The sequence below is a fragment of the Lygodium microphyllum genome, chromosome 19, assembly GCF_053477565.2.
Source record: "Lygodium microphyllum isolate KBCC chromosome 19, Lygodium_microphyllum_v1.1.10, whole genome shotgun sequence".
Taxonomy (NCBI): Eukaryota; Viridiplantae; Streptophyta; class Polypodiopsida; order Schizaeales; family Lygodiaceae; genus Lygodium; species Lygodium microphyllum.
In genome coordinates, this window is record NC_141153.1 from 74,242,074 (window position 1) to 74,314,162 (window position 72,089).

Here is a 72,089-nt window from a genome sequence, read left to right on the forward strand (position 1 = left end):
AAAATGGAATTGCAGAAAGGAAAAACAGACATATTGGAGAGGTATCTCGTGCCATGCTCAATGAAAAAGACCTACTAGATTTTTATTGGGCTGAAGCAGTTGCTACAGCAGTCTATATAATGAACAGGACTCCCACTGCAGCAATACATGGGATGACTCCAGAGGAGAGGTATACTGGCAGGAAACCAGATATTTCTCATTTGAAAATTTTTTGTTGCATTGCCTATGTACATGTGCCAGATGAGTTGAGATCCAAGTTGGATCCAAAAGCTGAGAAGTGCATCTTTATTGGTTACTCTCTGCAGCAAAAAGGGTATAGATGTTATAACCCTTCTACTCGTAAATTTACAGTGAGCAGAGATGTTGTTTTTGATGAGATGAGTAGCTGGTATAAACCAGTAAATGTGATTGATGATGTAGATGCACAAAATGGTAATGCTGCACAGAATTCACAGCAGCAGTCACAAAACATTAGTGGACCTGGAGCGTCCTCTAGTAGTGGTTCACATTCTTGGAGCCTGCATAAACTGACTTACCAATCCAATTATAAAGTAGTATAGATTATACATTTGTTTTGGAGGTTGTGAGATTATGTGGCTTGTTTTGTCCTCTTGGTATCGATAAAGGCAAGATATATGCAAGAAATACCCCCTTATTAAGCCAATGTCAATAAGGCAAATATTCATGTTAGCCTTTAAATGTTTACATGGTGGATTTGGTTGCTTTTGAGGTATATATGGACAACTTTAAGATTATTGGGTTCTCCTTCATGTGGGTCTTGGCCTAAAATTATTGGTTATTTTTGTAAGTTTCAATGAAATTGTAGCAACCATTACTCATATATGTGAAAGTGTTATAGTTTAATCCCCTTAAATAATGGATGCAATAGTACTCTTGCACATAAACCTCTTAACATTACATTTATCCATCTTATTTTTTTTCTTCTTCACCACAAATTTGATTAATTTTTTTGGCTTCATGATTTATTTGAAGTTTAACATGAAATTTGAACATGTGTGGCTATCATCAAAGGCATAGGACATGATTTATTTGAAGTTTAACATGAAGTTCTCTTTGTAGGAGGCTTTGAATGTAGAGACTCCTTTGAACAAAAGGGTTTCAAACATTTCAACTTGTTGAGCAGCATGTGAAGCTTGCAAGCTTCAAGATTTATTAGACATTCTCTTTACAGTTTGATTGTCATATTACTTACACTTTATTGATAATTTGCATTCCAAAATGTGGCTTTTGTTCGCATGAAGTTTTTATACTTTCAACCATGAAGTTTTTATAGCTTTATTGTTCTTGTTTCTGAGATTCTCCACATAGTGCATGTAGAGATCAGTCTTTTTTAAAAAATGTTGTTTCCAACTTCACTCTAGTTGACATGATGTTGTTGACTGCAAAGAAATAATAAGTTTTTGGTTTCCCACCAACATTGCATTATGTCATGCCAACAATCGAAAACCTAAGCGAAATATGTTAGGGGATTTAGGGCAAAATTCACATGAGCATAGAGCTTCATGATGTGGCTACAAGAGGAGGTGCCACAATTAGTAGTGATTCATAGTTCACATGTTCAAAGGTTGGTCTACATTAGAGCTTTTACTCTTCATAGCTTGCCCAACAATGTAGAGTTTTTGCATTCGGAAAGCCTATAAAAATAGACTAGGCGTTCCGTGCCTAAAGCACGATTTTTGCGGGAGGGGCGGGTGCTGGACGCGTGGCACCCGTCCCCGTGTTCTCTTTTTTTTTGGGGGGGAGGTGGGAGGCTGCCACGTGGCACCCACCCCCATGTTCTCTTTTTTTTGGGGGGAGGTGGGAGGCTGCCACGTGGCACCCGCCCCCACCTCTCTTTAACTAATAGTAGAGATGAGTAGTGCCATAATTTTGGCCCGTTAAACGGAAGACATAATTTTATGCATTTGATCTTTTTGTATACACACACACACACACACACTCTCTCTCTCTCGCTCTCTCTCTCTCTCTCACACACACACACACACACACTCTCTCTCTCTCTCTCTCTCTCTCTCTCTCTCTCTTTATTTTGTTAAACACACACACACACACTCTCTCTCTCCCCCAGGCTCTTGTAAACTTCGAGGTTCGCTGCAAAACGAAGACGACCACGACGACGACGGGCCAGCGCTGTGCAGCCCGGAATGGAGCTCAGTATCCCTGCGCAGCGTCACCATGACCTTGTTGGTTTAATAATGAAGGTGCGTGCCTTAACCTAGTCGCCATGGTACAGGGCCCTGCTGTCAAGATGCTCCTTTTCGTGCCCTTGACACATTATGCTTCCATTTTCACAGTTATCAGACGATTCCTCTGGACGGATGGAAAGTCTTATGAAGGCTATGATTCCTCGTGTAGGCGGAAGTCCATTGATCATCAGCAATCGGCACTTGTGATGACGATTTGAATAGGCAATCACATGACTCCAGCCCTATATTCCTCAAGATCTGTCCCGCTTTGAAATGTTTTTTCAATATTGGAACTAGGTAGACACCGACCGCTGATTTCTAGCTTAATTTTCCCCTTTCGTGTTCAATTCCTTTTTGCCAAAAGCAAGTCTCAATGATGGCAGATTCAAACGCAGCTGCATTTCTCGACTAGTGTTAGAAAAGCGCCATTTCAACTTAGGCGATCGTGCGATCTGTAAAACAATTTTTTTGAGAAGAAAACTTGAGTGAACAGTGCAAAACTGAGGAGACCAGCTTAGTCACAAAGCCAAGTCTCTGCATCACTCTTGAGTGGATGCTGCCAAACTAAACTTAATTTTCTCTTTTCGTGCTCAATTCCTTTTTGCCGAAAGGAAGTCTCAAACATGGCATATTAAAACGCAGCTGCATTTCTGCACTAATGTTAGAAAAGCGCATTTTCAACTTAGTCAAATTTTTGACCTGTAAAATAAATGCTGTGAGAATAAAACTTGAGTGGACACTGCAAAACTGAGTAGACAAGCTTAGTTACAAAGCCAAGGGTGTGCCTCATTCTTGAGTGGATACTGCAAAAGTAAGCGGACCAGCTTATCCAAGTGTATGCATCATTCTTGATCATGGTCTTTTCTTGAAAAAAACCCGGACCTGCATAACCAAAAAATATCTAAGCAAGGTCTACATTGTAAATACATCATACAATTAGGCAGTGCAAGGGTTCTCATATGAGTGCATATGCATAGATTCTTACATATGAATGCACACAATGCAAAAGGGATTTGAAGGAAAATAGGGAATGAGATCTTGCATTGGCTAGCTTGAATGGAATTGGATAGGTATAAGGTGTAGTTGCTTAAAATAGAAGTCACAATGACCTCGCCCTTATTTGTTGCTTTTGAAGCCATATGAAATTGGAAAAATGTTGAAAGTTGAATCTTGCTTCGGCTAGCTTGAATAAAATTGAAGATGTACAAGTTGTATTGCTGAAAAAGGAAGAGCTACAATGACCTTGCAAACCAAGAAGACTCATAATGTAATGATCAAATTATCCCCATATGAGACGAGGTCATCAAACTTGCTGAATTTGTTGTAGAGCATGGGCCAATATATGAAGACATTGAAGTTGTGCTGAAGATGAGGGCCTTCTGCAAGTGATAGATACCATCCTTTGATTGGAATATTGAATCTTGGTGGTTGCTCCATATAGATCTTCTCCTAAAGAGTAGCAAGCATGGTGCACTCCTTGTTCTATGTCAGAGTCCATATCTTGGGATATTGAATCCTAATTGTTGCTTCACCGCAGTAGTAACAATTGAGCAAAGTGTCTTGTTGCTTAGGGTTTGCTCACAGATAGCAATGCTTAATGATCGACAAAGAAGGTAAAGGGTGTTGCTAGAAGATAGTGTCTAAACTTCTTTATGGCAAACACCATGGCTAACCCTTCCCTCTCTGTTGTGGAATAGTTCATTTTGGTATGAAACCAGCCTTCCTTCTCGGATAGGGTGGTTTAACTTGATTAAGCACTTAATTACAGCAATCAACAAATGAACATAAATTGAAATGCCCACTTTACCTTCATAAACTTGGACAGTGGACACCCTGTTGGCCCTAAAATTGGCGCCTCTTTCGGTATTTCTTTAATTTCAATTGCTGATGGATAAATTACAAGCCGAGATTTCACGATTTCCTTGGCTGATTCAAAAGCCCTTGCTGTTCCAATAATCAGCAAAGCATTCAGGCAAATTGCCCCTTGATTTTCATCCAGGACTTGCTCTAATGGAACCCCAACTAGTCAAATGCTGCCCCAAATTCACAATAGATGGGCTGGCATCTGAAATCCTCACAATTCCACGAATTTCCGGTGCTAATTTCAGTGTACAATGCCTTTGACTGATGGCACGGGTCCCAAGGTGGTTGCTAAACCCTAATTACTGCTGTAATTTAGGGTTTACAGCAGTAAACTCTCTGTTGTCTACCAAATTTGTCTGTACTCTGCTACAAATGGCTAAGAATTGGTGAGAATGCTTGAGCATAGACTGGAGGAGATGAGAGAATGCTGTAGAAAGAGAGAAAACCAGCATAAATATATCTTTTGATTCGTAGCTCTGATGACAAATCTGACGGCACCAACAGCTTCAAAAGGGGGGTAAAACACTAGCTCGGCTGGCGAGCCCCCCTCTTCTACCGCCGCCTCTCTTGAGGCGGAAGAGAAAACCTGTTGCCCCCTATCTTGTCGCGGCGCACGATCAATTGTTGTCGCCTCTAAGAGCCAAATCTGATCACCTCCTCTCCCTCCACCAAGCTCAGAATGGCTGCAATTTAGCTTCCACCACTCTCCAACAGCCTTCTCCCTAGTTGCATGGGAAAGTTTTGCCAAGTGGCAGCCTTCCTAATGCATTTTCAGCCATTAAATTAATTTTTCAGAATTAATTAATTTTGAAAATTAATTTCAGTCCTTTTGACCTTGCCCAAAATTAAACATGTCCATCTGTAATGAAATTGGCAAGGCCATTTGCAACTTGGAGTGGTTCCCAACCTCTGTTGACCCTTAGACTAGCATTAATTAATTAATTAATGCTAGTCCCTAGTGTCACCACTGACACTTAATGACCAAACAATTGTCCTAGGGTCCATCCTGGCACCAACTGACCACTAAAACCCAGTTGGCATAACTTAACACAACTTTTGTCTTTAACACCCACTGCATCCTCGGGGTCCTTGGCCCGTTCCCATGCAATAACTGCCATGTGCATCACATGTGCTAAACAACCTTGCACATTTGATTAATAACTTAATCAAATGTTACTAGCAAGATTAAAGCATCTCAAAATTTCACGTCCCCATGACACAGTATCAGTGAGCTATCTACTAGTAAAACTCACTGGATAATCAAGGTTATGCTCACTAGGTTGGCACAGTACTGTCCCCACGACAAACTTTGATGCATCAATGTGCACATGGAAGGTAATGGACCAATATGGGGCTCTTAAGATAGGAGTTGAAGTTAGAGCGTGTTTAAGCCTTTCATAGACTTGCTGACATTCTTCGGTCCACTCGAATACTATCAATAGCTTGTACAAAGGCTAGCAATTAATGCATAGTTCAACACAAACCACTGGTAGTGCCTTGTGTGGCCTAAGAAGTCTCTTGAAGTTGGTCGGAGGGGGAAGGTCTATAATTACCCCGATTTTCGAGAAGTCTATGGCTATTCCATTCCTCGACACAATGTGTCCTAAAATATAACCGTACTTCATCCAGAATTGACACTTTAAGGGATTCAGTGAGAGATTGCATTGCCTACACCGTTTAAAGACTATTCATAGCTTTTCTAAGTACTCTTACTAGTTGGTGTGGGTGCACAAGTCATCGATGAATACTTTCAACCGTTTTTGAGCATGTCCTTGAATATGGCACACATGAGGCATTGGAAGGTAGTAGGGGTGTTGGTCATCCCAAATGGCACGACTATGTAGGCAAACACTCTCCATTTGGTAGTGAATGTTATCTTGTGCCTGTTGTTCTCATGGACTTGCACTTGATTATAGCTTGAGAAGCCATCCAGGAAACTGTAGGCTTTCATTCCTGCCATTTTTTCTAGCATGTGCTCTGAGTATGGTAATAGGTAGTTGTCTCTCTTTGTAGTTGCATTGACATTTTTATAGTTTACGCACACTTGAATCTTTCCATTCTTTTCATGACTATTACTATGGGTAATACTCAGTTTGTGTGCTCTATCTCGTAAATGAATCTTGCATTTAGTAACTTATCAATCTCTTCCTTCATTGCATGAGCATGCTTAGGATTCATTGCATATAGTCATTGCTTAATTGGTATTGCATTGGGGGTCATGGGAATATTACGAGTCACGACACTCGGATCTATTTCCTTCACCTCATCTAAGGACCATGCAAACACATCGAAGAATTCCCTTAAGAGGTTTATGAGATTAGTTTATTTCTCCTTAGTTAGGTCGTCTGCTACATACATGAATCGAGGCTTGTCCCCTTTCCTTGCCAAGTTGACTTTCTTAACTCGGAGTGGTTCTTCGATGGGTTCACTTGCGTGCCCTTTCTACTTGGCTTCTACTAATACCACTATTCGATCACCCTTCTTAAACTTCGTGGAGTGCTTGGGTAGGTTCTGGGGTTTCTCGGTTAGCTTCTGAAGACTTCAATTGTTTCCTTCTCTCTTCCTTTGGCCTCTTGCATCTTAGGTGGACTCGAAGGTTTCCCTTGGTGCATTTGGTCCTAGGTGGATTAGGAGGTCCCCCTTGGTGCATTTGGTCCTAGGTGGTTGAGGCATTTGGGGTCACTATCAAAGCTCACCTTTGGCTCGGAGTTGTACTCACAAGCCTCATTGAAAGAGGTGGTCTCCCTTGACGGTTGTAGTTTTGAGGTCGACTCCACTCCAAATAATGATGTGGTGCCAATTTGGACTAATAAACGCGTTGATCTCTCGGGGTTTGGAGTCTGCTCTGATTTGCTCAATTACTCTTCCATTCGTGTCACATTCTATGGTCTCCACTTTCTCTTCGCTTTCCTCACTGATGGAACAACAGTCTTTGCACTCATCATCGAAATCCTCATATTCAGATTGTGCGTTATTTTTAGGGTTCTTGTCCTCAAGTTCTTTCACACTTGTAACGAGAGTCCAGTTGTATAATAGGTTTAAGTCATGTACCTTAGTCCATCGCCACTCTTTACTCTCCATGAGATTGTTGAGGGGCTTTAGGTTTGTAGCTGGGTTGCCAGCTAGCTCACTTGACAGGTACTCGAGGATTCTATGGAGTTCCAATTTGTTAGTTGGGACATGATAGGTAATTGGTGTCGGTCGGCTGATGGGACTCTTGGCCATCATACATAGGGGCATTATGGGTAGGTTAAAAGTTATGGCTTTGTTGGGTTTGCTAGCTGAGTCTACAGCTTGCCCACATTCATCTTCATAATCCAAGAATGGGAGATCAATGGTTGCTAACACATGCATCCAGTCTCGCTGATCCTTAGGACAAGGAATGTACTTAGTTAGGGGTCTATAATCACTTTTAGCCTTTGAGTCGCCCTTTAGTATGGCAGAGATGGCATCTAGGTCCATTGGTGAGGTTTTCCAAGTGTTCATCTCTACTTGGACTGATTCTGATCTATTTCCTAAGAATATCAGGCCATTACCCCAATTCTCTATCACTTGGGCATTCCTCATTCAGGATTTGCTTATTAGTAGGATATCATAATCCACTCCCTTCATGACCATGAAGTTCATGGAGAATTGAATTTTTGCTATGTTTAAAGGCTAATTCTTTAAGACTTTGAAGGGTCTAACCTTTAGCCCATTCGCTAAACCCAAGCTTGTAGGACTGCATGGCTAAGTACACTAACTCTTGCTCCTATGTCTACTATTTCCTTTCGCGTTATATCTCCAAGGGCAACAATAGGTAAGACTGCGTGCATCTCAATGCCTTCCCAAAAGGCGTTCACTTGTGGGGACTAGACATTGGATTCAGCGTTAGGCTTGGTATGTGCATCACAATGTCATGGTCAGGCAAGTCTTGTGACTCATGTCTATTGGTTCGTTCTCCCATTGCTTCAATACTCGCCATAGTGTAGGATTTTGTTTAAGCAATTCCTCTAGTGGTAATGTTATTGAAGTTGATATAAGTGCGGTGAGCAAATTGCTGTTAGCCAGTCATTTCTTGGATAGTTAGAGCAGTACGGCAGTCCATGCAGTCCACATCAGCAGTCGGCCAATTTTCCTGCAGTTGGCTGCATTGAATGCAACCGACCTGGTGCTGGGATTTCTTATTTTTTTGGCTATTTATAGCTTGTTTGGTGGCTCACTCTAGCATTCATTATTCAGATTTTGATCTTGAGACCTGTTGGTTGAGATAGACTGTGCTTGGGCTGATGGAGATCGAGGTCATCAAGTTGGAGACATACGCAGATATTTCCTCTGTCCCCTTGTGTATTTCTGCACTCTTACACAACATACTACATTGCAGATTTTCTGCGTTTACACTGTCTCCTTTTCTCTCTCTCTCCTCTCTGTGTTCTCTCTCTCAGTCTTTGTCCCACGCTTCCGCATCCTTGCACTTTGACATGGTATCAGAGTGGTAAAGATGAACTGACTGAGGGCTGAATCCGTCTGAAGAGGAGATTTCATCGCGACACAAGGCTGCGTTTCCAGTTTTCGAGGGCGAGCGGGAGAGCTACGCATCGGATCAAGGCTGAAGTGAGTGTGGGCGTATGGGAAAGGAGTCTAATCGGTGAGTTTGCTGCAGGTTATTGCTGTTCAAAGGGGAGGAAGGCTGCGTTTGAGGCCTTTCATTGCAGATCTTACCTTTTCATTGCCTCCGGTAGGTGAAGAAGGTTTGGGTAGTGGAGGAATCAGTCCTAGAAGGCTGCGTTTTCACAGTCAGAGGGGGTTGCTTTTGCGTTTGTGCAGATATTGCAGGTTAACATGTCTTCAGAGACTGATTTGGAGTTCCAGGCGATCATGGACAGGAAGGTGCCTGTCCTACCGGCTCTTCCAACGGATCAAAAGCTTGATGGTGACAATTACCGCATCTGGCGGGTGATGATGTTGGCCATATTAGAGTCTTATGATTTGATCATGACACAGAAACTCAAATATCCAATCTGACGCTGCACTTGGTGCCCAAGTCCTTGCATGTCCATGCTTTTTGGGAAGGCACCCAAATGCATGCAGTCTTACTGGTCCTAGCTCTAGGAGACATCACGAGAAAGAGAATTGTAAACACAGGAGCAGGAGTTAGTGTGTTGAGCCATGCAGTACTCCCCAGGATTGGGGTAACCCACATGTTGAGAATGCTAGGTTCAATGTCACCCTAGCCAATGGAATGAAAGTGCGGCCATTTGGAGTATTAAAGAACTGGCCATTGAAGATCGCAAGGATCCAACTCTTTTATAGTCATGAAGGGAGTAGACTATGGCATCCTGTTAGGCCGGCCCTAGAAGCGCAATGCACGGGTTATAGAAGACTAGGGTAATGATCTAATCTTTTTATGCAATCAAACAGAGGTAGTAAAAGCGGTATGGAGGAGATTAACAAGCCCTCGGTGAGGGAGGAGTCCAAACTCTCTTTCAATGCTCGTGCGGAGTTGACCAAGGCCCAGTCTCATTGGGACAAACTGAATGCCAAGATTCAATCTTTTCTGTTTCTGTCGTGCACCACAGCCGTGATCGCTCACATCGAGTACTTGACTGTGGCTCATGAGATATGGTTGGAGCTCGATCAGATGTACAACCGGATGACCCTGATGAAGAGGGTTTCTTTGGAGGTGCAGATGCGGACCTTGTCCGCGAATAAGTCTTCTTCGCTTCGGGAACACATCAACAAGCTTCGGCAGCTTCAGATGTAGGTTCAAAATGCGGGGAAGTCTATTTCTTTCGAAGACATGGCGATCACTTTACTATCCCAGTTGCCGCCACGATTCGGTACTTTTTATTCCGCTCTTATTGCTTCAAGGCGGGAGTCGACTCTTCGGTGGAAAGAGTTGGTTCCTATGGTCTTGGACCAGGAGAAACAATTGAAGGGACAGAACGCTTCCAAATCGGAGGCATTGGTTCGTTAAGCCTCTCAGAAGAAGGGGAAGGACCAAAAGAAGAAGAAGGAGGACAACAAATCCAAGAAGGACAAGGAGAAGGAATCAACTTGTCATATTCGTGGTAAGACCGATCACTGGAAGAAGGATTGCCCCGACAAAGACAAGAAGGATACCAAGAAGAAGGACACGAAGGACTCTGGAGCGGTGGCTGCACCCTCATCAAGTGCTTTTCTACACTTAATAGTCATTGAGGACTCCACCAACAACTTCTGATGCTGCGATGACAGCTCCTCAGGCTCGAGAGTGGATTGTGGACAGTGGTGCCTCATGGCACATGACTCCTTCCGTTGGTGTTGCCCATTTGTGACCTTCACATGGGCAGATTTTCATTGGAGACAGCTCTTCTGTGTCTATTGTTGCGCGGGGTGAGATGTAGCTTATTCCAAATGGACGTGGTGGTACCCACACCTCTGAGGTGTTGCATGTGCCAAGATTGGGGTATCATTTACGTTCGGTTCATAAGATTTGTGCTCTTGGTCTCTTGGTGGAGTTTGATAGTAATACTGTTCGAGTTCTTGATCATGGATCGATGAAGGTTCTCTCTGCAGGGTATGAGGAGAATGGAGTCTACAAATTGAAGCCTTCTTCAGCTCTTACTTCTCTTCTTCTTACTTCTCAAACATAGTCCGAGCTATGGCATGCTCAGTTTGGCCACCTGAACTACGAGTACCTTCGGAAGGCGTCGCAAGGGTCCTTTGTTCGAGGCTTACCGGACATAGTGGTGAGCCATCAGCCATGTGTCTCCTGCATTCGTGGGAAACTGCATCGAGATGTGATTCCTAATAAAGCTTCTAGGCGGTCTACTTCACCCATGGAGCTTGTATCTACGGATCTTTGTGGCCCGATGAGGACGGAGTCCCTAAAGGGGAGCTTGTACTTCATGTTGATTGTAGATGACTACAGCAGGATGACTTGGGTCTATTTCTTGACTTTGAAGTTGGAGGCTTTCTCTCATTTCAAGGATTGGTTTCTCTTTGAGGAGAACCGTTCAGGCCGGCGACTGAAGACCTTGCGTTCAGACAAGGGAGGTGAATTGATGTCTAATGAGTTTGCTCGTTTTTGTGCAGATAGAGGCATTCACTAGGAGTTTGCTAACACCAACACTCCCCAAGAGAATGGCATTTTGGAGTGGAAGGACCGAAGTGTGATCGAGATGGCACGCACCATGATGGAGCACTGCAAGACACCTCAGTTTTTGTGGGCCGAGGCAGTGGCTACCGTAGTTCACATCCTTAATCGATCTCCCACTTCGGCCGTTGACATATGACACCTTTTGAGGCTTACTTCAGAACTAAGCCTGATGTCTCTTATTTTAGGATCTTTAGGTGTGACTCTTATGTGCACATTCCAAAGATGCAGCGTGATAAGTTCGAGGCGGCTTCCCTACGACAGGTTTTTGTTGGCTATAGCTCGCAATCCCAAGGTTATCGTTTGTTTTATCCCGTTAAGCGGGATGTCTACATGAGCCGAGATGTGTGGTTCGTGGAAGTACCGGCTATAGAGGGGGGTGAGGAATACCCCGTCCTTGGAGATCTAGGGGAGAGTTGGGCTCCCGAGACAGTTTCTTTGGAGCCGGAGCCTCTCGATGGAGATTCTTCTTTGGATTCAGAGTCTTCTCTACCACCGGCACCCCCCGAAGAGCTTCTGCCGGTGGATGTTCGTGAGTCTTCAGCAGATGGAGAGCGACGGGGAGAGGTTCGTCCTCCTCCTCGTTGGACCCATGACTCCCTCCGAGATTTAGGGATCGAGGGGGTCCCTGAGGAGTGGGAACCGCAGGATGGACCACGGAGGTCACGGAGGAACCATGCACATTCTTCGGAGCTTGTCTGCTCCAACTATTGTTTACTGACCCCTGTTGTGTAGGATCAAGAGCCCACTTCAGTGAAGGAGGATTTGCAGTTTGATCATTGGCGGAAGGCCATGGAATCGGAGTTGGAGGCTATTGAGAGGAATGGCACTTGGTCTCTTGTGCCTCGTCCCTCTCACAAGAACGTGATTGGTGTCAAGTGGGTCTTCAAGACCAAGTATCTTAGCGATGGTTCTTTGGACAAGCACAAGGCTCGCCTTGTTGCTAAAGGTTTTGCTTAGTGCCCAAGCATTGATTTCCATGATACTTTTGCCCCCACTGCTCGTATGGTGACTATTCGAGCTGTTCTTGCCTTGGCTGGTCTGTTTATCAGTTGGATGTGAAGTCGGCCTTTCTGAATTGTGACTCGCAGGAGATCTATGTTGAGCAGCCGCCTGGCTTTGGATCCTCGGATGGCAAAGTTTACAGGTTGAATCGGCCTTTCTGAATGGTGACTCGCAGGAGATCTATGTTGAGCAGCCGCCTGGCTTTGGATCCTCGGATGGCAAAGTTTACAGGTTGAAGAAGGCCTTGTATGGCCTCAAGCAGGCTCTGCGCGCATGGAACGAGAAGATTGACGCGTTTCTTCAGTCGAAGTTGGGATATCGGTGCTCCAAGGCCGATCCGCAGCTTTATGTGCACACTTTTGAGGTTAGTCGTGTGTTGTTCGTGTTATATGTTGATGATTTGATTTTGACAAGGGATTATGCACAGAAGGTTCGAGAGACCAAGACAGCTTTACATCAGGCATTCGAGATGACGCATTTGGGGCTTTTTCATTTCTTCTTGGGTCACGAGATTTATTAGTCTCAGAGGGGGATTTTCATCTCTCAGCAGAGGTACATTCAGGAGCTCTTGGTGACTTTCGAGATGGAGACTTGTCGGCCCATTACTACTTCTATGGATCCGAATTGGAAGGCCACTTCACACTCAGATTCTCCTGTGATGGATGCTTCACGCTACCGTCAGTTGATTGGATCCTTGATTTGGCTTCTCAACACTCATGTTGATCTTTGTTTTGCTGTGGGTCTTTTGGCAGGGTTCATGACGGAACCCAAACAGGTGCATTGGGAGGCTGCCTTGAGGATTCTTCGGTATTTGAGGGGGACCTCTGACTTAGGGATTTCTTATTCCGCAGGTACAGATGCTACAGATCTAGTTCTTGCAGGTTGGAGTGATTCGGATTGGGCTGGAGATGTGGACCACCAACGGTCTACTACAGGCTACTGTTTTATCTTAGGTACAGGTGTTATCTCTTGGAGTAGCAAGAAGCAGCCCACAGTAGCCCTTTCTTCTACTGAGGTGGAGTATCGGGCTGCGTCTTCCACCACATGTGAGGTTGTGTGGCTTTGGAGATTGTTGGAGGAGCTTGGCTGCCCCTAGACTCGTCTTACTCTTCTGCGGTGCGACAATGAGAGTTGCATTGCCTTGGTACGGAATCCAGTATTCCATGCTCGGATGAAGGACATTGAGATCCAGTATCACTTCATTCGAGAGAAGCTTCTGGATGGGACCATTGATGTGGAGTATTGCAAAACGGAGGATAATCTTGCAGATTTGTTTATGAAGGCGCTTTCCCAAGCTCTTCTTTGCTAGCATTCCAGATCCCTCAGTCTTTTCACCCGTCCAGGATCTGAGAGGGGGTGTTAGCCAGTCATTTCGTGGACAGTCAGAGCAGTACGGCAGTCCATGTAGTCCATGTCAGCAGTCGGTTAGATTTGGTGTGCAGTCGGCGAGTTTTCCTGCAGTCGATTGCATTAAATGCAGCCGACCTGGTGTTGGGAGTTCCTATTTTTTGGGCTATTTATAGCGTGTTTGGTGGCTCACTTCAGCATTCATTATTCAGATTTTGATCTTGAGATCTGTTGGCTGAGACAGACTGTGCTCAGGTTGATGGGGATCGAGGTCATCAAGTCGGAGACATTCGCAGATATTTCCTCTGCCCCCTTGTGTATTTCTGCACTCTTATACAACATACTACACCACAGATTTTCTGCGTTTACACTCTCCTTTTCTCCCTCTTTGTCATGAGGACGTGAAAATTTGATGCTTTGCTTATGTTTAATTGACATTTGATTAAAGGATTAATCAGATGTGCAATTAAAAGATGCACATGTGTTGCACATGTGAGGTGCAAGTTACTTCTTTATAGTTGAAGGCCCAAGGACCTTATGAAAAAGATGGGTGTCAAAGGCAAAAGTTGTAACAAGTTACACTTGTTGTATTCTAAGTGAATTTTGGTGTCAGTTTGCCCCTAGGACCATTAATTGGCCATTAAGTGTCAGTGGTGACATTAGGGACTAGGCATTAATTAATGGATTTAATGCTTGTCCAAGGGTCAATTAATGCATGGGACCACTTTGGGTTGCAAATGGCCTAGCCAATTAATTTTTGGATGGGCAAGGTCAATTTTCTGGGCATGGATTAAGGGCTGAATTAATTTTCAAAATTAATTAATTCTGAAAATTAATTAAATGGCTGGAAATTGCTGGAAATGGATTAAGAAAGCTGCCACTTGGCAAAACTTTCCCATGCAAGTGGAGGAAAGGCTAAATAGGGCTGAAGGAAGAGGGAAATCTCGTTTTTTCATTTTGGAGCTGTTGGAAAGAGATGTTGGACTGTTGCTACCAGCTTTTGGGGCCAATTCCCAGCCATTGGAGATCATTTTGGTGATGGAGATTGCATATTCTTGACCTTGGGAAGCTGACAATTGCTGTTGATGCACTTTCTCTTGAAGATCACAGTCTCTGATGCTCCTATTGTTATTGGTGCATCCGTTTGGGGCTGGTATAGCAGGGCAATAGCTGATTTTGATCAGTTCTTCGCGACAAATCTCAAAATTTTATCTCTCTACAGCATTCTCTCATCTCCTTCTGCATATGCTCAGCAATTCTCAGCCATTCGGAGGAGATCTCAGCCATTTTTGGTGGGCTGATCTGTAATTTCTGCAGTAAACCCTAATTCATAGCAGAAATTAGGGTTTAGCAGCCACCTTGGGATCCGTGCCAGAGATTGAAGGCTCAAGGGACTGAAATCAGCAGTTGATAATTGAAGGTTATCAAGGGATTTCAGGAGCCAGCCCATCCCGAATTGATTTGGGGCAGCATTTGGCCAGCCAAGGGTCAAATTGGAGAAGAAATCTTGGGTGAAACAAGGGGCAAATGACCCAAAAGGCTTGCTGGACATTTATGACAGCAAAGCAATTGGTTAGCAGGAGGAGATTGAAGAATCTCAAGTTGTACTCCTTCCAATTGAATGAAAGCTAAAGAAATACCGCAAGGGGCACCAAAATTTTGGGGCCAACAGGGTGTCTACTGTCCAAGAATGTTATGGTAAAGTGTGTATTTCATTTTATGTGCATTTATTTATTGCTGTAATTAACTCTTAAATCAGGTTATCACCACCCATTCCAAGAAGGAAGGCTGGTTTCACTCTCTCTCTTCTCTCTATGTTTTCTCTCTCTCAGTCTTTGTCCTATGCTTCCGCATCGCTGCACTCTGACAATTGCCAACTGTCTTTCCCTTCTCTGCTTCATGGGCTTCTTGACAATGCTCTTGGGCAGTTCGTCTATTCATGGCATCCATGTTTTGTCTATGCTACTGAGCGTGTGGTGATATCTCTCCCGCTCTCAAGTACGTGGAAGAGATTGGTGGAGTCATGGTTGAGAGCGCGTTAATCTTGTTCTCAATGATTGGCTCAGCATCTTGCAAGTGAGCTTGTGCTTCTTTTATCCGTTCTTTGACCTTGTTTGCAGCCTGTAGCTGTTGGTTGGGGTCAGGATACTCTCCAACGTTAGCACTTTTCTTCTCCCTTGTCTTAGGAGCAGACGCTTTTGCTTCTGTATCAATAACTTGGTTTCCCTTCGTTAAATTGGTCACGCTCCCTGTCTTGAGTGTTATTTTTGCCTCAGTCCTCTTTCTTTTCCTTCGTTGGCTCTTCTTTTCTATAGAGGCTACATCTAGGTTACTGGGTCCAGGTAATGAAATACTGGCCTGCTTCGTCTGGGCTCGTGTCATAACATTTATGGGGATGGGTGTGGCATTGTTGTTTGGTGACTCCATACAAAAGAGTCCGAGCGGCACGGATGGTACGATTGCTGAACTAGTGGAGGGTTTCCGTCTAGGGCCATTGGCAAATAGGTGTGTGACTCCGCATTTGGGACACCTTAAGTCGGCCTTCTCTCTATTTGCTTGCTTCTTTTTAGGGCAACGGGATGAGATATGCCTTGGATGGCCACACGTCCAACATGCTATGGGCTCATGGTTTTGACCTACTCTTAGGCCTCTACCTCTCTCTTTTCCTAAAGCCATTACCGAGACAGGCCTAAAGTCCATCAGTATGGGATTACCCTTCTCGTCATAAGAGACATAAGGGTTTACATACGAGTCTTCCTCCAGTGGTTCCTCTACAAAGTGCCTTGGAGCATCGCTTGGTGGATGGGTCACTATAGGTTCTGGTGGTCTAAGGATTCCTGTTGGGTTGATGTTGATCCTTGGAGCGGTTGGCTTTGAATTGTTAGGTGCGGGTAGAGCCAAAAGGGCTCGTTCCCTTCCAAAATATGGTTGTCTAACTCTTGGATAGTATGGCTGAGCATAGGGTGGTTAGTATGGCAACCGTCATGGCAATTGACAGTACATAGTGTTATGCTAAAATCTTTCGTAGTTGGCACAAGGTTGGGATCTAGGATCAAGACACTGATGACAGGTGGTTCCCTCCACAATGCACACATTGCATGTGAGGTCGCATTGGCCTTTGTATTGACTCTTGTAGTGTGATTAGCTTTGACTTTAGATTAGCTATCGCTTGGTTCTAGTCGACATACTTTTTTTAATCTTGCTCACAAGGGGTTGATTGTTCGCTAAGTGCTGTGGTCCTCTCGGTATTTCTAAATGTGGTGTTCTCTTCCTGCGTAGCCTTGGAGCTTCTCTCTCTGAGCAAGTTATCCACTCGTATAGCCTTCTCAAAGACTCTTGCCAGTGTTGGGTTTCACTTATGCCTACGCTCACAGAGGAGTGTCAGTGATCAATGGGACACTGGGGCACTTTTTACTCTCGGTATGAGACGTTTTTTCCCCCAGAATTATTCTCTTCTTTCATGTGTGCTTATGTGACACAATTACTGGCACTTCTTGTGTTTGGGCGTGAACACCCCCTACAACCCTAATGTTTAAGAGTTGTACTTTGTACTTTCAGGTTACACTCTTTCAGTCTATTGCATTGGGTGTCGTGCTCCACTCTCCACAGTGTCTACTGCACTCTCAGTTGAGCTTCGATTCTCTCAGCCTCTCACATTTGGTATCAGAGTTGAGTTCAGCTTTGCTTAGCCTCTAGGAGTTCCCGCTCAATCCAGCTCTGCCTCTTGTGGAAGACTGCCAGTGCTGCTCGTCTCCTGCAGCAATTCGTCAACAATGCCCCCTGTTGCCACTGCCTAACAGGTCCGCCACTTGCACCGCCAGGTCCACTTGCACTGCTAGGCCCATGCTGCCTACTAGTTTGCCTGGGGATGCCGCCAGCTTGTACTTGCCCGCTTGGACTTTGCCGCCTGCGCCTGTGGCAGCGCTCGCCACTCTTGTCTCCAACGCCGCCTGCGTCTGTACCAACGATGCCACGTTCGCCTCCAGTGCTGCCCACACCTTGTGCTTGCGCCGCCTTGCAGCTTGATCTCTTGCACTCGGCCTCCGGAGCGCCACAAGCCTCAAGCTTATGCCATCGCCACTGGCACAAGCCATTGTCTCTAGAACAGGAAGTTGAGAAGCAGAGATACAAAATTTATTATTATTATTATTATTATTTTATTCTAGATTCATCTCTGGACAAGGGCAGACACAGAAATCAGAATACGTGTTTGGGATACGATTGATGCAAATTTCTTGGCAAAATAAGTTAAGAATTTTGGGGCTTTTGGGGTTTTTGAAGACATTGGCAAATGTACTTCAGTCTTAGTCAGAGATAGACAGTTTTTGGCAATTTTGGGGTTTTTGCTCATACAATGTTGTTGAGCATTGAATGCACCTTGGACCACGTACATTCCAGACAATTTAGACAGAGTTTACCTCAGTGTACAAGCTATTTGCTGTGATTTCTAGAAATTTTGGAGATTTCTAGGTTGGTCTAGCTTGGACATTGCTCTTTTGTCCTCTTTTGGTATTGATTATCATGGCAAGTCAGGGAGGAGATGTATTTACCTATGTATCCACCAAGGAGGACAGATTGGATGGCACTTTGGTCCTTCATGATGAAGAATGTGCTGGTTGCGAAAAATCTTTGGGACTATGTTAGCGGAGAAGAAGCTGGGCCCGGAGTTGTGGCTCCTGCTACTCCTCCAGGGAGACGTGGACAACGGGCACCTCAGCCTGTTCAACGTGCTCCACTTCAACCATTTCCCCAAAGATCAGCAGCTCAAAAAGCATGGGATACAGGGGATGCACAAGCTTTGTCGCTGATTGCATTGGCAGTTCAGCGGTCCATCATCCCTCACATTCGGTCTGCAGCTTCTTCACGAGAAACTTGGCGAACTTTGGAGCAGATGTTTGCTGGTAAGAGTGAGACCCGAAACTCTTTTTTAAAGAAAGAGCTTGAGACATTGAAGATGGATGAGGGCGATTCTATGCAAGATCACTTGAATAAAATTTAGGACTTGCGTAAGCAACTTGTGAATGTCGATGAGTACTATTCGGATGCACAGCTGATATCTACTACATTGAACTCATTACCTCCTTTGTACTTGGCTTTTTATACAGCCCTAAACCTCACCATGAGGATTGCCTCATAGTGTATTACTTTTCTTCAGTTAGTCAGTTGGTTTCTAGAGGAGGACCAAACAAGAAGAATTAGTGGTATGGATGTCATAGATAGGCTTTGGGACTTCAGACACTTCACAGGGTAATAAAAAACAAGGAGGCACGCAAGCCAAGAAAGGAAAATGCTATTATTGCAAGAAGCCAGGCCACTACATCACTGAGTGTAGAAAGCGCATCGCCAAGGAGAAGAAAAATGAGTCAGGGATGTCTGTTTCTGATGCTCCTTCCACTGCTATTGAGTCAGCGTCCTTTGTTGGCAGGTAGGGACTATTGCTTTTACACATGCAGTTATGACTCTTCTTGGGCTGATAGAGCATTTAGCTCTACTGAGGATGCAAACACTTGGTTTTTTGATAGTGGTGTTTCTAGGCACATCACATATTGCAGAGATTTATTTGCTTCTGTTGGTGCAGCTCCAGCTGGCAAGTCTGTATAGTGTGCCAACAATGCATCATACCGTGTTCGAGGTATCGGGGAGATTGTGCTCACAGCCATTGATAGCTCTATTCTCCACCTATAGGATGCTTTGTTTGTGCTAGGTATAAAGAAGAAATCGCTCCCTATTTCTTCTTTGGCACGTTGTGGATTGTAAGTCACCTTTGATGATGATAGATGCATGGTGAGAGATATGGAACACATGACTTTGGTCTTGATTGGCACTTTATGTCATGGGTTATATGAGTTGGATGCTCTTTCAGTTGATCAATCAACGTACTTGGCATCCACTTTTACTCTTGCTATGTTATAGACAGAGCTATGGCATGCTCGCATGGGGCATGTGAACTATGGTAGCTTGATGCTCTTATAATGTACACAGATGCTGGATGAATTACCTCTTTTGGAAAGACCTCCTGAGCACTTGTGCGAAGGATGTATTTTGGGGAAAATGCATCGATTTTTGTTCCCCTGTGATGTTGCTTTTAGAGCCACAGCTATGTTACAATTAGTGCATTTAGATGTATGTGGCCCTATGCAGACAAAGTCATTGGGTGGATGCTACTACTTTGTGACTTTTATTGATGACTTTACACGATTCTGCTGGGTCTATTCTTTAGTGAAAAAGTCAGAAGTGTATGATGCATTCTTGGCTTTTGTAGCACTTGCTGAAAACCAATTTGGCTGTAAAATAAAGACTCTCCGCTCGGACCGAGGGGGGAATATATGTCCTCTATGTTGAATCCCTTTTTGAAGCAAAAGGGCATTGTTCATTAGTTTACTACTGCTTATACTCCACAGCAGAATGGGGTTGCAGAGAGGAAGAATCTGTCACTCATGGAGATGGCCAGATGTATGCTGAAAGATTTTGCCACACAGTTTTTGGATGGAAGCCGCAATGTGTGCTTGCCATGTTTTAAACAGATGCCCCACCAAAGCATTAAAGAATGTTATGCCTTTTGAGGCTTGGAACAGTCGGAAACCTTCTGTTGGTTACTTTCGTACCTTTGGGTGTCTTGCATATGCACACATTCCCCAGGTACTTAGAAAAAAGTTGGATAACAAGGCTGTCAAATGCATTTTTGTGGGATATAGTAGTGAGAGCAAAGGCCACAGACTCTTTGATCCTGTCTCTAAAAGGTGTTTGTTAGTAGGGATGTACTCTTTGATGAAAAATCAGAATTATCCCCTGCTGGTTTTGACACATATCAGGCTGCCCGTGATGTATTTGAAGGGTTGCTGCCCATTTCATTTGGTGATTCAGTTGGAGCTTCTGCAGGCGAACTTAATGTTCGGCCAGCTGCTCCATTGGAAAATGCAGAAAATCAGCCATTGGCTGATCTGAATATTCAGCAAAGTGCTGAATCTGAAATTCAGCAAGAGCTTGTGCACTGTTAGGAGGCAAGACAAATGCCTAGATGGTATTTACAGACTATGAAAGAAAGTAATCTGGATGCACCCATGGCTGATTGTACTAGAAGGCAAGCTCGTATGCATGATACTGCACATACCATGGAGTTTGTTATGGCAGCAAGTATAGTTGATGTTGAGGAGCCTGAATGTTTTCAGGATGCACAACATAATGTGCATTAGATAGCAGCAATGCAAGCTGAATTTGATTCCATCATTAAGAATCAAACATCGGATTTAGTGTCTTTGCTCTTTGGGAAGAAAGCCATTGGAACAAAATGGGTCTATAAGCTGAAACAAAATGCAGAAGGATATATTGACAAATATAAGGCAAGGCTTGTAGCTAAAGGCTATGCACAGAAGAAAGGCATTGACTATGAGGAGACATTTGCTCCTACCTCCCGAATGACTACCGTTAGGTCTATGGTTGCTTTGGCTGCCCATTATGGACGGATTGTGCATCAATTAGATATTAGAATTGCATTTTTACATGGGGAACTTCATGAGGAAGTATATGTATAACAACCCATAGGTTTTGCAGTTGAGGGATCCGAACACTTGATTTGCAAGCTAAAAAAGGCTTTATATGACTTGAAACAAGCTCCTAGAGCTTGGTATGCAAATATGATAACTTTTTACTCAGCCAAGGATTTATAAACAGCTCATTTGAGTCTATCCTTTATGTATGTAAAGAGGGGGATCCATGTTGATCATTTGTCTATATGTTGATGACCTTTTGGTTACAGGGACACATGCTGATGAGATTTCAGCATTTAAACAAAATTTGCAGCAAACTTTTGAGATGTCAGACTTGGGGTCTTTGCATTATTACTTGGGCATTCAGTTCATACATGATGCTAGAGGTATTGGTTTATCGCAGTCAAGATACATTGGTAAACTTCTTGAGAAGTTTTGCTTATAGGATCGCAAGCTAGTCTGTATACCAATGGAACCTGGACTAAAGCTGTCATTACATGATGACAATTATTTGTTTGATATATACACATATGCTCCAACAGTTGGATGTCTTATTTACCTATGCAACACTAGGCCAGACATACAGTTTGCAGTTTCAACCCTGAGCAGATATATGCATCAGCCACGTATGTCACATTGGCAGGCTGTTAAGCGTGTCTTTCATTACTTGCAGGGTACTAGATCTCTTGGATTGCTCTATGCCAAGGAGGGACCACTGCGGTTATATGCTTACAGTGATTCTGATTAGGCTGGTGACTATGATTCACGTCACTCCACTAGTGGCGATTGTTTCTTTCTTGGCTTATCTTGCATATCTTGGCTCAGCAAGAAACAATCCACTGTTGCCACATCGTCATGTGAAGTTGAATACAAGATAGCTTTCACTACCACAGTTGAATGTGTATAGATTAGATGCTTGCTAGCTGATTTGGATGTATGTGCTATGGAGCCTACTCCTTTGTTCACTGACAGTCAGAGCGCCATTGTAGTGGCACGGAACCCAGTGTTTTATGCACGCATGAAACACATTGAGATGCATTATCACTTTGTCAGAGAGAGGCTACATGCAGGTGATATCAACCTTGTCTATTGTCCTACCACCAATAATGTGGCAGACATCTTCACTAAAGCTCTTCCTTGTGACAAATTTGAAGCGTTTCACAATGCTTTAAATTTGATCTCCTTTGGTGGCGGATGATCCTTGTACTCTTGATCACTCTTCACTCCAGGGGGGTTTGTTGGGTATTTGACTCATTTGTTGGGTATTTGACTCACGCCTCACTTACGCCTATGCTCATATGGGAGTGTCGGTGATCAGTAGGACACTGGGGCACTTTTTACTCTTGGTAGGAGAGGTTTTTTCCCCCAGACTTATAGTCTTATTTTCGTATGCGCTTATGTGCTTATGTTACACACTTATGGGCACTTACCGTGTGTCGGGTGTGAACATCCCCTACAACCCTAAGGTTTAAGGGTTGTACTTTGTACTTTCATTCTACACTCTTTCAGTCTATTGGATTGGGTGTCGTGCTTCACTCTGTCTCTCTCACTCTCACATTGTCTACTGCACTCTCACTCTTCACTCTAGGGGGGTTTGTTGGGTTTTACTCACGCCTACTCTCACAGAGGAGTGTTAGTGATCAGTAGGACACTGGGGCACTTTTTACTCTCGGTACGAGAGGTTTTTTCCCCCAGACTTATTCTCTTCTTTTGTATGTGCTTATGTTACACACTTACAAGCACTTATCATGTTCAGGTGTGAACACTCCCTACAATCCTAAGGTTTAAGGGGTTGTACTTTGTACCTTCAGGTTACACTCTTTCAGTCTATTGCATTGGGTGTCGTGCTTCACTCTCCACACTGTCTATTGCACTCTTAGCTGAGCTTTGATCCTCTCAGCCTCTCATAGCTAGCACATACCTTAGCAGGTTCGAGTTGCTCGCTAAGGCCTTATAGAGTTATTCGTTGCGGATCCTGTTGATGAATACGGTGGTGACCCGTGTAAAATATTCCATAGTTTTTGGGAGTCAAGGACATGTCTCATTAGATTGGACCAGGTAGTAAAGTTGGACTCGTCAAAAGGAGTCTTTTATGTAAGGTATGTTTGGTTGATGAGCAAGAGGAACCATGAGGTGTTTGATAAGTGGGATAAGATGGATAAGGTGAAGAAAAAGGAGGTGGTGGAGGGGGAGGAAGAGGACGAGGTGGGTAGGCAAAAATAGGTTAAAGTGCCCAATGGGTGCCGATTGTGTTAGATCTATTTATCCAAATGTCGGTTGGGGCATAGCAAAGTGACTAGAAGGCCCATAGGCAATGCCATGATGGCAAATTGTGGAACCAATTGATCTACTCTTGGTAATGGTTGGGTAGCATTTCTAGGCCATGAAAATCTTGGAAGTGTGGGGAAGGGAGAATGAGTCTCCATCATAGGTACACCACCCGGTTGATGAAAAGACTAGGTCCTAAAAGCACTGCCTAAAGGCGAAGAACCCCCTAATGTGATGTGTGATGATATATGAGGTGTACGTAATGGAGATAGAAAGGAAGGTGCAGTGGAAGCAGAGGGGGTTGTTGAGCGTGACACATGAGAATGAGGCCATATTGGGCTCTTGAAATCTCGTACGGTTTATGGACTCCATGATAGTCCAAAGTCTCTCTAGCCATGTCGGAAGATGGTGGAGCAAGCTGTGTGGCCCACTCTTGCTGGATTTGGCTCACGAGAATGGAACAATGATGTGGCGTATGAAGTCATCTTGCCCTCTTGTTGTTTTTGCTTCTTGCGAAGGGGTTTCAGATCAAAGGCCTAGGTTTCTTTGAAGAGATCCTAGCTTTGATACCATGTAAAGAAATACCCTGTCCGAGAAACACAAATACAATCTTACGACAAAGCACATATTGAACATAACATAGTTAGGCTTAGGGTAACTCAGAGACAATGAACATAGTAATGAGTTTGAAATGAATGAATCTGTACAATTCAATGCTCATGTAACAAACACACTATGCAATGAATAAATATTGTATCCCAAACTTTTAGGTCTTGAGGATCAAGGCAGATGTAATGAGCTAGAGAGTGTGTCATACTTTTACGGATCCTGAAACGTAGCAAGGTAGCGGTAGCCTTCAAAGATGTGTGGCTGCGGTAAATGTAGCAATGTGGATGTTGGAATAGTGTTAGATAGATAGAGAAGAGAAAAAATCATCAAATGCAAGGTTTTGATGATGGCGGGAGCCTGGGCAGCAGTAATAGGAGCAAAACGTAGCACTACGAGTGATTTGGAGTACAGACAGGTGTCATGAGGACATGTATTTTTGAAACCTCACTTAACATTTGGATTAATTTTTAATCACATGGTTTAGTAAATGTTGCACATATGAGGTGTAACTGGGATTAGAGTAAATTTACGAGCTCGGGAATCTAAGAAATCACGGGATGTCAAAAGCAAAAGTTGCTATAAGTTATGTTGCACAGGTACTTGGTGGTATGTGGTGCTAGTTGTTGATCATCTATATGCACTTTGACAATCTCAATGCTCTTGCTGTCACGTACATCTCTAATGAAGCGATATTTCACCTGTATGTGCTTCGTCTTTGCATGAAAGTCGGGATTCCGTGCTAGCATGATAGCACTCTGACTATCACAATGGAGAACATGTAACTCTGTAATGCCAAGCTCTCCTACCAGATGTGAAAGCCATAAAGCCTCCTTGCATGCCTTAGTGGTAGCCACATACTCTACCTCTGTAGTAGACAATGCAACACACTTTTGTAGCCTAGAGATCCAAGAGACTGCTCCTCTTGTGAAGGTAAACACATACCCAGAAGTGGACTTTCTACAGTCCGCATGACCAACATAATCTACATCCGTAAAACCAACGATAGATGCCTTTTGCTTTCCAAAGCAGATGCCCAAATCCTTTGTGCATTTGAGATATCTCATAATACCTTTCACTGCTTTCCAATGCTTTTTACCAGGGTTTACCATGTATTTGCTAACCACTCCTACTGCAAAGGCAATGTCAGGACGTGTGGCAATCATAGCATACATCAAACTGCCAATAGTTAAAGCATATGGTATCTTGGCCATTTCAGCCTTCTCATCATCAGATGCAGGGCTGTTCTCTGCACTGAGTTTCACATATGGAGGCAATGGAACCCCAATTGTTCCCCCCCCCCCTCCCCCCTCCCCATATTGAAACACTGTAAAACCTTGGAGATATACTTTTATTGAGATAGATAGAGTAATCATTTTGACCTATCTTTGAGTATTCACATGCCAAGATTGTGATTTGCATTACCAAGATCCTTCATGTCAAAGTTGCCATGAAGACTTTGCTTTAGTGAGTCCAAGGTATGAGTATCTCTGCCATCAATTAGCATGTCATCAACATACAAGAACCAAGATAATCAGGTTGCCATCTGCTGCCTTCTTGGTGTATAAGCAGTGATCCACTTGACTTCTATGAAAACCTTGAGAGTGCATAAATGGATCAAACTTATGACCATCTTCTCTTTCACTTTTTCGTGAAATCCTTCAGGCTGTTGTATATATATGTCTTCATTCAAATCACCATGTAAGAATGCAGTCTTTACATCCATTTGTATGAGCTCCAGATCTTCAGTTGCAACCAAGCCCAAAATGGTTCTCAATGTAGTCATCTTGACTACAGGAGAGAGGATCTCATCAAAGTCAACTCCATGTTCCTGCTTGTACCCCTTCGCAACCAATCTTGCTTTGTACTTTGGCAAGGAACCAAAAGTAACCTTCATCTTGTAAACCCATTTGCATGGAAGGGTTTTCTGCCCTTTAGGCAACTGCACCAAATCCCAAGTGCCATTTTTCTCAAGAGATTGCATCTTTGACAACATGGCTTTATACCATTTCTTGTTGTCCTGTTTGTCCATTGCTTCCTTGAAGCAAGACGGTTCACCACAGTTTGTCAACATGACATAATCAGCCACATTGTTTGCACCAGGAATGAATCTATCGGTTTGTCTAGTAGTCCTAGACGATCTCCTAACCCAATGATCATTGTTTGTTGGTTGTTGAGCTTGTAAATTCCATGTTCAGCTTGTTGTCCTGGCATTTCAGCCTGCAAATCAGCATTAACTGCTTGCTATCCTGGCTGTTCCTACACATCCAATGGCTCATCATTATGAGCAATGGCTGGCTGATCATTTTCAGTATTATTTTCTGCATTTGCAGGTTCATTTACAGCAGGTATTTGCTGCTGTACAGCGGGCACATTTTGCTGTCCAAAAGGTATTTCTTCCCAGAATACAACCCTATAGACCTCCTCAGTCTCTTGGGGCTGTCTATGCATGCGATCTTCCCGGAAGATAACATCATTGCTGCGTACTATTTTCCTTTTCTCGGGATCCCATAATCTATACCCCATTTCACATTCGTTACCAGATCCTAGGAAAATGCATTTACATGACTTTGGCTCAAGTTTGCTGCGTTCTTTTTTACGAATGTGCACAAAAGCCTTGCAGCCAAACACTTTCAGGTGAGCATATAAAGGTGGCTTGCCCGACCACGCTTCCTCAGGGATCCCCCCTCCCCCAAAGACCTGTTTGGTGACCGATTAATCAAGTGAACAAGTGTCATAACAGCCTTTGCCCAAAAGCCATGGGGTAATGCAGTATGAGACAGCATCGTATGGATCTTATCTTGTATGGTCTAATTCATACGCTCTGCAACTCCATTTTGGGGTGGATTATGAGGGGCAGTGAGCTCCCTCTTTATCCCTTTGCTATCACAAAATGCCTGAAAGGCCTTGGACACATATTCCCCACCATTGTTAGAGTGAAGACACTTACGTGTCTTATCAGTTTGATTTTCAACCAATGCCAAGAATTTTTGAAACTTGTCAAGTACTTCGTCCTTGCTACGAATAGGGTAAACCCATACCTTCCGTGTAGCATCATCGACAAAGTATTTCTTTCCCCCTAAAGATGACCCTGGCATCTGACATACATTAGAATGTACTAACTCTAGAGGAGAAAATTTCAGCGAAAGAGACTTCTTATGAGACGTCTGTGCATGTTTACCATAAACACAATGATCACAATGCTCAAAATCAGCATAAGAAAGACAAGGCAAGTAACCCAAACGAGAAATCACTTTGATTCCAGTTTGACGCATGTGTCCCAACCGGCCATGCCACAAAGAAACACTTGGTTGCTCGGTCACAGCAATAACATGGTCACGCATACACGCATACTAGATAGATGGAGAGGATACAAGATATCACTTTTACAACTCTTGGCAATCACTCTAGATCCCTTACAAATCTTTCATTTCCCATCACTAAAGGTGGTATGAAATCCATTGTCATCTAGTTGCCCTGTGCTAATCAAGCTTTTCTTGAGCTGAGGTACATGCCGTACATGCTGAAGTTTGAAGACAGAACCATGCTGAAATTGCAGCTGCACACTGCTAATACATGCAATGTCACATGCATAGTTGTCCCCAAGATGGACAACACCATGTCGATCCCTTGTATAGTCAGAAAACCACTCATGATGAGGGGTGACATGAAAGGAAGCACCTGAATCTAGAATTCAAGTGTTCATGTCATCATCCGTATGTGCAAGTAAAGCATGTGTACTAAAGTGTGAAGAAACAAAGAGTATGTCATTCCCACTGTCACTGTCATGAGTGACTACATTTACTTCTTCAATTTTGACACTGCTCTTCTTAGGCTGACTCTCTTTCTTCTCTTCCTTGCTATCATCTGTCTTCTTGCCCTTTTCTTTCCCTTTCTTCCATTTGTAGCAGTCTTGTTTAAAGTGACTCTTCTTCCACAATGATGGCATTCAACATCCTTACCATGTGATTTACTGCGTCCCTTGCTATTAGATTTGCCTTTCTGCTGTGATTTGCCCCTAGTATGCAAAGCACTGGAAGACTTACTGGATGCATTGTTCTGCCGATTCATTTCTTCCATGAGTAGAGCACTCTCTATACCAGCATACAAAAGCATAACATTAGAATTGCTCATAGTAGTCCTGAATGTTTCCCAACTCTCTGGCAGAGTGCAAAGCAAGAACGTAGCCTTAAATTCTTCATCAATCATGAACTTCAAGGCAATCAGCTAGCTGAAAATGGAGTTAAACTCACTCAAGTGAGTAGACATTGTTGTACCCTCTTTCATACGCAAATCCATAATTTCAGCCAATAAACTTTGCTTGTAGCACTCTTTTGGGCATACAGTTCTTCCAGTCAAGTCCAAATAGCATAGGTAGAATCCAAACCTTCAATGTTAAACAACAAGGCATTAGAAATCGATAGCTCGATGATTGAGCGTGCTAGCTCATTTAACTCATCCTAGTCTTCCTATTCCATATTTGTGGGCTTTGCCCCTTTGGTCTTAATCGGCCTTGCCTGCTTCTTCTGCAACAGGATATTATAGCATTGTTTTTGCTAGACTGCAAAGTTATATGCTCTTTCAAGCTTCATCATGTGCTTGAGATGATTGCTATCACTGCTGCCAGCCATGATTTTCAGCCCTAATGTGACTAAAAAATTCAGCAAATGCAGGCCCAAGCTATCACACGAGTGACCAAGGTACAAACAAGTACCAATCAGCAATAAATAACCATGTAAAAGCAGAAATTTCAGATCTGCAAATAAATTTTCAGAAGCACTAAACCTTGTGCTACAGCACTCCACAATTGATTACAGCTTCCAAGGACAAATACATCACATTACATGAGAAGTTCCAAATCTTAGCTGCAATTTCTGTTGTACATGCACCCACGGGTACAAAATTTGACACACCGCATGTACATAAAATGACCAAATGGCGCACAAATTTCGCCCAAACAGCAAAAGCCCCAAATTGCATGGGGGAACTGAAGATGTTCTCGAAGCCACTGTGCAATGTGCATCAATATCCAGAAATTGGGTGAATTTCAGCCCAATTCTTGGATGTACATGAAAAGCCCCAAATGTCGGAGGCAAAATGTCACAAATTCTTGCAATTTCTGAGACAAATATTATTGTTGTGTCTTGCTCGCATCAAATTTGGACAAATCCCTAAATTTTTGACACAAATCTACTCAAAATTCTGAATTGTGCTTACACGCACGAATGCTTGCAAAGGAAAGGGGATAAAAGGGGTTAAAAAAAAAGAAAAAAAGAAAAAACTGATTTTTGAGAAAAAAATCAGGGGAGGGGGATCCGTTGACCCGCTGACTTGGGTCGCGACTGTGTAGCTGGCGACCGCCGCGCGCTGGACCCGTCTCCTTGCCGCGCGCTGGAGTCTCACGTGGCGCCTGTCTGTCGTCGTTCGTGCAGCAATGTCATCTGCTTGTTGCCTTCTGCAAAATCAGCAGCCGTCACCTTCTGCAGCCCGGTCACGCCAAGACCAGCGGTCGTCTGAATTGTTTGCCTGCAACTGCCTTGTCGTTGCTGGACCTGCAGACGTTCGTCAACGTGATGCCTGGCACCACACGTTTTGTAGCCTACTGTACCTCCGACTCTGAACATTTGACTCCTGCACGACTGCTGGAGCATTCAACACAACCTGTACTCTGATACCAATTTGAAGTGAGCGATGTGCAATGACATTGTAATGTGCGACGATGAGAATGTCAAGTAGAGAGCAAAATGTGAGTAAGAGTAGCGAGTGAGAGTCAGAGATAGAGATGCATGATGTTCTTGGGTACAATTTTGTGTGTATCTCTTTAGGTCTTAGATAGATATATATGAAAGTACAAATGTGCTAAGGCTGTGTTCACACCCGTGCACATATAAAAGGCACGATGACCCTTTATTACTAACAGTTGAGACAAGGCAGCAACAGTAAATGACAGATTTTCTTCAGCTCTTTGCGAAGCGAGTGTGAAATTTTTCTCTCCTCAGTAGTCTCTCTCATCTCCCAGCCTTTCTACACCCTTGCTCCGAAGATTACAACATGGAGATCACCAGAGGCTGAGAAATTTCAGATTTCTTTGCTATAAACCCTAATCTGCAATAGAAATTAGGGTTTACCAATAATATTGGGAAACATGCCAAAAATTGGAAGCTCCAAGTCTTGGATTCAACATGGTTGAAGTTGTTTTCTGTCAAATTTAGGATAAGGGACCAACAAATCAATGAATTTGGAGCATATTCAATCTCCATCAAAGCGGGTGAAGGCCAATTGACTGCTTGAATCAAGGGGCAAATGAGATTGAAGAATTGCTGGTCATTTTGGATAGCATACCGAAAGGGATTGGGAGAATCCCATTGTACCTCAACTTCTTCTTCGATTAAGTTAAATAAATACTGAAAGGGGTGTCAGTTTTTGGGCCAATAAGGTGTCCTTTGTCCAAGATTGTAAGTTAATTTGGATTTCTCAGTTTTGTAATAAATGTTACTGTTGTAACTAGGTTGTAATTAGGGAATTACCACCCATCCACGGAAGAAGGCTGGTTACAACGGGAGTAGTTGGAGAGCCCAAACACAGCAATTAGGAGGTTGCCAAGTGCTTGTGGAGTTGCCAAACAACAAAATGTAGCTTGGAGAACTGGTTGCTAGATGCAAACGCAACAAGGTGAGAAGATGGATCAACTCACAAAAGTAGTACATGGTGCGGACATCGATGTGATGGCTGGAAACTAGTGCCAGATGGGATGTAGATAGTATGGGACAGCTTCAGCTGAGATGTCCTCCGCAAACGGGGGGTGGTACAACTTCAATTGAGATGGGCGGCTGTCCTGGCAAGTTATACAGCTGTCTCCCATAGTCAAGCCACGCATTTGTTGATGTAATCTGTATCGGGGGCTGTCTTTCATGGAACATCTTGCATGCGCTTTTGCTATCCCGCCCCAAAAATAGATGATATATCTCTGCTTCTGCTTTCGCTAAGTAGTCTCGTTTCTTCTTCCGCACAAGGCGTTTGAAGAACGCCTTTGCTTGGCGATGTGTCTGAGTGCCTAGCTCCGCTTCCCTTTGTAGGCGAGCTCGTGTGACTCTACACTCATCATCATACCAGCTATTTTGGGGAGCAGTAGATCATGTGGGTCTACATTGGGGCAAGGTGTGTGGGAATGCATACATGGCAACCTGTTTTGTCTGTTCTTTCCACACTTCCTCCCTGACCTTTCCAATAATGTCCAAAGGCAAATGAGGAAACTGTGTGTTCACAAATTCGTGACTATATGCCTCAAACTCCTCTTCTTTTGTCCAATTCTGAAACTCCTGTAATAGAGCCTGTGCAAAGGATTCCTGTTTCTCCTCTTTAGTAGTCCAATAGTGAAATTCCTCAAGCCAAGAATCCATTTCTCACTATATTTTGTAACTCAGGAAAATTCTGTACCTGTGCCATTCTGAAACATTCCGCCTGACACCCAAAGATGTATTCGCAGGATCGCCAAGTGTTATGGGCCTAAAAGCTTCCCTTACTTTTACCCAAAGCAAATAGTTTCCTCTATAATAAACATATCCAATCTGTTTTCAACCTTGACTAATCTGTCTGTTTTGAACATTAATTCCAAATCATTCCTTTTATCAACAGGCTCATTTTCGACCACACAGACTCCTTTTCTTCCTTAATTACTGTGAGTTTTGGGGTTGCTTAATGAAAGCTAATACTTTTAGCTCAAGAGGTTCTCTATCTTGTATGGCACAAGACATCAAACAATAGTTAGTACAAACAAGCTCGATGGAGTGTGCTTGGCTCCTCCAAGAATGCCACGGGCAATCAACAACTTTGTCACGGGGATGTGAAATTTTAAGATACTTTAATCTTGCTGATAACATTTAATTAAGTTATTAATCAAATGTGCAAGGTTGTTTAGCACATGTGATACACATGGTAGTTATTTCATGGTAACGATTCAAGGACCTTGAGGATGCAGTGGGTGTCAAAGGAAAAAGTTGTAATAAGTTATGCGTGATGATAGGTACGTCACCGTACTATGTGGTACTCGGTGTCAGAGTGGTAAAGTATGCATTTTCAATTTATGTGAATTTTATGCTTGCTATAATTAGTGCTCCATTAGGTTATATATCACCCTATCCAAGGAGGAAGGCTGGTTTCAACTGCCGCTTCTCAAAAACTCCCTCAATCCTTGCATCACAAAGTATATCATGTGTCCAATGAGGAGGAGGCTGATATCCTTCTCATCACTCTGTAGTGGTAAAGTAGACATTTTCAATATATGTGAATTTTATGCTTGCTATAATTAGTGCTTCATTAGGTTATGTACTACCCTATCCAAGGAGGAAGGCTGGTTTCAGTTGCCACTCCTCAAAAACTCCCTCAATCCTTGCATCACAGAGTATTTCATGTGCCCAATGAGGGGGAGGGCGATACTTCCCTCATCGCTCTATCTTTAATGGTCTTTGATACATTCATTGATGCGGACTCAACGATGAATTCGATGGTGAGACAATCTCCTTCTCCACCAATGGGGGAGCCTCAAGAGGAATAGGCTCCAAGGGCACTAGCTCGGGTGCCCAATTGTCACCCTGATCTCCAAGGGTGGGATGGTCAACCCCCCTCTCTGTAGCTAGAAACTCCATGAACCGAACATCTTGACTTGTATATACCTTCAGCAAAATGGGATCATAAAGCTTGTATCCTTGGGATTGCGAGCTATAATCTATGAACACTTGTCTTTTGGAAACATGGTCAAACTTCTCCCTTTGTTTCTTTGGGATGTAAACATAAGTATCATATTCCAACACCCTAAAATACGAGATATCCATCTTTTGACCAAAGTATGTCTCAAATGGTGTCATACCAACCATAGGTGATGTAGGTAGAAGATTGATTAAGGATGTACAATAGTGGCCATTGCTTTGGCCCATAGACATTGTGGTGTCTGCTGATGCTCCATCATAGTCTAGGCCATCTCGATCACATTGCGGTTATTTTGCTTCAATATGCTATTCTTGTGAGGTTGGTTTGTGTTGGCAAACTCCTAGTGAATGCTACAATTGCACAAAACTTGGCCAACTTGGTGGAGACAAACTCTCCTCCTTTATCAGAATGCAGGGTCTTGAGTTTCCTATTAGAGCTGGAAAGGCTCCTTAGCTCTATGTGAAGCCTTGCTGGGAATCACATCTCTATGGTGCTTGCCACGAATGCAAGACGCACATGGCCGAGCCAATCTCCGCTAACATATGATAGAGCCAAACTGCCTCCATAGTGGTCAAACATAAGGCCCGATACTCAGCCTTTGTAGAAGAAAGAGTCATAGTAGGTTGCTTCTTGCTGCTCCAAGAGATAGCTCCTGATCCAAGGGAAAAAGCATAACTTGTAGTGAATTGTCTCGAAGCCACATCACCTGCCCAATTAGAATCACTCCATCTAGAAAGAGTAACCCCCTCTCCATACATGATCTTGTAGGATCGAGTCCCTTGCAAATACCGAAGGACATGCAAAGGCTGTCCTCGAGTGATTGTGTATAGGAGTCTGCATGAAAGAAGACAACAAAGCCACCACAAAATAGATATTTAACCGAGTGTGGATAAGCTAGAAAAAAGAGCCAATAAGGCACCTGTAACGGGTGGGATCAGTAAGGGGAACTCCATTTGCCACAACTTGGACTCAGGGTCCATGGGGCAAGAAATAGGCCTACACTCGGCCATACGGAACTCCGAAAGAAGATCAGAGATGTACCTATGCTGAGAGATAAAAATGCCCTGCGCCATTTGATAGATCTACAATCCAAGAAAAAAGTGGAGGATCCCAAGATCCATCATGTCAAACTCTCGCCGAAGAATAGCTCAAGTGTAATCCACCTCTTGAGTGTCTCTCCCTGTAATGATAAGATCATCAACATACAAAATCAGGAAAACACAATGGCCACCCACAACCTTCAAATATAGGTTGGGGTCATGATCGGAGCAATGGAAACCACTCTGCACAAAGAAGCAGTCAATTTGCTGGTACCAAGCACGAGGAGCCTGCTTTAGGCCGTAAAGGGCCTTCCACAACCTGTAGACACGATCCTCCTTCCTTTGCCCAAGAAAACTTGGAGGTTGTGGAACATAAATCTCCTCCTCAAGGATGCCATTCAAGAAGGCTGATCTGACGTCCATTTGATAGACAGGCCAGTGGTGGTGGGCTGCAAGAGTCAAAATAACTCGAATAATAGATATCCGATCCGTAAGAGCAAAGGTCTCAAAATAATCCAATCCTGCCCGTTGTGCAAAACCCTTGGCAACAAGCCTAGCCTTATGCTTGTCCAAGGAACCATCTGCAAGATACTTGGTCTTACTTGGTCTTGAAGCCCACTTCACACCTATCACCTTCTGCTTCTTGGGATGCGGTACAAGCTTCCAACTCAGATTTCGCTCGATGAAATCAAGCTCATCCTGCATAGCGTGCCTCCAAACATCTTGTGCAAGAGCCTCCTCAACAATAGAAGGCTCGGAATCTTGAAGAATTTGAGACATAAGAGCATAGTTCACACGGAGTGAACTATCCGGCTGGGCCTGTAATCGGGCTGGTTTGTGTGGACCTGAAGGAGTAGTAGGAAAGTGAGAAACATCGGGATCTTGCATAAGCTGCTTGTACCACCGAGGAATCCTAAGAGAATCCTCCCATTGCGAGGGAAACCATGTAGCCTTCGGCACCTGCTTGTGGAAGGGACCCCCCCTTACCATGGGAAGGTAGATCCTCCTCATTTGAAGAAGGCTCCCCCTCTGATGATTGAGTATTCCTAGAAGACTCCTGAGGGGAGGTTGAAGGGGTAGTAGAACTCAATGAAGAAGTAGTTGCGTCCGTCAAAGGTGGAAGGGAAGTCGGGGTAGAGGGTAAAGGAGGAGGAGGAGGGGGAGGGGGAGGAGCCGAAGACGGAGCGCTAAGAGGCAACCTGGAAGGAAGAAGAGGGATAGAATGTGGGGGAGGGTCAGTTGATGACGAAGTATCACTTGTAAGAGAACCATCAATAGGATCCTTGGAGGCTGCAGCCCTATCAACGATCACATCCTTGCTCATCTTAATCTTTTGTGTTGTCAGGTTGTAGAGCCGACATCCCTTCGTAGTCGTGCTATAGCCCACAAAGATAAGCCTGCTGGACTTTGAGTCTGAGCTTCGTCTTCCTCTTCTTCTTGTCCACATGGACATAGGCACCACATCCGAAGATGCGAAAGTGAGACACGAAAGGCTTCTTCCCAATGAAAGCCTCATAGGGAGTCATGTCCTGTAAGGCCGAAGTCGGAGAATGGTTGCAGATGTTAGCCGTAGTAGCCACCGCCTCACCCAAAGGGAATGAGGAAGACTCCTATGCTCCAACATCGATTAGGCCATCTCCACCATGGTCCGATTTGCACGCTCCAACACACTACTCTTTGATGGTATGTTCAAATGGGAATACTGTACTTGAATACTGTGATCCCTGCAAAATTGAGAGAAGAGGTGAGAAGTAAACTCGCCACCGTGATCAACTCGTACACCACGAACTTTGGAAGTAGTTTGTGTCTCCGCAAACACCTTCCACTCATGGAATTGAGGGTACGCCTCGCTCTTGTATTCCAAAAAATATGGCTATACACTACGATTGAAGTCGTCAACAATCAACATCAGATACTTGGCCTTCCCAAGGGAGGCCATGCCCATAAGTTTGCAAAGATCAGTATGAACCAACTCCGACGGTGAAGAAGCCCTCCTAGAAGCAACCTGTGGGTGAGGCTGCCTATGTTGCTTGCCCCTCAAGTAGCTGGGGTATAAAGTGTGAAGAGGAGGGAAATTAAGAAGTCCCTCCACCATCTTTCTCCGAGAAGCCTGCTGAATCGCATTAAGGTTTAGATGCCTATAACGAGCATGCCAAAGCAGCCCAAGCTTGTGGGAAGCCCTTGCGCGGCTAAGGTTGTGATCTTATAGAGCCCACCCTCTTGTGTACTTGTCCAAAGAGCTGCACTTGTAGAAGCATCCTCCACAGTGACTGCATCCTGGGTGAAAATGACTTGGGTTCCTAGTTGTGTAAGACCATGGACAGACAAGAGGTTAAAACCCAAATTAGGTACATAAAGAACTTTGGTGGAAGAAGACCGCTTGTATGAGAACAAAGGTAAAGTCCCCACGCTTCGAACAGGGATAGTAGAATTGTCACCAATGGTGACAGTGCCCCCTCTGGAACGTACATCTTGAAGCCAATCCTTCGTGAAGGTCATGTGAGAAGATGCTTCACTGTCCACAAGCCAAGGGTTCTCCCGGGTGGTAGAAGCTAGGGCTGTATCCTCCTCAACAAAGGCTCCATGCTTTTAGTTAGGCGGTGATACCATGTGCGAGTGCGCAACGGGAGGAGGAACATGGAGAGAGAGAGAGAGAGAGAGAGAGAGAGAGAGAGAGAGAGAGAGCAGAAAATGAACGAAGAAATACTGCACCGACTGAAACGAATGCTGAATACAAAGCTATGGATTGATCAATCCTTGCACGCAGCCCGGAGCGTCAGTGAGGGCACCAAATCAGGCTGGAAAAGATAGCAACACCAATGTCAGAGAGGAGAGGGAGCACTGTGTGCTGAATTTGCAAGAAGTAAGTGAGAGTGACTAGGGGGCCTGCTATATATAGCCCCCCACCTCCAGATCTGACCGACATGTTGGCGGCAGCCCCAAACTCGCCGATTGCCCAAGAAATATTCGCATCTATACCTCCAAACACACTTGCTTCATCACAGTCATCCGATTGTACAATAGGTACAATTCTAGCCATATCTCTCGAGCAACATTCAAATGCTCGATGTGAGCTATCACGATTGAAGTGCGAGAGAGAAATAGGAACGATTGGATGCGGGCATTCAGTTTCTCTCAATGTGCTTGTACCTTTGCCAACTTAGCTTTCTCATTAGCAGAAGCTTGGGGACATCACGAGTTGTAGGATAGTCTATGGTCTTGGTCACAAGCTCCGCCAAATCATAGGACTCCAAGATGGCAAGCATCATTACCCAGATGCGGTAATTTTCCCCATCGAGCTTTTGATTTGAAGGAAGAGCGAGTAACGTGAGGATCTTATTGTCCACAGTAGCTTGAAACTCCATGTTGAGCTCGGAAGACATTGTCACCTAAATAACCTGCTCAAAAACAAGGGTAGCCCCCCTTGACCTTGAAAAGGAAGCTTGCCAGGACTTCCTCCACTCGTCACAAATCTGTTTCAACTGTTGGAGGCAATGAAAACCCAAAATCTACACCAAAAGACTGAAAACACAGCCTTTTCTCCTCCACGAAGAGCAAAAACATACAAAAAACAGCAACTTTGCTCCTTTCCTATGCTTGAACTATTTGTCTTAGCCTTATGTTGATGCACATCCCTCTCGCTCGCCCTCGAACATTGAAAATGCAAACTTTTGTCATGCTGAAGTCTCCCTTTCAGGTCTGTCCATGATCAATCAACCCTTCAACGCTGCTCTGATGCCATGTCAGAGTGTAGTGAATGCGGAACCATATGATTGGACTAAAGGAAAATGAACATGGATAAGAGGGAGGGAGAGAGAGAGTAGAACGCAGAAATCTGCAGTGAATGAATGCTGAAATGAAGGAAGTAGATATGTACAACAGGCTATCAAGTGTACCTCTGCTGAGGATCTCTCTCCACTTGCAAAACTCAAGTGGAAATGACTGGGGAAGGCCAGCCAATATATAGGCAATCAAAAATAGGGAAAAATGACCATGTTGGCAAGTAAAAAACTGACTGCCTGCTGCATAAAATAATCGCAGCAATTAAAATCATTAAAAAAAAAGGCTGCACAAATATGCTTCATGTCATGTGGCATCCTGCCACCTAAGCCTGTACAGCCTGCCTGACTGCCTAGGACTACTAAGAATCAGTTGATGACTGCATGAAACTGTTGACCTCAACTAGGAAATGCATAAATCTGCCCGAAAGTAATAACTCTACAGCTGTACTTTATCTGTGCCTGTCTAGGGAATGACTGAATCTCTAACAGTGTGCACACATACTTGCCACAGTCCCACCCACTCGTCCATACACACCTACCTACTCTCCACATGATAAGGCAAACAGCTGATGAATATGAAATGTTATTTTTGTATTCTGTTCCATTCCCCTGTCCTTGTCCTCGCCCTTGTCATAGTCCCAATCCTTGTCCCCTTCCCCATCCCCTTCTATGTCCATCCCCCATTTGACCATGTCACACGGAGAGGGACACATGGAAGTTTGTTTGAGAAGTGTCTTGACACTTGTCTCCTCTTTGAGGCTTATTTGTTTGGCTCACTATCATTAGGAAAAGGAATAACCAAATTTCGCAAAAGCTTCAGGGACACAAATTTACTATCTTTTTAGTAACACCGTCCCTATGTTTTTGCATATTCATTTTTTAGACCAATCCAAACAATCAGCAATGATTAAGGAGATACAACTGAGGCATGTCAAGTTGCCATTTACAATGTGCTGGAGTCTCCTCTCCTCCAACATGTGTAAAATAGCCGTACGATGAAAATACAAGTGTGTCCCATGCTCATAACTGCATTTGACATAACGACTTCTAATATACAATTGGCTCATAGTCTGGTCTTGTGATTAACCTTTACCCATGAGATGTGCTTTGAACTTTTGCAGACTAAATATAACTGAGTTCAAAATACATGTTTAAGACCCGTTACTTTCCTCCAGGGATGATCAATAGTATGCAAGGACATGTTGGTCTCTTATGACCTAGGACAGGCAAGACCACCATCAAGCGAATATCTCATGTTCTGGTTCCTAGTTCGTAGATCAGACAACCATCAGATGGCTGTACATCCTGAGTCATACAATTGTGGTTTTGCCGTCTCCAAATGCTTCCATGATATTAAAGAGCTAAAACTTCGCAAATGGACATAGAGTTACTTTTTCAAGTTTCATGATCTTTGTATTCTCTTTTGCAATATTCTAGTGCTTGCCAATGTTTTTTTTTCCTTTTTTAAATGTTTTCCCCTTTTTTTCTGGGGGGGGGGGGGGGGGCGCAGGGGTCTGATACATCCATAGAGGAACTTTCACATTTACTTTTGTGCAACTTTTGTAGATGAAAGTTTTACCCATGTTTTGAGATGGGGAGCTGGAGCATATATGAGAACAAGGAACTCTTGTCAAGGTATGAGATCTTGGGCCGCATAGGTTCAGGGTCTTATGCAGATGTATACAAAGGAAAAAGGAGACTTGATGATGTGTTAGTGGCACTTAAAGAAGTACATGACTATCAGAGCTCCTGCAGAGAAATTGAAGCATTGCTGCGCTTGAGGGACCAACCCCATGTTATTCAGCTCTTAGAGTACTTCTGGCTGAGTGAAGATGATGCTGTGCTAGTTCTTGAGTACCTGCCATCAGATCTGGTTGCAGTCATTAACGAAGGACAGAGCAGGGAGCCAATCAAGGGCCTGACTGAGGCAGAGATCAAAAGTTGGATGCTCCAGCTTCTGCATGGAGTTGCTGCCTGCCATTTTGCATGTGTCCTTCATCGTGATCTCAAGCCCTCTAATTTGTTGATATCAGCATCTGGAGTTTTGAAAGTTGCTGATTTTGGTCAGGCTCGCATTGTGGACTGCTACCAGGGCTCCCCAGATGACACCTCACAGCAGTATGTTGATACAACAGCATATCATGGAGAACATGACATTTCCATTGCACCAACCAAGGCATGCCAGAGTGTCGGTTTACATTCAGAAAAACAAGACGAGAAGGTTTCTATCTTAGCCACCTTTCATAAAGAAAAGGTTGGTAGAATTGCTCCTTGTGGGCAAGGGTCATCAACACCACCGTCATCACCCCTGCTTGTGGAAGGCAGCTCAGCATTGACTGTGGATGGTGAGTCTGGTTGTAATGCAGGCTCCAGGGTTACTGTGTTTCAGCAGCTCTGTAAACCATTCTTTTTATTCTTGGTTGAATGTTGCACATCTCTTGGTAAACTAACTTGTTTGTAGGCGGTCTCATTCTTCTTTGATTTGTGGTTGTCAGGGTGTGACTATCAGCAGGGGAATGCAGTTCCTTCTGTTGATAGTTTGATTATAAAGAAGAGGCTCAGGCAAATGGATAACCTTGACCCCTTAAATGGAAAAGCCTATGCAGAAGACAATAAAGAACTTGAGACTATGCTGAATCCTGAATCCATGCACTCACTTTTGGAGGAAAGGGAACATCCGTGTTTGAAGCAGGAGCAAAGTCCACAGCAGAACACATCTCCTAGTGGTCTCATCACTGAAAAATTGGCTAGTGAGTATTTCAAGGAGGTTCCATCTCCTGGCCAGTCCTTTGATACTTCTGGAGACATTGAGAAGGAGCATCTGCTAGAAGAAGAATTGTCCCATCTGCCAGGCATAGAACTCGATGCAGATGATAGATGGTGGAGAGATCAAGAGTTCAATCCCGAAAATGAGCAAAGCTCTCAAGTTTTTGATGGAGCATCAGAAAGGAGTACAGAATTTCTGAGTAACGATGTTTCTTACTACAGGGAGGATGTGGAGTCTGAGTATACAGGTTGTGTTGGAACAAGGTGGTACAGGGCTCCAGAGCTTCTCTATGGTGCTACAAGTTACGGTACTGAAGTGGATATGTGGGCAGTTGGCTGCATGTTTGGTGAGCTGCTGCTAGGACATGCGGTTTTCCCTGGTTTGTCTGATATCGACCAGCTCAGTAGAATAGTGAGAGTGCTAGGCAATCCAAATGAGAAGAACTGGCCTGGTGTTTCTAAGCTACCTGATTACGGGAAAATATCTTTTTCTGACAGTAGGACTTGTTTTTCTCTAGACGAATTTGTAAAAGCAGGCTCAAGAGAAGCACATGAATTGCTGAAAAGGCTTCTCACTTATGATCCAGCATCCCGCTTGAGTGCCTCAGAGGCCTTACAAGACACCTTCTTTTCTGTGGAGCCTGCTCCTCTTCCAACTTCGGAGCTCAAAGTTCCCTCTCCAAGTATGCAAGTTAAAAATGATGAGGATTTAACGAGTCTGTAGAAGAGTCACTTGAGGAATCAATGAATTTTTAAGGAGAACCAGGGCTTCTGATTTGGTAAGTTGTAAATGTACATGTAGTATTGATGATAGATTTTTCTGCACGCATTATAACATGCAGTACTGGGTTTCAAAAAAATACTAGAATAAAAAAAGGAACTCATTGTTTGAGGTAAGAAGGCCATGTTGCAGGCTATTCTTGTAACCGAAAGTTATACTTAAACTTGTATACTTGAAGTCTTTGGCTTGCCAAGTTGAAGTTGAATTTGTGTTTGGCTTCCCATCTTTTAGCTAGTTTGCTGGATGCACGTCCATGTGCAGGTGTGCTCAGTGCTTCCTGCAAATTTTATGATGGGCTTTGTGTTTTGTGCGCTTCTGCTTGTCTGACTGCTAGTTCAGTAAGAAAGAGTCACGTCTAGGTTCAATTTGTGATTTCAGTGCCAACAGTGTGTCTTTATCTTGTGGCTATTGCAGTAGCGACTAGGGCTCAGTGAGTTTGATCCAAAACATGAAGTTTGCGATCCTGTGGAATCATCTATACATATAACAAGGTTGAGTTGAAGTTAAAAAGCTCATTTCTGGTGATGATACAAAGATCCTGGCATGTTTATAGCTGTCCTTTGGGTGCTGAATCTTTATTTTAGGTTCATATCTGATGGGCGTACACCTTTCTTTAACCCTGTGTATCCTTTATGGATGGATATCTATCAATAAATGTCTGCAAGAAGTTGGCATTGCTGCCACATTTTGCTGGTTTTTTTGGGTGTTGGCAGACCCAAATGATCGGGACGGCTATAGAAGATTGACTTGCAGTACAGGGGATAGTCATTGGAAAGCCTTTTGTGTAGGAGATTATGTTCAATGTATCCTAGCTTTTAGGTCTTCACACATGCCTAAACTATTTCATATTGAAGGATGTAATGAAGCTGCTGCCCAACCTACATGGCACTCGCTTATGATCGCTGGACTAAAAAGAATCTATACTATTGAAGCTGCCACCTAACCTACATGACACTTGCTGCATGATCTTGAACCAAAAGAATTCTGCAAATCTATTTTAGCTGCTCTCTCTCACTTCTCTCTCTATATATATGTGGTGTGCATGCACGTGTGCTAGCTTCCATGGGGTCTGACCTTACACACTGTGTATTGCATGTGCGTGTGTGTGAAATCTTTCTGTCTCTGCCCCCCCTCTCTCTCTCTCTCTCTCCCTCTCTCAGCACTAGCTGTTAGTGTTTCCCTAAAGCTCACTTAGTAGTTTAGCGAGGCTCTATATGCAGTAGTAAGGATAGCATTTTCCCATTCTTAGTCCACATGGGGAGTCTTCTTTGGGATTATGCCCCATAACAGGTAGTTTGATGATGATGTGTCATTAGACTAGTTGGAGAGAGATCTATACCAGTTGTTCTTGAGCTGAGACTCTAGGGAGGCATGGAGGCTATTTAGAGAGCATTGCCCAGTGGCACCTATTATAGCTTTAGCTACATGGGAGTAGTATGCAGGTACCCTATACATAGTAGTAGATCAGCCTCCTCTTTTTGATTCACTTGAGCCTTGTCTAGAGACATTCACCCTTTTTGCTGTAGGGAGGGTTCAAGATGCCTTTAACAAACTTAGTTGAAGCAAGGCATAGGATCAATATGTTCTAGTAGTAGAGCATGTGATACATACGAGAGATTTGGTGGTAGGATTGTTAGTAGATATGTATAACATGGGCATGTGTGAAGGCTTCCCAAAGAGCTAGAGCACTAATACTATTGTGATTATCCTTCAGTCAACGGATCCTACCTTACCTAGTACTGTGATGGTTGGCCATACATTAGCCAAGATATATGCTTCCATTCTCGAGAGCTAAGTAGTTGCGTAGAGAGGTCGGGTTATAGAGCACATGGGCATGTTGGGTTTAGGAGGGGCTTCTCTACCATGGACCACATTCTTATACTTAAAAGTGGTCATTGAGGAGGGAAAAGCCCATAGCCACTAGATTTGCTATTGTTGTGTGGACTTTTGCAAGGCTTTTGATACAGTATCACGGGATAGCTTGTTACGCAGATTTGATGATATGGGAGCCCCTAAGAAGCTCATATGGGTAATTTTTGCACTTTATGTGAGGGTGGTTGGTAGAGTATAGACACACGAGGGCCTTTCAATGATTATTCATTCCACCGTTGGGGTGAAATAGGGATGTTCTCTCTCTCCTACATAACTAGCCTGTACATTGATACTATTGCCGATTACAACTCTCAAGGAGGAGGTAAAGGATCTCCATTGTATACCTCTTCGATTATATGTAGATGATATTTTGTAGTGATAGCTAATTCCCCCAAGGGACTACAAAGACATTTGGATGTAGTGCATCAACACTAGATAGCGGGCTCTCAATGAACCATGGTAAAACCAAGGTTATGGTACTTAATACCACACCATAATGGGTTGGGAGGTTGTCGGTTAACACTTAGGTTCACTTGTGGACATGATGAGATCGTGCCCATCTGGGGGATGACTAAATCTTTAACATCCCCTTTCAGATCCTAGACGTGGCATGAGGCTTAGGGATCCGGAGTGTTGTTGAAAAGTGGCATGAGGAAGAGCCTCCAAAAAAAGTTTGCCAAGTTATCCTCCATCTTACAATACACCACATCAATAGTCTCATCCAATATCTCCTCCTAGATGAAATGATATTGTATCTCAATGTGCTTCAACATAGCATGGAGTACAAGATTAAGTACCAAAGTAATGCAACCCTCATTGTTGCAATGTAAGTGTAGTAGGACTTGTCTAAGGACAACTAATCTCTCCTAACATCTAAATGCACATTATCTCACGAATGTTAGAAGATGCCGCTCTATACTTTGCCTCTATAATTGATAGGGCAACTGTGGGCAACTATGGGTTGCTTCTTACTACTATAAGAGATAGCACCCATATCCAAAGTAAAGTAATAGCATGTTGTTGACCTCTTGTGGTCAGCATGTCTAGCCTAGTTTGAATCTGTCAAGCTCTGTAGAACAAAGGCTGTAACTCTTGCATTGCCAATGAACCAGCTTGGGTTCAATCATGAACCTTGCAAGCAAACTGGATCCATGGGTGTAGAAATAACTAATACCCCTCCATCACAAAGGTGGTCAAAAGCTCGTATACATACCACTGTTGAGAGATGAAGACCCCCCTCAGAGTCTGCCACATCTCATGACCTAGAAAGAAGTGGAGAAGGCCCATATTTGTTATCTCGAACATCTCATGTAGTGCCTCCTCCATTTGCTTGACCTTTTGGGTGGTCACCTATCAAAATGAGATCGCTCACGTAAAGGGCAAACAAAGTGCTCCCTCTAGATGGTGTGGATGTACAATTGGAGATTAGTAGTGGAACATTGATACCCTAACTTCCCTCGGACAAATGAGTCCATCTTCTCGTTCTAAGCATGTGGAGGTTGTTTGAGGCTGTAAAGGGCCGTTTTCAACTTTGTGAACTTTTCCATTTGATAAGGAAAAGCCAAGAGGTTGCTCAACATAGATCTCATTCTTCAAATCACCATAAAGAACGATTGACTTTGCATCTAGTTGATAAAGTGGCCGTCTCCTATGGTTGGTTGAGGCAAAAACAACTCTCATGGTAGCCATTTGAGCTATAGGTGCAAAGGTGTCATGGAAATCCACTCTTGGTTGCTCCACGAATCCTTTAGCAATAATTAGTGCCTTGTGCTTATTCAAAGTGTCATCATTGTGGTTTTTGGTCTTGAAGACCCACTTGACTTCTTGATGAACATGCCAAGACATAAGATCCCAAGTGTCTTTCCTGTCTATGCCCTCAAACTCTTACTCCATAGGCTTCCATCAATGTTGTAACTGCAAAGCCTCCTTCATGTAGGTGGGCTCCCTATCTTGTAGGGCATAAGCCATCAAACAGTAGTTAGTACAAACAAGATTGTTCTTAGTTCATCCGAGATTTCTTGGGGCCATCTTAGGAGTGCCACTCCTCAGAAACTCCCTTAGCCCTTGCATCATGGAGTGTATCATGTGCCAAATGAGAAGGCCGGTATTCCCCTTGTCACTTTCCCTTTGATGAAGTCTCTTGAATATCCATTGGTGCCAACTCAATGGGTGAATCCAATGGGGTGAAGTGATGTCCTTCTCAATTGATGGTGGAGCCTCAAGAGACATAGGCTCCAAAGGCACTGGCTCAAGTTCCCAATTGTCACATGGATCTCCAAGTACAGGGTGCTTGTCACCCCCTTATACAGCTGCAAACTCCCTGAACTGAACATCACAAATTGTAGACCCGTGAAACATGATCATTAAGCTTGTATCCCTAATTGCAAGCCATATCCCACAAACACATATATTTTGAAAGTGGGATTGAACTTATCTCAGTTTCTTCGAGATGAAAAAATAGAAATCACACCTAGACACCCTAAAATAAGACATATTTACGTAAATCTCCAAAGGTTTCATACCAACTAGGTTGATGTAGGTGATTGATAAAGGATATGGATAGTGGTGGCCATTGCTTTAGCCACACTAGGGTGTCTACTAAAGCTCCATCATAGTCCACACCATCTTGATCACGCTCTAGTTCTTCCACTCCAATGTGCCATTCTCTTGAGGTGTGTTTGTGTTGGCAAACTTTGTTGTTGATCAAGGAGCAGTAATCACTCCAAAGTCCTTTGTAGATTTCTCCTCCTTGGTGTCCTTCCTGTCCTTGTTGGGGAAATCCTTCTTCCAATGACCTATCTTACCACAAATGTAACAAGTAGACTCCTTGGCTTTGTCTTCCACAGGCTTCTTGTTCGTCTTCTTCTTGTTGTTCTTCCCCTTCTTTTGAGAAGATTGACTTGTTAATGCCTCCATCTTGGGACGATTCTGTCCTTTGAGTTGTTCCTCTCCGATCAGAACCAGCTCCTCCCACTTAAGGGTGTAGGTTCTCCTTGAAGCAATCAAGGCAGAGTAGAATGTACTAAATTAAAACAATAATTGCAAAATAAGAGTTGTCACCATGTCCTCTAATGTAGTTGCCTTCCTTGCATTCTGGACCTGCATATGCAATTGTTGAAGCCTATTGACATGCTCCCGCATGGAAGTAGACTTGGATGGGTTCAACGTCCACATTTGCACCTTTAGAGGGACCCATTTCATCATGGTCATCCTATTATACAACTGATCCAAGTCTAGCCATATATCCCGAGCAATAGTTAAATGCTCTATGTGGGCTATCATGGTTGGTGCGCATGAGAGAAATACAAATGATTAGATGTGCGCATTCAGCTTGTCCCAATGTGCTTGTACCTTTGTCAACTCAGCTTTCTCATTAGATGAAAGCTCGGATAAGTCATGTGATGTAGGGGTCTATGGCCACGGTCGCGAGTTTCACCTTGTGTTGATGCACAATCCTTCCACTAGCCCTCAAACATTAAAAACAAAACCTTTTATTGTGATGAAATCTCCTCTTTAGATCTATCCATGATCAATTAGCCCTTCAATGCTGCTCTAATACCATGTTAGAGTGCAGTTTATACAAAAGCATATGGATGGATTGAATGAAAGAAAGGAACACAAAGAGAAGAGGGAGAGAGAAAGAGACATAGTAGAACACATAAATTTGTAGTGAATGAATGTTGAATGAAGTAGATATTTCACAACAGCCTATCAAATGTATCTTCGCTGAAGATCTCTCTCAATGTGCAAATCACAAGTGAGAATGACTAGGGTAGGCCAACCATAGATAGGCTAAAATAGATAATAAAAAATGCTAGGTCTAATAATAAAATGTGGTAGGTCTACTAATAAAAAACTGCCAAGATTGTAGCAAAAATAGGCCAAGTACATTAAAAATGATGAAAATGCAGTGGAAAAATGCAACATGCCACGTATCACTCCTCCCTAGCTTGCATAGTTGGTTTGACATGATTTGCTTGCCCCAAAACTTGCATGACTGCTAATGATTTACCAAATTGCTTCAAAATTCTTTGACTTGAACAAGAGATGCATAAATCTGCCCTACAATGATTGTAGATTACATGTGCCAGTCCAGGGGATGACTAAATCTCTAATATCTTCTCCATATCACAAAGGATGGCTTTATAGTCCATTTGAGATATATGGATAGCCACCTATGCCATGGAGTAAGATGTGCTATGGGCTAGCTATTCACCTCTTTACACAAGCTAGAGATTGAGACCAATAGATGTAGATATATCCCCAAGAGGAGTGCATTTACCAGATATATTAGTTGGAGCTAGACAAAGAGCACTATATTTTCTGTTGCTGCCCAACATACTATGAGTTCGAGGCCAACTTCATTACTTATTTAGAGATGGGTTTGGTTCACTATCGAGGATTATGGACTATATTGACTAGTGGTATCTAGGCCTCTTTCTTCTTGAGATATGGTGGCTTAGAGAGACACTACTCAAGAGCAAAGCACTAGGCCACAATAAGCCTACCCGAAGGTAGCTTATCGATTTCTTCATTCGGAGTACTCAGGGGTCTTCAAATCAGTCCTACTCTTACTCCACACCTGTTGTGCTTTCTACGAGCTCAATGCAGGGACCATTGGGGACACCCTTATTGTTTCAAGGGGTTCAACACACAATGTCACGCCTATCTCGCTATTTTTTCCTTTGCTCCAGCCAACTGCAGGGTGACATTAGTTAGTTGTGGTGATTTGTCTCTATCAAATTTTTGCTCAACTTCTCCACCTCTTCCTCCCTAGCCTTGAGTGCTGAATCTTTTATCGCTAAGTTAGTAGTCTTTTTCTTCGAGTTAAGAATCTTTCTCTTGGAGTTGTGTTTGGAAGCCTTGTACCTATTCATCGAACTCCACAAGGAACTTCTTGTAGGCTTCTTAGGTTTCATTCGGTCTTTCTTATAGTTCATGTTTGGTCTTTATTACCTCTGCTTTATGTCTCTTGAGTTCTACACACAGCCGCTCTAGAGCTCCTATTCTACCAATTGTGCCTTGCCCTATGGGAGGTTCTTGTGCTCTCTTCGAGGATTCATCGAGGTGTGTTTTGTATTTTCAGTTTACAATAATGCATTCTTTTTCCTTGGCAACTCATTAATTTGTGCCTTCATGCTCCCTATTTGTGTCATCAATTTACGAAGGATTACAGAATTAGAGGGTTGTGATTCCTCTATCGTCTTTTGCTTCTCTTGAGAGGATTCTTCCTTCTCCACTAGGATCTCAACTATTTGATGTTAGATAGTCTGATCCTTTTGTGCATTTCCTCATCAATGGATGCCCTCATTCCCCACTTGTATTCTTCTTGGCTTTGCTTCAATCTAGCTTCCAAATTTTTCCATTCTTTCTGTTTCTCCTTCATTAGAATCTCTTCCTTTTTCTCTTGTTTTTCTCATCAATAGGATTAGGGTTCCTTGTCTCTTCTCTTTGTTACTTTTTCCTTTGTTGAGTATTGTGCTCTCTAGTGTGGTCCTCGGGTGGTGGTAGAGAGGGGGGCATAATGTGATATTTCTTGTAAAGACACTCCTACATTGACAACCACCATGCAAGTAGCCCACTCCTATGATTGACAATGTTGTTTCTTGCTTCTATGTGGTTCAACTTCATTGCTAGATCCTTCAAGAGAACTCTATGGACCTTTGTCATCGATTTGGTGACACATTCTAGCTAGAGAGTATTTATGCCATGGTTGACAGTTTTTCGTGATATGATGTTCTCTAACAACCACTTTGGCACCCTTGTTGGGATGGCCTTAGCTTTGTTGTAGGTAAAAAAGTGATGTAATACATATTTTGTGACTTTTAGTACTTCATTAGGGATAGGCTTCAAAAGGACTCCATTGTTTACCACCACTAACTCATCCCATCTTTGTGAGACATGGGGTGTTCTTTGTGCTCTATTATATTTTCCTATTCTAGCCCTAATTCCTAGTGTCTCCTCCACTAGCTTTGGGGTAAGTTCAACATTTGCCTCTTGCTCTTCAAATCTTTGTCCAAACTTCAAGGAGTAGGTATGCCTGTTGGTCTTGGTATCTAGATTATAGCTTCTGATGAGATTGAACATGAGTTTTTGTGTCTCGAACATATGCGGCTAAGCCATAGCTAGCTATGATCTCTTGATTGGTCAAATACATATTCACCAAGCTCTCAAAATTTGTCAAGAGCTAGAATTGCATGGGTCTTGGCTCCCCACATGCTTACCTTCAAATTTAATTCATGCCTTTGTTGCATGGTAAATACCATTTTGTCTTCATTTAGAGGATCTCTAATCAACACAAGAAGAGGTATTTGTCGCATTGGAGGAGCCTATTGAGCTTCCATTTAGAAAAACAAAGGCCTATAATAAATTATTCATTAAGAAAGAATGAAATTTAATTCAGTTACCTCCTCTTTACTTGTTAAACCTTTTACAAATAATTTTACTTTGGGTGGGTGGTTAGGGTTGCAATAGTTAAATTCTCTCATATGGAGGAGTTGGAAGATTTGGACATTTGGAGTCTTTAAGCTTTCCTCTTCTTGTAGAAAAGAAGGCAAGTTTTCATGCTTGGGGACTTGGTTCAAGTTTATGCATGAAAATTTAAGTTTTGGGCTAGTTAAGAATGAGAGTTTTATTGATTTTATGTGCGATGATTGTGTTAGGGATCCACTAGTTGTGTAGAAATTAGGGTTATACTCAAGCTCGATGAGGGCATACAAATTTGAAGGTTGAACCATGAGTACTTACATGTAAGACATAGTGTCGCTAAGCAAGGAGGGGTTCTTTAAGGCAACTTGCAATACAAGATCTTATCTAGAAGTAGGTGATGAAGCAACTTTCTTGGTGTTTCTAATTTGTGAATCTTGATGATGGATTGTAAGGAAGTGGACTCGTAGTATGTGGGATCACATATTAGCAAATTGACTACATGATGTTGTTTGGCCAAGGTGATGAGGCGGTTGTCTTAGTTATGTCATCTTGTAGTTGATACCAACTCCTTGCGAAGCAATTGAAGGAGGGACTTGATAGTGGATTGTAGGGAAGTAAATTGCATCGTATCAAACTGTCTTCATGAATTTTTGAAATTACTAGAAGGTGGTGAACTATGGTCATTGATGTTTGCACGACTTGCATGGTTGCAATTAAAAAAAGTCATCCTATGGTGGTGAGGTCGATCTTCCTATGGTTTTTTTGTAGATAAGGTAGTGGCATGGGACTATTGATGCCATGTTTTTCATTTTTGAGCACTCATGTTGGCTGGTGTAGGACAAGGCAACGGATCTTGGCAATATGATTACAAGGGCATGGTGTGCCTAGGGGACCAAAGGTATCTACAACCTTGATAGCACCCTTGGGCATGGAATAGGGCCATGGGTTCCCATTGAGGTGTTGTAGGTGGCCTACAATGATTGTGTTTGTGTTTATGGCCTTTTCGTTGAGAAGAGGTAGTGGTTTATGGATCCCCTTTGGGGTTGGGACTTTAGCCTCCACTGCATTTGAAGTAGTAGGTTATTGACACTCATAGGCTGTTGATTCTAAGCCTCAATGATTAGAGGTTGCATGGGGAGAGCAAGTTCGATTATATTAACAAAATATTGAGGTGGGGACTTGGGGGTAGTTATTTATGTGGGTCTTAGAGTTAGATCCTTGAGATTGAATGTTGAGATAACCCATGCACTAATGAACTCCATATGGATGCACTTGTCCATGTATTTGACATTGCAATCTGTGAGATATTTGAATGGGTGTCCCACTATAGTATTTTGGATCCGATGTCTTCGTTGTTTGATAAAACGTAGAAGAAGATTAGAATGGTTTCAATCTCCACAGTTAATTTTAGGCTACACTTTCTCACAACAGATAGGGTTAACCTCCATAAGGATGCAACTTGGCATCAATAGGAAACAACAATGGTTGATCCAATTCTTTGCAGTGGTAATAAGAAAGATTATTGAATACACACTCTCATTGATGAGCACATCAATAGTCACATCCTTGGTTATAGTCAATTGGATGTGAAGGTGTGCGGGTGGAGTTATGAGGCCCTCCTTCAATTCTAGGCTATTAGCAGTCATTACCCTAACATTAAGGATTTTGGGGGTGAGGGTAGTTGAAGATAGATTGTCTCGTTACGTGTGTTGCTCCATTTCCTCATACCATGTTTGTTCAACTACCATGATGGATCTCACAAGAATGTTAGATTCCTTCATGGGTGGCTTGTGTAACTAATGCACTTGAGGGTAGTATTATTTGATATAAGTGCCATTAAAGTGTCCACATGTGAGAAAGGAAGCGTGTCCACCTACATTTAGTATGTCAGATGGCCAAGACTATATGTTGTTGGTTGATATAATGCATTCACTAGACATCTGTGAAGACTACAGTCTCGCTTCTCTAGCGCAATTTAGTGAGGCTAACTTAGGGTGGGTAGTGGATGGGATGGATTTGCATCTCTTGGCTAATTTTGCGGTCGAAGATGCGAAGTTTGTTATGGGTGAGCAGATACTTGAAAGCATTGAAGTTGAGGCTAGGGATTATGAGTGGCAGCAATTGCCTATTGAAGAAGAAAAAACTACAATAATGAAAAGACTCGACCTAGCCAACATGGGAAAGTATGAGGGGTTAGTTGCACACAAGGATGGGAGTAGCACAATCCTGTTGTGGATGCCACCTTTATTTAGTTGATGCTCTCCTTGTTCTTGGTCGATGATAGTTATTGGTTTTTTTCTTGAGAATGCATCCTTGCAACCAGGTCCTAGTGTACAACGCTGACTTTCTTACTCGTGTTGGGGGCTCAAGGACATTGGTTGCTAGGAGCTCCATGTCAACAAGGCACATAAAAGATACGGCTCTTTCACAATACGTTGTGAAATTTGATCACACAAAGGTAGATGCCATGTTTACATGCAATTACTATATCTTGTGATTTATTGTAGAGAAATATTGTATTAATTTGAGTGAATGATGAAAATTATGTTTATAGCTATAGATTATACTTTTTCAAAACGAGTGTTTCCTTGATGATGCAAGGCTCCCCCTTTTTGTGTTTAAGGTGTTGACCAAGTTTTGTGGAGGCTATCCCCTTCCAAGAAATGTAGGAAAATAAATTTGGTTGAAAAGAGATTTGCATTGTGAGCATTTCACATCGGGTATGGATGCCAATCTTTAAGGGCTCCTAACTGTATATCATATATTGTTTATGCCATTGAAGTGGGAGTTGAGGACGGGCACAATTTACATCTTTGCTCAAAAAGATAATTTTTGTTGTGGATGAAAGGCAAGGTTCATGTGGAGTCACTTCCTTCAGTAGTACTAGCACCATGTATATAGTTTCCAACCTTGAAGGATGAGGACAATGAAATGACGAAAAGACGATGAAACCATCCTCTTCAAGCTCACGTAGAGAGGAATATAATCTTGTATTATCTACTCTTTGAGCCCCATTTCTAGCCTTGCCTCTCCCTAGAGGCCAGCCATTGTAAAAACTTCTCATTTTCACACATGAATTATCAAAAGCTTCTTGTCTATTTTGTTTCACCATTTGTAATGCGAGTGCTATGTGCGATTTTGGCTCATCCTTTTTGCTTATTTTGATCTTGTTCTATGCCAAATTACTTTGTATTCCTTGCTTAGTAATGATACTTCTCCATTACTTGAGTGGACCAAATCGACAAACTTCCATACTACCCCACAAACTAGGGATTGTGACTATAAATCATATACTGTTCATGAAAATTGAAAGATGGGGTTAGTGAAGAGCTAAATAGCAAGTTTAAGGCATAAAAACCCAATATGATGTCCTTACTATATAGTGCACGAGATTATCTACTCCCTAGGTTTCCTTCATGGAGGTTTTGAATTTCTTGAGGACCTTCTTGAAGCTCGGGAGATCCTCCATGGACCAAGATGTTTCATCACAATACATGAACATTGTGTCCAATGCCTCCTAGACTTTAGCCTTCTTGATCCTTGCTCTTTCATCATCCCTGTGGTCTTTGAATGCATTGTGTTAGCACTTTCCATTGGTTGTAATGAATGCAAGAAGAACTTATCATGGAGTTTCTTTTTTGGGGGTTGCCATGGAAACCCAAAAACCTTTTGGCCTTAACTCCATCTATTAAGGGTTTCCTAGGAACACTGTTTTTGTTTTTGGATTTTTGAGGATTACTGCGATCACAACATTGCCCTTGTGGAGACTAATGTCTGATAGAACCTTCTCAATAGCCATGATAGCATCATCCTTGGTATTATAGGGTTGCAATTTCCATGATGTAAATCCAATACAAAGATGCACGACTTTCTCTATTATACAACACAAAGCATGCAATGTGCACATGTGGATGTTTGATAAATATATATCTAGAAGTGTTTGAAAGGTTGGATCTTTGGTTTGTCTATCAGGCACCTTATTACAACTAGTAGCATTACACTCCTTGGCCGTGGCCGTATAATGAATGTAAGGATTCTTAGAAGTTGCACCTTTTGATATGCTATACATGCACTTCACTGTATTTAAATTTGTTGCCATGTGCCACTCCAATTTATATTGTCCAAATCCTTCAACACTTAGTTCCTCCCTTGCTTTTTGAGCATTGATCACCTTAGGTATATAAGTTTGTTGAAACACATAGTGCAACATGTCAAAATCTTTCGTGTCGACCTGAAATGCTCCCAACCACTATATTTCTTGCTCTGATTGCATGCTGACGTGCACTAAGACCTCAATGCCTTCAATCATCGCCCTCACTGCTTGGTTGAAGAGTCCTATTCATCAATGTGATATATACTCTCTCCATCTTACCCTTCACAATCTTTGTTTCATCCATCTTTACAATAAAAATGGCAACCCCATTTGCTATTGTATGCTCTAGCATGTAAAACCCAATCATGGCTCTCTACAAAGTTCTCAGATCAAAGAATATGTTGTTACAATTGTCGTGCTTTAGCAATCTTTTCTTTCCAGGATAGTTATATGTAATGTGAAAGGGCTCACCAAGGACTCCCAAGACTCTCTGATTGATATTGTGCCTTGTTTGTTGAACCGAGGATGGCTTTGGAAGCACAGATCCCTTTACCCTTTTCTTCTTCAATGTCTCTTTCAGACTTGGAATAGTTGACTATAGCTTTGCCTATTAAACCCCACCTTTTCTAGGGTGCTTCGGATATTCTCTTTGTCCAAGAAAGACCTTTGAAGGAACTTTTCAATGCATTATTCTTGGGCCTTCCAAAATCTCTTCTCGGCTAACAGATTTTTTGCAATTTTGGGAGGAATGATGGTGTTGTAGGCTTGTGATGCTCCCTCCACATTCCTCATTGCTTTGTTTAGATGGGAAATGGCCCTAGCGGTCACAACAAAAACAAGGACACACATATGAGCATGGATTCGTAATGCATCCATAGAATGCTCTCGAAACACAATAGAAGACTATAAATAGTTTAGTATGAGTGACCAAATGTTCCGTATTGTTGTTATTATTCTCTTGCAACCTCCACTTCTAGGATTAATTGTCTCCATATTCTTTAGGGTCCTTTGCCTTTCATGCGACCTAAGCACCATTTTCTTCTATTTGGCTGTACGTAGTTGGGTTTTGAGACTCCTTATTTTAATTCTAGGATTAATTGTCTCCATATTCTTTAGGCTCCTTTGCCTTTCATGTGACCTAAGCACCATTTTCTTCTGTTTGGCTATACATAGTTGGGTTCTGAGACTCCTTATTTTAACTTGGCTCTCCTCTAGTTGTCTCCTCATTATATCTATTACTTGGCATAACCATTGTTTCTCTAGCTTCCAAATGCTAGAATGGCTTACTGGATTCTGAGTATACGCTAGAAGCCCTTGATGCCCATCTCCAAAAAATCTTAGTAATGAGGAACACAAAGAGAATGGAGGGGTGCTTATTGTCCTAGGATCCACATGATGTAACCTACTGTTAGTCCATAAATCGAGGTTCTTTCTGCCCTCTAATCTCATTACTTCCAATGCACTTGGTGCGTGACCAGATGCCTTATTTCTTTTGTGAACATGTGCATACCATCCAAATCAATATGGAGGTGGTATGGATGTTTATAGCCATCCATGCTTGCAATTGAGTTACCAAGAGGTGATCCAAGCTTGCAATGGAAATGGTTTATAGTCCCTTGAAATAAAAAATTTAAAACAAAGAGGGAATATTTTGAGAGAGTCATTTCTTCTAAAGGGAAGCATCGAGGCATTGAAGGTTACAAGTTTATGCGACGCCTTTTCGAGGTTTGTCGTCCTCATCAATGAACAATAGACAACAAAAGAACCAAGGTACAAAATGGACAACATTACCCAAGATTGCAAAGTTTTAATCAAATAATATTTTCAATAACAATTTTTACAAATTGCATTGCACTTTCTCTCCTCAATTTCTTATAAGGCCAAAAAGTGATCTCAAATCTCCCCTAACGGTGTGCCAACAAATAGTGCAAAAGCAGTAGAAAAGGTTGCTTTAAAAAAAGAGAGAGGTATGAGATGGACATGCAAGGGGCCCTACAAAGTGTGTGGATCCACTAAGGCAAGTGGATGGGTGGCCAAAGGAGAAGGCAAGTGGCCCATGGAATTTAGAGCTAAGGGACCCTACCAAGGTTATTGAATAACCAATAGTGCTTGACTCCTTAGGCTAGAGTAACCATGGTGCAGGTTGCACCACCACAACATCTACAACCATACATTGTTCAAGTAAACCACCACATACACATATACACATACCCCCATCAATTTGTAAATGTTCTATGCTCTCCTCAAGGTGTTCAACATGTTAAAACTAGAGTAAAAGCTTGCCAAAATTCCTAAATGCCCAAAAAAGCTTGACTAACAAAGCTTGCAAATTTTTTTCCTAGACACAAGTTATTATCCCATGCACGTACCTTTGTCTCAAGATGAAAATTTATTGACTTGTTTTTCTAGGTCAAATCCATGTGTGCTATGATAATACCTTCAATAGGTTCGAAGATCACAAAACCTCAACTGCTATTACTATAACTGTGACTCCCAAGAAAAACCATGCTATCCATGGAAAAAATCTTGAAGTACTCTTTTAAGAAATGAACTCCTTCACAATAGAACCATCCAGATCCTCCTTACTATTAAAGCACAAAACCATTTTTGTTGTCTCTTATACAAATATCAATATTTATGATTTACACACACACACACACACACACACACACACACACACACACACACACACACACACACACACACACACACACACACACACACACACACACACACACACACACACACACACACACACACACACACACACACACACACACACACACACACACACACACACACACACACACACACACACACACACACACACACACACACACACACACACAGATGTATGTATGTATGTATGTATGTATGTATGTGTAGACATCTACATACTATCGCATTATTGATGACAAGCCTTTCAATTTCTTAATAGAGTTATCCATGTCTGAACATGATAAGAAAGGCCTCTTGATGTTCATCAAGAGGATGCTATGTCACATGGGTATGCTACCAAATCAGGTTGAGGAGGATCTAATGGAGTACACCATACTATTGATTGATTTGGAGGGTGTAATGTAGAGACTCCACTCATTCTTATGGCATGTAGTCCCTAGAGAGGGATCTTCTAGGACTCTAGTTCTAGGCTAGTATGTAGCAATCCCACTAGAAATTACTCATATAGGACCTCAATCATGGGGACCTAGTAGACTGGGCATCATCATATAGTAGGAGCCAGTCATCAATAGATAATGAGTGCCTCATAGTGTGACTCTACAAGATACAACCACCTCGTAGAGATCAGAGACAATTGTCAATCTAGGTATGCTAATGTCTATAAAGTTGTGTGTGGATGGTGTGTAATCTGTATATTTATGAACATGTAGGTTTTTTCATTTTCTAGGACTGGCTAGTCATCCTCATCATAGCCATTGCCACGACATCCATTGCCACCACAAATTCGATCTCTTCCACCCATCATACACACATGTTTAGGTACTCTAGGTGCCAACTGTCAGATAGACATTATTAGGGTGATGTACTTAGCATGTGGCCTTATTTTTCATTAGCACATGCAAAACTTGGTGGATCCCTAAATATCTTGGGTTCACATATAATGGATGTAAGTTTTGTCTTTATTGTATGTAGTTTTTCTTTATGTGTTTTCTTATTTGTATGGAATCCATTCTAATTGAAATGACTTGCATTTCAAACATTAGGGACCAAGATGAGCAGAACTAAAAATTTGTGATTGTAGTGCTACACCAAAAATGGATGGATTGGGACTATTCTTCTTTAGGAGATGGGTAGGCTACTAAAATTGTGCCATGAGAATGCATGGTGATAGGATTACCCCAGTTCTTAATATGGAGAGAGAGAGAGAGAGAGAGAGAGAGAGAGAGAGAGAGAGAGAGAGAGAGAGAGAGAGAGAGAGAGAGAGAGAGAGAGAGAGAGAGAGAGAGAGAGAGAGAGAGAGAGAGAGAGAGAGAGAGAGAGAGAGAGAGAGAGAGAGAGAGAGAGAGAGAGAGAGAGAGAGAGAGAGAGAGAGCATTTGAAAATGTCATAGAAAGAATACAAAGAGCAATGAAATAATAGTAAAATTACAAAATCCAAGTTGGACTTGTTTTATTTGGAATTGGTTTTTCATGCATGTAATTACTAGAAAAATATAGATCATATTACTCTATGGAGGCAATAGTCAAAGCCAAAATGAAATATTGGAATGCTACTCCTTTTGCCAAAATTATCCTTTTCTATGGAGCTACTTCTGCAAAAGCTATCCACTAGGGATTAACTTAGCAAATAGGTTCATGTCCCTTTGTGGTTTGTCTAGTTTGTGATAGAAAGAATGAGGTTATATTTCATTTCTTTTGGGAATGCAAAAGCACTAGGAAAATTTGGCTTAAGATTCTAGAAATTGTTAGATAAGGTAGAGTTTCATGATAGGAGAAATAATTCCTTTTAGGTGTGAAGGGTAAAATGAACCCTACTATTATTCCTTTTTGGAATGATACATTATCCTACCTTATATGCTTCCCTATGTTAGTCCATGTGCCGAAGGGAATGCTTTCCTTTACAATGATGTGGCACATTGAAGGCACTATTGATAACTTCATAACATGAGTAATAGAAGTCATGTCATGGACCATGCATGTGTTCACTAATGATTATGCATTAGGGCTTTGTGCCAAAATGTTCAAAAACCAAATCAAGTTTGTGAACCTAAATGGCATGAACAATCACATCCTACATGTAAGTTATCACAACCTGATAACATTTTGCGTATCATCACATGTATAAACATGTCCTTGAATAATGAAGTAGGAGTTGATATTTCTCTCTCTATAATACTTTTGCTTAGTCAAGCATTGAGTCTAGATTGATTAGCTAGCTATTTTGAGCTATAAGAGGTTTTGGAGTTGAGTATGAATATATTTTGGAGTTCTATATTTGAAATCTCTCACTATAGCTTAGAACTCTTACACACAAAATATTAGAAGAAATCACAACAAGGCATGAAGTATAGGAAAAACAAGAGAGTGCATGACATCAACTATGAATACAATCTTCTCCCATGGATTTAGGGGGCTATCCTCAATGCATGTATTGACTAATTTGATTATTTTTGTGCCCAAAAGTATCCCTCTTTACAAAAATAGTGCAGGCTTTTTGCTTGCTTACTCACATTGAGTTTCTCAACCCTTTTTTCATAAAATAAATAGTATAATTTTATGCCTAAATTATTGTTCAATTTTAATGGCATTATGCCTCACAATCAACAATATGCAAATGATTTGGGCAACATCGTAAGAATGAGTACATCCATTGATGGTGTTCCTTAACAAGTAAATAAATTTGATCACATCCCTAAATAAATGTGAATAATTGAGAATACCTGAGTCCAACACCATTGTGGATGTATCCTCACTAGTTTCTATACATTAATTGAGTCTAACAAGAAATAAGTCAGTGTGAGAATAATTGGAAACAAATAAATTCCTACAAAATTAAAATATAAATGATCATGTGAGCAACACCTTATTGTCTTATCACTCAAACAATAAAGAATGAGTGTGCACATATATAGTTAGGATTAGTGAGTGAGATGGAAAGTTGAACACATTGGCATTTATCTCAATATAAGATGGCTCAAGTTTAAAGCATTGTTGATGATTTTCCTATAAATTTCATAGCATTTTTCATAAGCTTGAGTAGATTAAGATTATCGAGACTGATAATGAACTTGATCTACAATACATAAATAGTCAAGCGTAACGAGATTGTGTATGATAAAATTTGAGAGATAAACCAAATAACCTAATATGATTATGTAAAAATAATATTGTATTGAAATATATTGTGAATATTAATAAATAATGTATAAAAATATTTATATATTATAACTATATAAATGCATGGATGGATGCATACCTTGTGCTATAAATGAATCCACATATGATTAGAACAATGTACAAGATAATCATAATTTAGGCTTGCTATCCTATTGCTCAAACAATGTAAGAAATAACTTTATAGTATTTGTTGCACCCCATGAGATCATGATAGGACTTTGGACATCCTTTTATTCGTTCAAAAGGCTCGATTTGTGAAGTACGATAACAATCTCTCACATAGTCTTTGGCACACATCACAAACACCAATATTCACTTGTACTAAGCTTGTGTGGCCTCCCTTTAAGCATGAAAGGTAACCTTGGAAAGCTCCATGACCCACGAGAGTGCTCCTTTTGTTCTTAATCATATATAGCCTTTACATAAGGAATAAGCATGAGTGTAGGCATGAGAGAGTGCTCAAGAGAAAGAAAAAAGAGGCTTCACACATATAGTCCCTCACACACACACACACACACACACACACACACACACACACACACACACACACACACACACACACACACACACACACACACACACACACACACACACACACACACACACACACACACACACACACACACACACACACACACACACACACACACACACTCTCTCTCTCTCTCTCTCTCTCTCTCTCTCTCTCTCTCTCTCTCTCTCTCTCTCTCTCTCTCTCTCTCTCTCTCTCTCTCTCTCTCTCTCTCTCTCTCTCTCTCTCTCTTTGTGTGTGTGTGTGTGTCTCTCTCTCTCTCTCTCTCTCAATCAAATAGTAAGAAGGAAATAACTCAAAATTTGCACGCATATGAATATAGCCTACTCTATTCTTTCTCATCCTTTAAATACAAGAAAATTAGACTTTTGATTTTCCCATCCCTCATGGGCATCCTGCCCCTTTCAATTGATTATGGCTTGTTTACGTATAATTAAAATTTAGTTTTGATGAAACAATAAACTAGATGCAAGATGTTAGTTGTCAAGTACAATTTGCATGGGAGGGAGCTCGACTCTCATAAAAATAACAACACCAAGTATTACATAAAAATACTTATTTTCCAAAATTTGTAGCCTTTTTTCTTCATCTTCTTGTTACAATTAACATTTATTTCCCCTCCTAAATGAGTGCTAGTCCCATGGCGCTTTTGCCAAATGGATGGTAATGGTATTGATGAAAGCTTCTAGGATGTCTGACAAGGAAAATGATAGGGATGGATGGTATGGCATGGAAGAAAAGATGTGGGTGGCAAGGTGAAAGGAACTAAGAAACTTGGAGTTAGTTTGAAGAGGGAGGAAGAGGCAATGGACAATGTTGAAGGGGTGGTGATAGATGGGGGCCATCAATGTTGATGGGACTTGAGGAGCTCCATTGTACCTTTTGTCACTTGTGCTCTTCCTAAGGGGTGTGTTCTAAGAGGGGTCACCCCAGTAAGCCCATAATATCCTATCCTTGATGCGCCTTGAGATTTTGTTGTGGGGGACAAGCTAGGGCATTGCCCTAGGTGTAGTGAATGCGCATGTGCTATACTACTGTTCTTTTCATTTTTTTTCTTTATTTTTGAATAGATAAATACATAAAAATGAAGAGGTACAAAAGAGAAAATAGATCACTTAGAAAGTGAACTTGACCATGTGTTGGAGATAATCCTTGCGAGAAGATATTCCTTGATGTGCTCTTGTAGCTATAGTGATACCTCTGGGTAAAAAGGATGTGTACACATGGTAAAACGTTTTTCTACCATGTTCTCTAGTAATTGGATACAAGTGGTTGGCAATAATAGGATGGCAAGATAAAGGCAAAACATTGCCACTCAATTAGTTCCAGTATTAATTCCAATGTACGTGCAAGTGTACATGCAAGGGTAAATATAAGTGTAAGTGCAAGTGGAAGAGGCAGTGTACTCAAGCGTGCAAGTGCACATACATCTTCACAAGTATGAATATGCCTAAGTGTGAATGTACTAAGTGTGAATGTGCTTAAGTGAAAGTGCACCTAAGCTTAAGTGCAAGTGTGCCCATCTGCAGGTGCGTCCAAGTGCACTCAAGTGCGCTTGAACACACACAAGTGCACTTGGGTGCAGATGAGTATAAATGAATGCACACGAGTGCAAACATTTGGCTTAGTGTAGGCTTATGTGTACTAGGATAAGGTACTAAGATTTTTTGGTACAAGTGCTCATAGGTGCACATGAGTGTGCATGTGTGTATGCTAGTGTCAATGTGTACCGGTGTCAGTATGTGTCAGTGTTAGTGCAAGTGCATCTAAGTATACTCAACTACACATAAATACATAAGTGAGCTAGATGAGGCTAGATGTAAGGTTTACAATGATGGACCTAGAGTGGGTGTGCGAGTGTGCATACAAGTGAACTCAAGGGTGCTTAAGTGTAATACATGAGCCAATGCCAGTACTAGTGTCAATGCCACTACACACTAGTGCATGTACATGCACAAGTGCACATTACTGCACTACAAGGTGTCACCTTCTTCCTTCCTCCTTCCCTATAAACCTCCCTTGTAAAAACACGGTGGACGTTGGGTTGGTATTGAGACAAAAGAGACTCTTTTGAGCACACATGAAAGCAGCATGGTGATGTGCACTTAGTATCTTATATGAATGTATCCTAACAATGAGTACACAAGGTGTATATGTTTGGTGCAAATGGTTATGCAATGCTATGTGTAGGGTAAGTGGAATAAGTGGGATAGTGCACAAGTGTATGCGCACTAGTACATTAGGTTGAGCAGAGTGCACGTAGGTAAGGCTTAGTACACAACAATGCACTAGGGTAGTGCATAAGAGGCTGCAATGTGAAGGCTTAATGATTAGTAGCATACTAAAATCAAGAGTTAGTGCATGTGGGTAACAAATTGTGTGCAAGTACAAGTGCACTAATGTAGTGCACTAGGGTGAAGCTAGGGCATTATGGTGTGCAAGGGATGGGTTTAGCGCAAGTGCAAGGTTCTATGCATACATGCATATGATAGGACCAGTAGAACTATTTGTACACGTGTGTCCACTCAAGTGCACACCAGTGCACTCGAGTATATGTAAGCGCACAAGGTTGTGCAATTAGATGTGGCAAGTGCACATGTAAGGTCTCACTGTCTTCCCTTATTCCCCATCAACCCCCGCTTGTGAATAGGGTGGATATTGGAGTTGAAAAAGAAGGGAGAAGGAAACTTTGCATTTGCATGAAGGTCAATTAGAATGTAGTGTCACTACAGTAAGTACACTAGAGTGCACGATAGAGGAGAGTGGTTGGGGCAGTGCACTAGTACAAGATGCAATGCACTATGATGAGCACTAAGGTGCTAGGTGAATTTGTAGATGTGTGGAGGATTTTATGAAAGTGTAAGAGATGCTTGGGGATATTTGTGCAATGCAAGGTACAACCCTAAGTACACAAGGATACACACAAGTGCACATTGGTGATGTAAGAGAGTGGGTAGAGGCATATCAAAAGGGCAAAGGGCATATGTAGAGGATCATATTTTTTTGCACAATAATAAAAATTTATCCTTCATGTCTCAAGCTCTTCATGTCCTTTCATGGATGCCATACATCTCTCTCCTTCTTTCATATATTTCTCTCTCCACTTCTAGTCTTTCTATCTCTCATGTAGACTTTCTTTCTCCTTTGCACTCTTCTTCTTTCTTTCATGTAGTCTTCTCTCTCCTCTCAGGTCCCTTCATGAGAAATAGTATCAGAGCATTGGTCTTTGATCCATTTTCTCCTCTTTTTATTCATATTCAATCCCAAATTTCATCATAAAAACCTATTTCAAACAAGTACTGTAGTTATAGAATATGGACCGTGACTAGCAGTGACTTGTAGGACACCTACAATTGGAAGAAGAGAAGTTTGGAGATCTTTAAAGCAAGAACGCTATGGAAGTGGATGGCCAAAATAGCAACTCATCATCAAATTTCATGCAATATTTGGAGGTACTTGGTAAAAATTAGGATTATAGGAGTTAATGCAAATCTTAACCATAGTTAGTTTTGTAGAAGAGGCTTCTCTTTCCTCTTTGCAATATTTCTTTGAAGCTTCCATGGAGATTTTCTGAAGAAACCCCTATTCCATCCTTTGATATCTACATCTCAAGCATAATGGACTACAAAAGAAGCTTGCTAGCTTCAAAACCTTCAATATAAGCACCATTGTCAAGAGCTTTAGGTGAGCATTCTTCCAAGTGGAGTAGGCTGCTAAATGTGTTACTTGGACAACTCTATTTTCCTGTTGACTATCCTCACATGTGCTAATCTAACACTAGTGCCTCTTCCTTACGCATAATCCATCAAGGCTTGATGAAGATCAAGTGGTATCTCTTTTCCCTCAACCACATTCTCCTCTTGAAACCCTAGCTGTGATGACAAAGCATGGACTACCATAAAATCCTATTTTAAATTCACAATTTCTTGAAGAATACTTCCTTTCTTGCTTTAGGCCTACCTTTAGTAGAGATTTATCAACATCTCTTCAAAGTTCAAGGTTTTGAAGCTGTTATCTAGCCTGAGAAGCTTAGAAAGTAGAGTGGTAAAATCTACAACATCATCTAAGTTTGAGCTAGTTGAGTTGATCTGCACGTCAATCTTGTATCATTTTGAAGAACATGATCAAGTTTCACTTTCCTAAGAATGATGGAGAATTAGACAAAGGGGAGGATAAGAATTGGTCCATCTCATTCCATCTTTTCTTTATCAAAAGATGAGAGAAGAATAGTTCTTGCCATATGCAAAGCACTATTAGGAGGCAAGTTCTTGTTGTTGTGCAAGGATCTTCACAGGACACGAGTATTGACAAGCCTAACATAAACAAGAGTAGGGAAAGAGTAGAGGCAACCTTTGCTTGATCAATGATTTGTTTTGTGCTTGATCACATTCCAACACAAGTTTGCCAAAGAAGAACTGATTCATTCCATCTTTGATTACAGTCACATCGTAGGTTTGTCAGGAGAAGAACTGACTTGTTTTGTGATTGATCACAATCAACATTAAAGTCAATGAAATCTTGAAGGCAGATGAATCCATCTCCATCAAAGTCTACTACTGCAACCATTAATAGAGCTTCCTCTTTGGTTGTATTGTCACCAAGAGATCTGAGTATATGGCCAAGCTCATCTGCAGAGATCTTCCCATCACTGTTGACATTGGAATGAGCAAAAACTTGCTCCATCTCCTTGATAATACTAGGGGAAACATGTTTCAGAGAGCCTCCAATCTTGCTCTATATTTCAAACCCTAAATAAGCATTTTACCTTTAAGTATCTTTATTGTATTGGAGTTGATTTAACACTCTTAGTGCAAGACAATAGGATCCTGACTACCATCTCATGACAATGTTTTCTTTTCCATGAACAATGTTTTCCTTTGCATGAATCAAAGATGTGCATATCAATTAGTGAAATTTGATATTTTCAAATTGGATATGACACATGAGAAACTCCAAGGTTGTGGGAAAGGCTTGGTAATGCTAGAGAAGCTAAAAATGGTTCAATTTGCAGAAAGGGACATGTGTGACTCTACAAGGATTGATGCTCAAGCACCAAAACCTTACCTGATGCATGTAATATTTCACTAGCTCATGTTACAAACAGGTTCTTAGTTTCAAATAAAGTTTGGGTGACATGTTTGGAATGCAGTGGATCAGACAATACATTAGTTGTGGTATCCATCACATCCCAATAAGAATTCATGACAACTAAACTAATGAGACTTTTGCTTGGCTGGACTGAATTAACATCTAAACCTTTGGTCACATTGTGTGCTTTGAGATATTCTTCTAAAGCTATTGGATGAGTCAAAACAAAGTCAATATAATCTTTATACACAGCCAAAAGAGATTGCCTTCATCGGCCGATTGAAAACCTTTCTGAATCAACTTTTGATTTCATTGCATCATTATTTGGTCTTACAAATGCCCCATTCAATAAACCTTGTGAACTAGCCAAATTGGAACCAAGCACTATCCCTTGATCTAGGGTACCATTTTGGTTAGTAATACTCTTAAGCCTTTTAAAAGGTTGTTGTTCATTTGAAATCCATGGTGAACATAGTGATGGTGTTCTACATTGTGAGTTTGATGTGGATGTGAAGGCTAAAGTTCATCACTCCTTTCACCAATGCTCCTAGTGTCTTGCATCAATTGACTCTCCTACTCAGATGGACATGGAATTTCAATCCCCTTAAGATTTTGCAATATAAGTAAAGTTTCTTATGCCAAGAAAACAAGCCAATCCTATGCAAATGATTTGTATTGAGCAGAAATGAAAAAACATCCACAAACCTAGCACTCACTTGCATATATATGTAAGACAAAAGGAATGCACATATGGTTAAGCCTAAGTATTCAACAGGTTCACAATAGGAGCAAAACGTTTCTTAGTTATATTTGTTGTTATTGTATAGCTTGGGCATAACTCTGTTGCAACTGTAGAGAACTCTTACTCTCTAGCTTGAAGAGTATACATTTGATGCTTCAAAATCTGAATTGCTCAGATTATTGAAACAGGTGGAGGTGTGGCATGGGGGTTTGGATTGAGCTGCTAAGGCCCTGATAACTATATCTTTGGATATAATTCTAGTATACACAATTATTCCTACAAAGCACATTCCTAATTTGATCACCAGAATAATAGACAATTTCTATTGAAGTACAACTAGCATCAAATTACATATACTGTGGCTGTTGGAGTACAAGTGGCATATAGTGGGAACAAATAGGAAAGTACTTGATAGGCAGATAGACTATATATTTGGATATGATTCCAGTATACAAGATTATCCCTACAAATCACATGCTTAATCTGATCACTAGAGGTAGACCTTATCCTAAGGTAACCTTACATTCTAATGAGGATTCTCCTCCCCATAAAGAAGTGTTCATCACATCTCTTACCACATGTTAAGCAAGGCATGAATTTCCCATTTGGGCTATCTGACCCAATATAAGCGAAATTTCTTAAAGAAATATATTGTATCAATAACTTAAGGAGATGAATTACAGATCCTTTAAATAGAGTTTCACCTTTTAAGCGACACTTAACCTTATCACGTTTGACAATAATCATATCGAGTTATTTTACTAAACTCGAGAGTGCATAAATTCATACGTGCAATAACCTCTTGTAACTCTTTCCATTAGTGGCTACTGGAGTACAAATGGCATCAAGTTGCATATACTAAGAACTTCTTTGGCTACTAGAGTACAAGTGGCATATAGTGGGAGCTTCTTTGACAAATAGGAAAGTACTTGACATGCATAACAAGAACAAGGGAAACCCTCAATAGTTATAAAGAAAACAATTCCAAGCTATATCATCTGTTGAGATGGCAAAGCTATGAATTATTAACAAAATTATTGGTTTCTTTTGAAAAGTTGCTTGCTCTATATGCTTACAAAAAATGACATCCCTTTGGAAGTTTTATAGATATGCCACTACATAGTAGCCTCTATATCTAGCACTAAAAGCACAAAATTATTACGTCAAGAGCATCATAATATAGAGGATCTTCATTGCTTATAGCACTTGGTCTAAGGTCTTGGAACCAACAACACCCTGATACAAGGCCATGATTCCTTTGCCGATAAGCATGACATTTGTGGGCATAGTTCTTAAGAGATTCGATTCTCCTTTTTCTTAGCTTGCATCTACTCTAGTCTTAAGCATACTGAAGTAACTCAGTTGAGCTAATGATCAATATTCAAATAAGAGAATCATTCTTGTGTGTGGTGCTAGAATCATAAAAGTGTTGTCACAATTACTACCACTTCAGGACTTGTTGAGGAAGCTTTAAAGTTACCACTACAAAGATCAAAGTCATTGGTTCCATATACAGTGATTTAGGTGTTGTGCTACATAAGTAAAAGGAAATTTTACCAAAATTGTTGAAATCATGTTTCATAGTATGACACAAAATGTGGATGATCTAGACAAATTTGTTGCAAATTTTGTTCAAAGCATTGAGAAATTAAGGGAAAATGTATCAACTCCCAATGAGAAGGAAACTATTACTAGACATGTTCTTGAGCTTGCAAGAACTAGAATGGAAGTCAGGATTGACATTGGTGTTAACACTCAAGCTATACCTTTACTTGTAGCACTAGCTTGATTAGGAACATTGGCTACAAAAATTAATATTTTTGGTATATTTAGGGCATTATGTTAAGAGGATGAGTGGAGAGTAGAGGTGCTAGTTGGGGGATGCATACCTCCATTACTTACTTTGCTAGAAACTAACTCCAGAGATGCTTAGATTATTGCTACTCAAACCATCCTTACTATCCTTTAGGGAGGGATTATAGTTCATGTTGGATGTTAGAATTTTGTTACAGAGGGCATTGTGGTAAAATTGTGGGAATTACTAAAAACAAACTAGAGGTTTGAACCCTTTGTTTAGGGTTTGATAACAAAGTTATTGCACATTTTATGCGATCCTACTAAAGGATTTTGGATAGCAACACTTGATCCAAGGGGTGGACTACATGAATACTCAATACCATGTCATGATGGAGTTGAGCAAGTCAATGACCAAGAAGATGTACAAGTTGATGACATATTAGTTGAAGAATCACATGAGGCATTCACAGATGTAGATGGTTATGCTGAAGGTTTTGAAGTCTTGGAGCAACCTCATGATGATCTTATTGAGCATCATCTTACACTTAATTAGGGTTGCATATGATAATGAGTATCCCGATCATGATTGTAATGATTGGTATGTGTATGATGATGATGTAACGCATGATGTGGGTATACATGAAGATAACAATGGCATTGTCCTTCCCTATGATCCGAGGGATTATGGATGTGATTATGGACTTGTGTATGGGGATACTTCCTTGTATTCATTTGATCCAAGTGGACCGGAGTATGTGATTGATGGCCATTATCTTCTCTTGGACAATCATTATGTTGGAATATCTTTTGATCTAAGAGGTTAATGGATTGCTTGGTTCAATACTAGTTATCTATGGCTCTATTTAGTGCAGGGAAGATTACAAACAACTCACTATTGTAGACCAAATTATACTCTAAATGCTAGATAGCAAAACCCAACCTACATGGGCTAAAAGCACTTATCAAGAGCTTCGTTTTGATGTACAGCATGCTTTGATCAAAGTTTTCTATAGAAAATTGTATTAGATTTACTACAGTAGGGTCCCGTAGTAGATAGCTTGCTGTCATTGTCTGTAAGTGCCTTTCATGAAGCTATGGTGGCCAAGTTCTCAGATCTATCATCCTACCTAGATGCTGACCTAGTCTACTTGATTTTCCATTGTACATGAGTAGTACTCTATTCTATTCCTATTCCATACATTGTAATAAGTCCTAAATCTTATTTTTGAGGACAAAAACATTCAAATAGGGATAGAATGTAAGGGAGTGGGTAGGGGCATATAAAAATGGCAAAGGAAATATGTACAATATCATATTTTTTTGCACAATAATACCACTTTGTCCTTCACCTCTCAAGCTCTTCTTGTCCTTTCATGGATGCCAACAATCTCTCTCCTTCTTTGCTATCTTTTTCTCTCCATTTCTAGTTTTTCTCTTTCATCGTCTAAACTTTCTCTCTCTGCACTCTTCTTCTTTCCTTCATGCAGTCTTCTATCTCCTCTCAAGTTCCTTCATGATAGGTGAGTTAGTACAAGTGTGTGTGCACTAGGGTGCACACAAGTACACAGGGTGTATAGAGTGCACATAGGTGCACATAGTACATTTGTGTGCACATAGGTGCACACAAATGTACTAGAATGCATGGTTTGTTTACTAATTTTTGAGTTGAGTGGTAAAAAGATGCATGTGCATTTTGAGATGTGTGGTTCCTTGCTCCTTTGGGTAGTTGGACCTCCCTTGCAAATAGGATGGGCACTAACCAAAAAGAGAAAAGGGAAGAGAGATTGGTCGTGAGCCCAATCCAAAGTGAGTGCCTAAAGTCATGCATGTACATAGTGGTGTGTGGTGGCAAGTATGCAATTTTCTAGTGATGATAATGCAATGCAGGTGTAAAGCACGTGAATGCACATAGTGTGTGTCTCAATGCTATTGTGCATGCCAGTGTAGTGTTGTGCACTATGCAATTGCTTATAGATAGAAGGAAAATTTTAAATTCAATCAATCCTACACATCCTAGACTATGACCATAGTCTTGGCCTTAATTAATGCAACACATGTAGTATACCACAGTCTCTATGCCAAATGAATCTTTCGCTCCACTATCTCACTCACAAATGTAGAGCACCCTCCTAGCATTTTGTTGCATGCATCAAAACATAAATATCAATGAAATCTTGGTTTCCTTGCGTTAGGGTAAGAAGGCTTTGCCATGCAAGTGGGTGTACAAGCTGAAAAGTACCCCTAGACACCCCAAGCCAACATACAAGGCTCGATTGGTTGCTAAGGGTTTTAAGCAGGAGCATGGTGTTGTTTTTGATGAGGTATTTTCTCCGGTGGTCAAGATGACCATCCTACGTTTAGTCTTGGCCTTGGTTGCATAGCTTGACCTGGACTTGTATCAGATGGATGTCAAGATGACTTTTCTACATGGGGACTTGCATGATGAGATTTACATGGAGCAGCCTAAGGGCTTTGTAGACCTTGGCAGGGAACACCTAGTGTGCAAGCTAAAGAAGAGTCTATGTGGTTTGAGACCGGCACCTAGGGAATGGTACCATAAGTTTGATGCATTCATGCAGTCACAGGGCTATAGCTACAGTGCTATGGATCCGTGCTTGTACAGAAGAAAGCTCATGACGGTTCTTTACTGGTTTTGGTACTCTATGTGGATGACATGCTTTTAGTAGGGACATCTCATGAGGAGCTAGATGCTCTTAAGGCTCAGCTGAAGAAGAACTTTGAGATGAAGATATGGGACATGTCTCTCATATACTTGGTATGCGCATTACGCACAATCGATCTCAGGGACTACTCTATTTGCCATAGAGGGAGTACATTCATAAAGTCCTTGAGCACTTTCACATGCAAGATGTGAAGCATATTGGCTGTCCATTACCTTCTCATGTGAAGGTTTCACAGGTCGATTGTCCACAGACAGATGAGTAGAGGGCCGAGATGGCCAAGATTCCCTATGCATCAGCCATGGGCAGTCTTATGTATGCCATGATAGCCACCCATCCAGATATTGCTTTTGCAGTTAGGGTTGTGGCACGTTATATGGCTGCACCTGGCAAGAAACATTGGGATGCCGTGAAGGGTATCATGAGGTACCTCAAAGGGCACAACAAATATGTGTCTTTGTTATGGCAGCCAAGATATAGGAGTCGTGGGGTACACCTACTCTGATTATGAAGGACACGCAGATAGTAGGAAGTCCACTTCTGGCTATGTTTTCACTTATGTTGGAGGGGCTATTTCTTGGATGTCCAGGGCGCAGAAGTGTAGGGCTCTTTCGACTATAGAGGCCAAGTACATTACAGCCAGAGGCTTGCAAGAAGGCTATCTAGTTAGGCCATTTGATTGCAGACCTTGGTATGACAGATGCTATTCCTACAATGCATTCGGATTCTATGAGTGCCATTCAAGTTGGCAAAGAATTTGGTCTTCCATGCGAAGATGAAACATATTGAGGTGAGGTATCACTTCATTCATGAGGGCGTTGAGGACAGGTTTATTGACCTTGTCAAGATTTTGATTGAGCAGAATCCTGTAGACTTGCTTACAAAAAGCCTCACTACCGAGCGCTTTGCCTTTCTTAGGAGATTGATGGGCATTGGATGAGATGATGTCTTTTTCCTCTTCTTCATCCTATTGTACATATGTCCATATTGTACTGTCTTTTCTTTTTTCTCTCTCACTGCAGATTCGCCTTTAAGTGGGATGTTGTTAAGGGTAAAGGCGCCTCCACCTAGCCGCCCATGTATTACTACATTGACAGTACCCGCCACTACACATTGCAGGTGGCAGGTGCCCATCACAGTCACTTATTCCTTATTCTTTTAGTGACAGTTTGAATAAAGGAAGGCCCGGCCACACATTGTGGTTGTTGGAGTTCCCACTTTTGAGTCTCTCTCTCTCTTGGCTCTTGCTCTCCATCTGCCATAGCTCTCACCGCCAAGCTTCTTCCTCCTGGGTTCCACTTTCCTTTCAACAATGCCAAATGATAACCCATACAACTTTGTGGAGCGATTTGAGCAAGTCTGCAAGGCCAGCGGCCTCACCAATCTTACTTACCGCTCTCGCAAGCTTTCGGTCTATGCTTAGGAGATAAGGGTAGGACATGGTATACGAGTTTGGATGTTGTTGAGGGAATCAACTTCAATAGCCTCAAGATTCTATTCATTAAGAGATTCTCTAAGCCTGGGTACTCCAATAACCTTCTAGTGCGACTGATGAACATCAAGCAGAAAGACAAGGAGAACATCAGAGGCTATGTCACCCATGTGCAGAGTCTCTTCAAAACAATCCCAACTTGTGACTGACCCACCAAAAGAGTGGTCTCCATAGTCTTCATCAATGGGATATGAAGTGAGGAACTCTACAGGGCCTTGGTAGGCAATTCAAGCTTGCAATGAGATGCACTAGCTAGGATCTTCAATGAGGCAATTAGAGTGGACGACCATCTCAAAGAGAGAAGCTCCAAGAGCTCAACCCGAGAGGAGGCTAATGCTCGAAACTCTAAGAGAGTTTCAACATCAAGCAAAAAATCAAGCCCAAGTACTCAAGATAAAGGAAAGATCATGGGACACAAGTTAGGAGCTAGCAGAGATGAAGACGAGGCTAGAAAAATTATAAGAGATGATAAGAAAACCAACACACCCTCACATCCAATGCGTGTATTGTGGTGGAAACCACCTGCCAATCAA

The 72,089-nt window shown here is 42.0% G+C and overlaps 1 protein-coding gene across 4 annotated transcripts; it reads left to right on the plus strand.

Annotated features, from left to right (window-relative positions):
* The first annotated feature begins 2,046 nt into the window (after window positions 1–2,046).
* Window positions 2,047–41,981, plus strand: CAK1AT (CDK-activating kinase 1AT). 4 transcript variants are annotated; one of them, XR_015694923.1, is made up of 5 exons: window positions 2,047–2,222; window positions 2,316–2,504; window positions 38,995–39,773; window positions 39,924–40,973; window positions 41,390–41,981. XR_015694923.1 is itself a non-coding variant. In XM_087700317.1 (4 exons), exons 3-4 carry the CDS (start codon window positions 39,020–39,022, stop codon window positions 40,916–40,918), a joined length of 1,749 nt encoding a protein of 582 aa, XP_087556443.1. In that variant the 5' UTR covers window positions 2,047–2,222; window positions 2,316–2,504; window positions 38,939–39,019; the 3' UTR covers window positions 40,919–41,200. The 4 variants fall into 4 exon arrangements, 3 of the variants coding, with proteins under 3 accessions (XP_087556443.1, XP_087556440.1, XP_087556442.1); XM_087700317.1 differs by lacking the exon at window positions 41,390–41,981 and having other exon boundaries at window positions 38,939–39,773; window positions 39,924–41,200; XM_087700314.1 differs by lacking the exon at window positions 41,390–41,981 and having other exon boundaries at window positions 39,924–41,200.
* Window positions 41,982–72,089: the final 30,108 nt, after the last annotated feature.

Excerpts from the sequence above, each read along its gene's own strand:
- CAK1AT (XM_087700317.1), top strand. The coding sequence starts at position 39,020 with ATGGGGAGCTGGAGCATATATGAGAACAAGGAACTCTTGTCAAGGTAT. Across the intron at positions 39,774-39,923 it reads CTCAGCATTGACTGTGGATG|GGTGTGACTATCAGCAGGGG; the intron begins GTGAGTCTGGTT and ends TGTGGTTGTCAG.